The sequence below is a fragment of the Zingiber officinale genome, chromosome 11A (genome assembly GCF_018446385.1).
Source record: "Zingiber officinale cultivar Zhangliang chromosome 11A, Zo_v1.1, whole genome shotgun sequence".
NCBI classification, from domain to species: domain Eukaryota; kingdom Viridiplantae; phylum Streptophyta; class Magnoliopsida; order Zingiberales; family Zingiberaceae; genus Zingiber; species Zingiber officinale.
Genome location: NC_056006.1, coordinates 42,083,921 through 42,156,009, shown reverse-complemented (window position 1 = coordinate 42,156,009; position 72,089 = coordinate 42,083,921).

Here is a 72,089-nt window from a genome sequence, read left to right as displayed (position 1 = left end):
TGTTGTATTCATTACCCCTTCGTGTGTCCTATGTGTCATTTATTATGGCTGGGGCTATATTAACTGTTGGAATACTTCTGTATTATAGCTAATGTTATACCAACCAATATTATCTCGTTGATTATCAACAATGTTATTTAAATTAATATTATACTTATCTAGCATAACTAAAGTTATGCTAGCCAGTATAAAATTATTTTGATTAATGCTAGTCTGTATTTTATAAGGATATTGATTTAAAATCTATTATTATCCTAAATCTCTATCTTTAAATGTTTTTGTCCTTAGCTTGGGCTTAGTCAAAATTCAGTCCTTTTCACTTTATTATGTCCAGTTAATTACATCTCCTTTCGAAGCTTCCTAGCTGGTGATTGGTTCTTCTTTGGGTGAGAGAATGTTAGAAGCGTACCACGAGATGTTACCAACCCCAGCGTGATCCGATCTGTCGCATCCAGTATAAATGTTTTTTTATGATGATATGACATATACTTTCTCTGGTCGCCACGTCACATAAGCCTTTGCCTTTTTCCTGTAATCCTCAGCGTCTGCTGAGATAAAAGTGTTTTGATCTGACGACTGTTGTGTTTTCCAAACCTTAAACCCTTCGTCTTCTTTTTAACTTTGTCCTTTCTTCTCTTTTCCTTAGTATTCTTTTCTCGCTGCAGTCTTCGACCAAACCCCGTGCTCACCGTTTCTCGATGATCTTCTTTCTTGTCTTCAGTAAGTAATCTATTGTTTCACTAGCCTAGACTTTTGTCCATGGCTGAGGAAGCAATTGCTCCTTGGTATGTCCATATGTCTTCTTTCTTTGATAAAAATGTGAGGCTAGCCATCCGTCGTCAGTATGAAATTCCCCGAGAGTATGACATTATAATCCCAAAACCGGATGATCGTCCTCATCGTCCCCCTGCTAATTGTATAACTTTTTTCAGGGATCAGCTGATAGGAGGTTTAAGGTTTCTCATTCCTCCTTTCTTGATTGAAATAAGCCAGTATTTTGATATTCCTTTGCAACAATTTACCCCCAACGCATTTCGTTATCTATGCGGTACTTACATGTTGTTTCGTTTGCGGGATATTCCTCCTACTCCTCAAAATTTCTTCATGTTTTCTTATCCCGAATGTTCGAAACAGGGTGTTTTCTTGTTTCATCCACGGACTAAAATGGTTCTTTTTGAGGATATGCCCTTGTCTCTCAAAGCTTGGAAATCTCGTTTTTTCTTCCTAAGGTTTCCAGGACCCATTCCTTGGTCACATTCCTGGAAATCCTTCTTGCCCCCCTTGCCCGACGTCAAGGAGTTTCATCTTCATCCTTCTTTTCCTATTTATTGTGAGAAGTTTCTAGGCCATCGACTTTCTATTCCTAAGTGGTTGAGAGTCGATCTTCTATACCTATTTGGCTTAAGCTCCGTCAAACCTGATACTCAAGTTCCTTTAGGTAACACCTTGTTTCTTTCTTCTTGCTTTTAACTAAATAAACTATTTTTCTTTTCTATGTAGTGGAGAGCTTTTATGACACCTTGATTGATGAAGAACTACGTCTGGAAGAGGACGCAATTCGTGCCAAGGAAGCCGAACTTCTGGCTGCTATTATTCCTCCCCCTTCAATCAAAGAGCCGGTTCCTTTAGCGGAGGCACCCAGTTCTTTGGGGGTTCTTGAAGCTATTGAGGGCCCTTCTGCAGAGATCCTTGCTATCTCTTCACCCGCTGTTACTTCACCGGTGGCTACTGCTGTTTCTTCATCTGCTCCTCTTCCCATCATTGAACTCACGTCTTCTGGTAGCCCCAATAAATCAATAGCTGAACTTGTCCCCGACAAACGCCCGGGGCGTAAACTTACCAGAATTCCTCCATCCAAAAGGAGGCTTGTCCTTCCGGCTAATGAACAAGTTTCAGAAGGTTTTGTTCCGGCTGACCCTCCTTCTGATGAACCTACGTTGGCCGAACTCTACCCTTCTCTCAGTTTTCCTGCCTCACTCTTCTCTAATGACAGTGTTTCTGGTGATGTCTCTTTCACTTTTCCCCTATCTATTCCAACTTCTGGGTCTTTACCCTCTTCACCTTCTTCTTATTTAGTCTTTGCTCCTCCTTCTATCCCTACTTCCTTCTTCTCTACTGGTTCTTCTACTATTCCGGTCCTTCCCATATTGCTAGGAGGTTCCTTCGCCAGTGCTTGGGATGAAGTTCATCCCATTTTTGAAGAACTTAATACTCCTGAAGCAATTGACCATTTTTCCCGTAAGGAGAATCAGGTATGTCTACTAACGTCTACTCTCTATTTCTTAGCGATTATCTCATAGGCTTTTATTATATTTTTAGTGATGGATAGAAAACATGGGTTTGTCTCGACTGATGCACAATTTATACAACGAGAGCAAGAAATTGAGATATGAGAATGATCAGTTTAGACAACAGGTTGCTGAGTTATCTTCTACCGCGTTTTCTGCTGCTGCCAAGAAGCAACTTGAAGCTCAGCTTGAAAGTCTTCAAGCACAATTCAAATCGGCTACGGACCTCAACCAAGAGTTAACTTTCAAAATTGGCAAACTCAAGGTTGATTATGAAGCAGAATTAGCTAAAAAACTCAAAGCCCTGCAGCTGAAGGAAGATGAAATAACTTCCTTGAACACCTCCCTTGATTCAGTTAAAGCCGAGGTTTCTGTCAAAGAGGATGAACTGAAGACTTCCCAAATGGCTTTGGTGGTCTACAAAGCGAACGAAGATACTCGTTACGAGGAACGGGCCACTGCCATGATTGAATCTCCTAAATTCAATAGGCCGATTATGAAGTCTATCTTATCAGCCTTTACTGCGGGAGCTCAAGGGGCGATTCAGCAATTACGAGAGGAGAGTAACTTATCTCGTGACCCTCCTAATTTCCTAAATCGTCGCAGACTTATTGAAAACAAGCCCCCTGATCTATACCCTCAACTGACTTTAGTTTGACTTAAATTCAAGTTCTTGTAAAAAAGTGGAACCAAAACTCTATGATGACGATCTGACAGACTTATGTGATGCTGACTATCCCCTTTTCATTGTAAATTTCACTCTTTCTCACAACAGTCATCTATTTTCGTTTAAATATGTCAAATGTTGCTTGGCGAGTCATCATACAACCTCACTTAACATATTATTATGTTTTAGATTGTTTCCTCATGACCGGACGATATATATCAAGGTTGATAAGTACCGTCCGATATTTTAAGGATCCCTTATGTCTCGTCCGATCTAGTGCAATTTTATTATGATATTCTCAATATCGGTCGATTTATTCTACTTGATTGATTTACACCTATATTTTCATATGTTATTTTATGTATTAATCAAGTCTCATATGGTTTTATCATAGTGTATATCATTTAACTTATTGTGATAAGCTTTTGGCCGACATATTTGGGTGGTCTTTGTCTCGGCCGATCTATCAGAACCGCCCGATTCATCTCTATGGACCTCATCCGGTAGCCTCTAACAAAGTCCTGTTTGCTAACTAATACCTTGCGCTCAATTTTTGCCTTATTTTATTACACCAATACCCTGAACTTATAATTACTGGACTAATTTTTCCTTATATCCGTCAAGCTTTCTTAAGAATTATTTCTAGGGAAAACTTTACACATTTTTCGAGGAAGATTACTTAACTTTACCTCTTTCTTTTGATTTTATCTTTTACGATTATCACTCATTTATGACGATTGAAATTCTAAGTACCTTTTCTTTTCTTCTTTTCTTTTGCTGTTTCTGTTTAGGGGTTTTAGCACAGGGCTGAAAGAAAACAAGGGTTTTACAAGGTTTTCTTCCGCTTTCCCCCATCTTTCTTCATCTTCCTGGGTTCCTCTTTTATTGTCTTTCTATGGCAACTCCCCCTCCTGCATGGTTTCTCTCGTGCGCTTCCGACCTTATAGATACAGAAGAAGTAGATTTAAAGGCGACCTATGGTTTTCCTTCTTATATAACGCGTCCCGCTCCTCATGAGGTTCCGCATCTTCCTCCTTTAGGATGTATATCTATCTTCCGAGATCAGGTCCTACAAGATTTTCGATTTCCTCTTCACCCTTTTTTCTGTAATGTTAGCCTCTATTTTAATATTCCACTCAACCAGTTTGTCCCTCAATCCTTTTCTATTCTTATGGGTTTTATTGGGGTATCCAAACTGTTAGATTTTCCCTTGTCTCCTCGTCTTTTTCATCACTTCTTCATTCCTCGTCGAGTAGATGTGGGTGTTTTCAAATTCCAATCTCGTCCTAAGGCTATTCTGTTCAACCGAATTTCTCCTCAAGGGGAATGGTATCACAAATTTTTATATATGTGTCTTCCTTCTCCTCCTCTGTTTCCCATCCAATGGATACATGATTTACCTCCACTTCCTAGCACCCATGATCTTCTTAACGATCCTTTTGTTGCTTCTGTCCTACCTAAACTGAGAGGAGTGAAATTCAACTTGCCGCATCTAATTGTGGAGGGTTTAATGTTCCCTTTCGGGATAAGCAATATTGACACCCCTTTGGATGGATCTTTTGGTATGGGTAAACATTTTGGTCCATATTTACTGATTAATATATCTCTTTTATAATGGTGTTTAATTCCTATATTTCAGCTGATGCTCTTCTTCCAGCTTTTATGTACAAGCATCCTGCTATGACTAAATCCTTTGTCAATAATCTTGGAGAAGAATGGTTGCGCGCCCGCCGATCCGATCCTAATTCCTCCACCTTGGGTTTTCTATATGAAGAAGAACAACGGCCAGGGGCTGTCGTAGCCATGGAAGAGGAAGAAGAAGAGCCTTTTATTGCCTTAGTTATAAAGCCAAATCTTACTGAGGCTTCTCCCTTTAGTGATTTCTTTGGTACTTTTGTGCAAGCTCCTCTTGTCCCGGCACCCATTTCTCTCGAGAGAGGTAAGGCACCGATAACTCCTACCCATATTATCTCTAATCCTTCTCTTAGGATGATGAGACCCGGTTTACTTATCCCTTCTTCATCTATTATTTCAGCTCCCTCTGCTTCTACTTCTGAGATGGTCGTTATCCCTTCTGTGTCCTCTGCATCTTTGGCATTGGCCTTGCCTCCCTTGGCTTCTAGGCCTCGAGCAAAACGGATACCTTGCCGGAGATCTTCTCCAAGTGTCAATCCTTCTGCTATCAGTGTTTCCATAACTGAATCAGCCTCTCCTGCATTGTTACCCTCAATTCCATCTAGTTCTTCCTCTGCTTCTCTTGTTTTTACTATTTCTTTTCCTTCTGTTGCATCTTCTTCTTCTTTGCCTCCTTCTTCCTCCATTGCCCGACCTTTATTTAAACAGACTGTGGGTCTACCTTCTCAATTGGGACAATCTTCTGCCCTATCTAGCTATGGTTCTTTGCAACTGCAAGGCCTATTAGCCGAATCTTGGCTACAAGGTCAAGAACAACTAAGAGGCCTTAGTCTTCCACATCGAGCTGACCGCCATAGTCGTTAGGCAGTAGCTGTAAGTATTTCTAATTATTTGTTGTCAACTTCGTATCCTCATCTTTAACTATATCATCCTTTTGTTTAGTTCCTTGCCTCAAGTCTACATATCGACCAGCTACTTATGGCTAAGGACCAGGAGAACAACAAATTAAAAGCTCAACTAGAGACATTGAAGGCTACTTTACCTTCTTCTGATTGCGATTTGGCTCAGTTGCAAGAGAAAGTGGCCTTACAAAATCAACAATTGGGGGCCTTGAAACAGGAATTGGAGGAGTCCCAACAATTATTGAAAGATAAAGAGCTTGCAAGGAAAACTTTGGAATTACAGGTGGATCGACTACATTCTGGTCTTCGACTGGAGATTGCCTTAAAGGAGAAAGCTCTTTCTGATGCTTCTCAGAAAAGTCTTCTTTTAGAGAAAGTAGAGAAGCTTCATAATGCTTGTCTTTTGACCAAGCTCAAGACCTAGCCTCTCACGATTTCACTATCCTACAGGAACAAGAGCAAAGGAAAGCTCAAGATGCTGAGTTGTCACTGCTCCAGAAGGAATTGGAATAGCTTAAATCAGAGAAGAATGCTTTAAAAGATCAAAATACAAAACTGCAAGCTAATTTTAAAAGCTATAAGGAGCAAGAGAAAAGTGGATGGGAAGAGTGGCGTCTGGCCTATTTAAAGTCTTCAGTGTTTGCCCAAGAATTCGTCCGTAGGATAGTAGGTGCTTTAAATCATTCTGTATCGGGAGTTCTTCAACAATTAAGAGAGGGTGACTATCTACCCAAGTAACCTCCCCCTTCTTTCATAAGTCGTCGCAGGCTTAATGAAGAACTACCCGCCGATTTAAAAGGTCCTTTTCTAGATGCCTAAAAAGTTTGTTCATAAAAGACTTGTAATAGAAAAAACTGGTAATGAAAAGAAGTGTAATCAAAGCTTGGCAATTAAGTGCTTGCGATATATAGGAAATTTTTGATACTTACCTGTTTCTCTATTGTGCTGATTTGAGAATGCCCCTTTTGAAATGCTTCTGAGCATTAAGTATAAACTTTATTCGAGGATTCCTTGCTCATTTTTTGAAGTTAAGCCTTGTCTTGATGAATCCTTCTGCAGATAACATCTAGTGTGCTCCATATTTCAAAAGAATGAATAATCCCGAGTAATTTTAGGTAAGGAACTGTATAAAATTCCTGAGTTCCGAGCTAAGTATAATACTCCGGGTGACTTTTAGATAAAGATTTTCATATGAATGGGCTTCCAGATGGAAAATGTACCATATGCATAGAAACCCCCTTCTAATCTAGTATGAAATGTCAACCGATTTTGTGAATAAATCCATATAGCTCTGTATTCATCATGCCAATATAATCCCAGTTAATTATGCTCTGAAGTCTTTAGTTCCTCTCATGAAGACCCGTCCGAGTTATTTCATGAGATTTCCCGATCAACTGTGTTTTGTGATGGTTTAAAGTCTCCGGTTCCTCCCATGAAGACCCGTCCGAGTTACTTCATGAGATTTCCCGATCGACCATGTTCTGTGATGGTTTAAAGTCTCCGGTTCCTCCCATGAAGACCCGTCCGAGTTACTTCATGTGATTTCCTGATCGACCATGTTCTATGATGGTTTAAAGTCTCCGGTTCCTCCCATGAAGACTCATCAGAGTTATTTCATGAAATTTCCCGATCGACCATGTTCTGTGATGGTTTAAAGTCTCTGGTTCCTCTCATGAAGACCCGTCCGAGTTACTTCATGAGATTTCCCGATCGACCATGTTCTGTGATGGTTTAAAGTCTCCAGTTCCTCTCATGAAGACCCGTCCGAGTTACTTCATGAGATTTCCCGATCGACCATGTTCTGTGATGGTTTAAAGTCTCCGGTTCCTCTCATGAAGACCCGTCCGAGTTACTTCATGAGATTTCCCGATCGACCATGTTCTGTGATGGTTTAAAGTCTCCGGTTCCTCCCATGAAGACCCGTCCGAGTTACTTCATGAGATTTCCCGATCGACCATGTTCAGTGATGGTTTAAAGTCTCCGGTTCCTCCCATGAATACCCGTCCGAGTTACTTCATGAGATTTCCCGATCGACCATGTTTTGTGATGGTTTAAAGTCTCCGGTTCCTCCCATGAAGACCCATCCGAGTTACTTCATGAGATTTCCCGATCGACCATGTTCTGTAATGGTTTAAAGTCTCCAGTTCCTCCCATGAAGACCCGTCCGAGTTACTTCATGAGATTTCCCGATCGACCATATTTTGTGATGGTTTAAAGTCTTCGGTTCCTCCCATAAAGACCCGTCAGAGTTACTTCATGAGATTTCCCGATCGACCATGTTTTGTGATGGTTTAAAGTCTCCGGTTCCTCCCATGAAGACCTATCTGAGTTACTTCATGAGATTTCCCGATCGACCATGTTCTGTGATGGTTTAAAGTCTCCGGTTCCTCCCATGAAGACCCGTCCGAGTTACATCATGAGATTTCCCGATCGACCATGTTTTGTGATGGTTTAAAGTCTTCGGTTCCTCCCATGAAGACTCGTCCGAGTTACTTCATGAGATTTCCCGATCGACCATGTTTTGTGATGGTTTAAAGTCTCCGGTTCCTCCCATGAAGACCTATCCGAGTTACTTCATGAGATTTCCCGATCAACCATGTTTTGTGATGGTTTAAAGTCTCCGGTTCCTCCCATGAAGACCCGTCCGAGTTACTTCATGAGATTTACCGATTGACCATGTTCTGTGATGGTTTAAAGTCTCCGGTTCCTCCCATGAAGACCCGTCCGAGTTACTTCATGAGATTTCCCGATCGACCATGTTTTGTGATGGTTTAAAGTCTCTGGTTCCTCCCATGCAGACCCGTCCGAGTTACTTCATGAGATTTCCCGATCGACCATGTTTTATTGTAAAATTATGATTGCACTGACCTTATGATAATTAAAATTTCTGGATTCTTCAGGGGGGCCGAATAAATCTTTAAGATTCCCCACTGTTGATTGCTTGAACATAGATTATAAAAGTTTTGCCAATACTGGTCAATCTGTATAAGCCACATTTGTTTTTGTGGCGGTATTCGCCTTGCATTGCATTTATTGAAAGAAATGGAGTACATAAACTATAAGAATACTTGTCTTCTTTTCATTGGAAACTTACTTCAGATAATCATGGTTTGTCCCCTTTGACATATTTTTTAAGTAGCATGATCTTTGTTAAATCCGGTAAGGTTGTAAATGATTTGCACTCCAAGGACGTTCCAGAATTCTTCCTTCAGCATTTTGGAGATAGTATGAGCCTGATGCGAGCTTTTCCACCACTTTGTAGGGTCCACCCCATTGCGGTGCTAACTTACTAACATCCCCGACAGGTTTAATATGTTTCCATACTAAATCTCCTACTTGGAAAAATCTGGGTATGACCCTTTTGTTGTAATTTTGTCTCATTCTTTGTCGATATGATACGAGACGAGCAGCAGCTTTATCTCTGATTTCCTCTATCAAGTCCAGCTCCATGAGTCGTCGACCTTCATTGTCTGCATCATATAATTGCCTTCTATCGGATTCTATTCCTACCTCAATGGGAACTATTGCTTCTCCCCCATAAACTAATTGAAAAGGGGTGATTCCTGTAGCTTCTCGAGGTGTAGTACGATATGCCCAGAGAACGCTGGGTAATTCATCTACCCAGCTACATCTGACATGATCCAGTTTGGTTTTTAAACCTCTTTTAATTTCTCTATTGGTTACTTCCACTTGACCATTACTTTGTGGATAAGCCACAGAGGTAAAAGCTTGAGTAATACCATAACTTTCGCACCAAGCTAGAATTCTATCCCCTTGAAATTGCCTTCCATTATCAGAGACTAATTTATGAGGAATGCCAAATCTACATAAGATATTTTTCCATAGAAATTTAATAACCGCATCTTCAGTAATCCAGGCGAGTGGTTCTGCTTCTACCAATTTGGAAAAATAATCTACTGCTACCAATAAAAATCTTCTTTGTGCAGCTGCCATAGGAAATGGACCTACTATGTCCATACCCCACTGATCAAAGGGACATGAGACTATAGAGGTTTTCAACAACTGTGTGGGATGATGCGAAATATTTTGATGTTTCTGGCAAGACATACAAGTTCTTACCAATTTATTGGCGTCTTCATGTAGAGTAGGCCAAAAATATCCCGCTAATAAGATTTTACAGGCCAAGGATCTCCCCCCTAGATGACTACCACATGAACCTTGATGAACCTCCTGTAAAATAAATTATATATCTTCTGTACCAATACACTTGAGCAATGGTCTAGAAAAAGCTCTTTTATATAACTGCTCTCCTACCATAGTGTACTAAGCAGCTCTCTTCTTAAATACCCTTGTCTGTTCTATATTACTTGGAAGAATACCTTGCTATAAATACAATATGATTTGAGCCCTCCAGTCACCTTGAATTTTTGCTTCAGCCTGTCTTTCGACATAGGATATTAACAGAGTTTGTTCTACAGGCCGATCTAAACTCCATGGCACTATAGCAGAGGCCAGCTTAGCCAATTCATCTGCTACCTGATTCTCAGATCGAGGAACCTTTTGTATATTCACTTCTTGAAACTGAGATTTCAATTTATCAAATGCCTCAGCATATAACCGGAGTGTAACGACCCGGCCCTCTTGGCCCATTCGGCGACCCTCGGGTCATCGACCGTCGGCCCTTATGTCGTCGGCCCATTTGGCGACCTCTCATGTCGTCGACCGACGACCTTCTCCCCCAGGATTCGAACTCTAAGCCTCCAGGCTTAAGTATTAGAGTTTATGAATCCTGGTAACCAAGTGAGATGATCTCACTTGGTTACCAGGATTCATAAACTCTAATACTTAAGCCTGGAGGTTTAGAGTTCGAATCCTGGGGGAGGCAAAAATCCACTGCCAGGGGTGGAAAGTCCTAGTGAGTAACGACACAGCCAAGGGTCGTCGGTCGACGACATGAGAGGTCGCCAAATGGGTCGCCAAATGGGCCAAGAGGGCCGGGTCGTTACAATAAAAAGGTGCCTTTTTATTGTAACGACCCAGCCCTCTTGGCCCATTTGGCGGCCCATTTGACGACCCTCGGGTCGTCGACCGTCGACCTTATATTCTATTTGGTTAAATCGTGCTTGCACACAAGTTGATTCAATAAAATCCAAGCCTTGTGCCTCTCATACATTTGTTCAATTTCACTTCTTGAAACTGAGATTTCAATTTATCAAATACCTCAGCATATAACCGGAGTCTGTCATTATTAATTTCAAAATTACCTGATAGTTGTTGGGCTGCCAATTGAGAATCAGAATCGATAAGGACTCGAGCTGCCCCTATATGCCGAGCGGCCTGCAATCTTGCTATCAAGGCTTCATATTCTGCTTCATTGTTAGTAACTTTATAATTCAATCTGATAGAGAGTTGAAGTCTGTCTTCCCTTGGAGATATAAGAAGAACACCAATTCCGCTACCTTGTCTAGTTGAGGAGTCATCTACATAAACTTTCCAAATCTTTTCTTCTTCAGGGCCTTGAACTTCTATAATGAAGTCTGCTAAAGCTTGTGCTTTGATGGCCGAGCGAGGTTGATATTGAATGTCATATTCTCCAAGTTCAGTTGTCCATTTGATCAGCCGACCTGATGCCTCTGGGTTGAGTAACACCCGTCCAAGAGTACTGTTGGTTAATACAATAATCTCACGCGCTAAGAAATATGGGCGCAACCTTCGAGTGGTCAAGACTAGTGCATAAGCCAATTTCTCTAGTGTAGTATATCTACACTCAGCTCCCTTTAATAAATGGCTAGAAAAATATACAGGTTGTTGCTCTTTTCCTTCTTGTCTGACTAATACAGAGCCTACAGCGTTTTCATTAGCAGACAAATATACCCAAAGAGTCTCTCCTACTATAGGCTTAGCTAATACAGGGAGAGTAGACAAATAATCTTTCAACTCTTGGAAAGCCTTATCACATTCCTCATTCCACTGAAATTTATTGGCTTTTCTGAGTATTTTAAAGAAATGAAAACTACGATCGGTCGATTTGGAAATAAACCTAGACAAGGCTGTAATTCGGTCGGTCAATCTTTGAGCTTCTCTCATGTTACGCGGTGGCTCCATGTTCTGAAGTGCCTTGACCTTGCTCGGGTTGGCTTCTATTCCCCGCTCGGACACCATATATCCTAGGTATTTCCCTCCTTTCGCACCGAATAAACATTTGCTCGGATTTAACTTGAGCCCATATTGTCTCAATGTCTTGCAGGTCTCCTCTACATCCCTGCACAGATCAGCAGCTTGAAGAGACTTAATTAAGATATCATCAACATATACTTCCATATTTCTACCAATCTGTTTCTGGAAGACCTTATTCATAAGCCTTTGATAAGTTGCTCCTGCATTTTTCAGTCCGAATGGCATAATATTATAACAATAAGTACCTTCAGATGTTATAAAACTAACCTTTTCTTGATCTTCTTTAGCTAAGGGAACCTGATGATAGCCTTGATAAGTGTCTAGCATAGAGATGTACTCGCATCCAGCAGTGGAGTCCACCAATTGATCGATCCTGGGTAATGAATAATAATCTTTTGGGCAAGCCTTGTTGAGATCTAGAAAATTAATGCACACTCACCATTTGTTTCCCGGCTTAGAGACTAACACCACATTAGCTAACCAGCTAGGGAATTGTACCTCCCTGATATAACCAGCCTCCATAAGTTTAGTTATTTCTTCTTTGATGATTTGATTCTGTTCCGCCCTAAAATTCCTCTTTCTTTGCATGACCGGGCGGGCATCTGGGAAGACATGTAAGGAATGCTCCATGACTGTAGGAGAAACGCCTGAGACTTCTTTGGGCGTCCAGGCAAACACATCATTATTCTTCTTCAGGCATTATACCAGTTCATCTTTCAGAGTGGGATCAAGATCAGCCGCAATATATGTAGTAGCTTCAGGTCGACCGGTCTGGATCTGAACTACTTCCTTTTCTTCATAAACCAAAACAGGTTGCTTCTTTTGAATGGAGTTAATTTCCATTCTTTGAATCTTTCGGGCAGTGTTAGCTTCAGCCCGAATTATCTCTACATAACATTTTCGGGCTATCTTCTGATCACCTCGCACCTCCCCAACTTGGTCATTGGTAAGCGAATCTGTCACATCCGCTAATCAAATTGTCTAAATGTATTTTCCACTGAACCCCTTAATTTCACGTTAACGTTGTAGTAACGAGCCCAGGATCGCTCTCGAGGAACCAACGATGATATGTAATCTAGGATTGGATTTTTATTCCTATTTTTGGGGTTTTCGATATAAAAATGGAATTGGGGGAATTTAAGCTTGAATCTAAATCTAACAAATGAAAACACAGCAATTAAGAAACTATTCTAATGCATAAATAAAACCAAACTCGGTGCCAATAATCCAATCATAACGTATTATCACCCTACGTCGTGATTAAATCATTAACACACTTAAACTAAGCAATGAAATAACAAGACATAAGATAAATCTAATCTTAAGCAGAATTTAATCTTAACTACAGAAACTAACTACTCAACAATATTGAACTTTAAGCTAAAGCTAAATTAACAACAACTTCAAAAGCAATTAAAACTAAATTACTCAAACACTTGAATTAAAACAATTAAGCTAAGAAGAACTATGCTAATGAATTCAACTAACATAAATCGAAATGAAAATCTATCAACAGTAAAAGAATGCAGAAAGTAAACCCTAAACCATCTCAACTCCAAACCACTTCTCACGGCAACTTCTCCTTGCCGTCACACAAGGAAACAGCAGAGAACACTCCAACTGTAATGGGGGAAGACAACCTCAGCAACTGAACTCATCTCAGCCTTCACCAGCATCATCGGAGACCACTCCAAATGAAACGGATGAAAATCGGAGCCGCCCAACTCAAGAAATCTGAAAATCTGTGAGCTGCAACCTCAGATCTGATGTGGAGAAGATGATGGATGGAATATCGTCGGGAATGGTCCAGTAGCAGTGGAGGAACACCGCCAAAGCTTACTGATGGAAGCGGAACCACCGATTGGAGGAACACCTCACAATCGGCAGCGGCAGAAGCAAAGAGTTGCGGAGCAGAATCCTCGCCACAGGAACACCTTGAACCGAGGTCAGATCATCAGGAGATGGTAGCAAGCAGCTAAGAACGTCGTCGGCGATGAAATTGGCCGGAAAATTGATCTAGAGATCGAGATGGGGTCGAAATCTCGCTGGAGAAGAATGCCGCGGGCCGTGAACAGTGCTGTGGAGATCGACGAAGAAGCTCACTGTAGCTTCTCAGATTTAAATCAGATCTGGATATGAAATGAACGGCTGAGATGATTCTGGGCTAAATCAACGGTAAAAAGTCATCCAAAATCTGATCCGAAGGTACTGATGTTGATCTAGGGTCTGGATCTACCCTCCCATAGGTCGGATCGATCAGATCAACACTGGATGGCCCAGATCCGCCTAGTCTTCAATAAACGGTCCAGATTAAGTCGGGCTGGATCAATAGCTAGATGAACTCAGATCTGCATCAAAACTTCTGGATCTTCATCAATGGCTCAGATCTGCTCCCCATTAAGTTGGATCGGCCAGATATTCAACGGATGGTCCAGATCTGTCCTATTCTTGATGAACGGCCCATAATGCTTCAAAGCTTGATCTTCTCGTTTGAACTCCGATTCGAGCCCAATTTCGGTCCAAATAGATCCAAATCCAAGATCCTTTGATGCCTACAAAATAAGAATCAAATATTAGCATCAAATAATATAAAAATAAAGTAATTTGTAATTAAGTCCAAAAATACACACAATGCACAAAATGTGATGTAACCATGATTTTAACCTATGAAATCAACATCAAACCATGCATATATGAATCAAAATAATGCAGTAAAATCATAGTTATCAAATACCCCACACTAAGTCTTGAACGTCCCGTGAAAGTAAAGAAAACTCAAAATCATCTCCATAGAAAATTCCCTAGCAATATCTAAAAGATAGTAAAAAGAAATTTAACTAAGACCATTTAAAGATCACAAACAATCATGAATACAATTCAAACAATAATCAGTATATATGGTAGTTTCAATCCAATTGAAAAAATTAAGCAAGTTGCAAGCTCACAAGAAATTTACCTATGCTAGCTCTCACACTCAAAATTGCATATATGTGGAGCTCACTCAATGCAACTCACAACATTTCACTACCATAAGCTTGCTTATTTTCTAATTCTCCACCACTATAAACATAGCATACATGAATCAAAAAGATATTTATCAACAAGAATCGAAATAGAATCAAGAAGAACAATGGAAGTGAATGAAATGGCAAAAGAAAAGTATTCAATGAAGAAAATGAGAAGATAAGAGTATTGGAGGAATATACTTGATGAGTTGACCCTTCAATGTAAAAAGAGATGAATACCATTTGTTTTTATCACTTCAAAAGACCAAACTAACCTCCCCTTTAATTTGATGGAAATCATAGAATCTTGATACTCTATCTCCACATTTGATACTCTTTTGATGTGCCATTTTTCAATTTTTTTTTCACTGTTTTTCCATTTTTCCACTTAAATTCCAGCATTTAGAAGCTTAACAACTTCACATCCCCTTATGGAAAAGAGCTCCCTCCCCCACACTTAAACTTTGGCCGTCTCGGACAATTCAAACACAACAAAAACCCAAAAACTTGATATTCTTCTAACCACTGTTTCTGTGTTTTTCTTCCTGTTGCAGGTTTTTTTTTATATGTTTCTATTCTTTTGGGACTCAAGTAACCAAACCATTATGATTTAAAATCTCAATTCCAGCAGGAACTCATATTATCACAGCTATCAAAGAATAAGAATTTCAGCAACTTGCATTCCCAGATTGTGTAGAAATCTCACTGTCTCAAAGCTGCAATTTCAAGATAACTGCAACTAAAACCATTTAGAGTTCAGTTTACCAAAGAATAACATGCAATATTAGTCTAACAATTCATTTCCAAATTAACTCAATCCAATCTAAGTTGATACAGAGGTTCCATATCTACAGAAATCAATATCACAGAATTTTCAGTTTGGATTCTATAAAAACTTCCTGCGTTACAGATAATCCAACTCACTGAATTCACCTCTGAAGTACAGCTGAATCTTCATGTTCAGAGCACTACACAAAGAAATCATACTCCACAGATTTGAATTGGCACCCATATAAATCAAAAGTAAAGGCTGAGTTCTAGTTTTCCAGATATCAGTCCAGAAATTGGAATTCAAAGTGACTTCAGCACAACAATTCTCAAATCTGTATCCTATATTCTTTTCTTCCATTAGAATCTAGGACTCAAGTTACAGAATTCAAAAACTAAGGTAACTCCAGCTGCGTTATGAAAATTCCAGTTTAGCAAAGATTCTCATTGCTTAAAACTGTATATTCTCTCAGCAAGGAGCAGATTTCAGCATTGAAATGCAGCTACCAATTTCTGCATATCAGAATTCAAATCATGCATTTAATGACACTTGAATACTTGGTCGAATTCATGAAGATTAAGCTTTGAAGCAAACATCATTCAGCACTGAAATGTTTGGAACTTGACTTCAAAACAATGCAGATCAGAAATGGCATAAGGGTTGGGCACACACAAACAGATTCTTGTTCTGCAATTCTGCAATCTTCCAGCACTTCTACAATTTTTTTCATTCTGCATTCTGCAGAATTCCTGATAACAATTTTAGATTCAAGCTAAAGTATTTCTGCATCTCCAACCCCTCATTAGTTTCTTCAGAATGTATGCTACTGTTGCTGTAATTCCAATTTCAGAAATGTGATTCCTGAATTTTGCAGATGTTGTTACACAAGACATGTAGTTCACTTCCCTTCTTGAAATAGTTTGTAGGTCGTATCCTTGCTGTCAAATGCAGGAATTTGAAATTGCGAACAACTGCTTAAAACTGAACCTTCAACAACCTCTGAATACCAGCAAAACATGACCTGGACTCTATTTCAATTCTTTTCATTCTTCTAAATCAGAAACTAAGCTTAAAGTAGGCATCCGATCCAAGAAATTGTCACACTAGTAAACACCAAAAACAACCTCAGACAATACAGTTTCCAGATTCCAGTTCAGACATTAACAATTTTCAGTTTCAGAATTTCAGAACTTAGATGTGCAGATTTTTCAGATTTTCAACTATTGAAACTTGAATACCATTCGTGAATGAGGAATAAAGGTTTTCATTTGCAGCATTTACTGATCAGAGGGTTACAAGAAGAGCTTGGCACACAATTGATACTCTAAATTCAGAATCTTCTCTGCAATTTGCAACTTTGTTTCCAGCTCTTAAAATTCCATCATCTCTGCATTAACATCAGCTTTAGAAATCTGTTTTCAGCAGGTGTTCTCAAAAAATTCAAATTCAAGATTCAGTATCAGCAAGGTATAGTTTCCGCAGCTAATTTCCAGAATTAAGGCTTGAGTTTCTAAATTATAAGGAGGTCAACTTAAAATCCGCACTGATCACAATCAACATCCAAACAAAATGTTCCTAAATTCCATGTTGTAACAATATGCAGCTTAAATCCAGTAGTCTTCTAAATCTGTTTCAGCTTCTGCAAAGCCATCTAAAACTTGTACTTTAAGATGCATTTCCTGAAAATCAAAGCTGATTTCTGTAGGATTCAGAATTAGATCAAGAACTGTGGACTCATTTCCCAGATTCAGAAAATAATTTCAGCAGGCGGCCTTCCAGGTTTAGTATAAGCACTTTCATTTCTTGCAGCCTCAAAGTTTTGCACCGAAAAGAAACACAAAACTTGACACATTAAAGACTTAAATTGATGCATTCTTTCACAGCTTGATTAATTCAGTTCTTTGTAGAGTCAACTTCAGTAATCTTCAATTTCCTGCAGAGTTGGTTTTTCCACTTATTAGAATCTAGCCACAAGAACTTGGCACGCCACACGTCAAAGTTGATACATCAAGTACAGATTATTGGCTATACTAATCCAGTTAGGCAATTTCAGGAATCAAAGTAGTAGGAGATTAAACTCATGAATTCAGATTCTTGATTCAATTTTGAAAATCTGCACTCTCAATTTCTCAGAGTTTACCTACTGCCCAAATTCAGCAATGCCCAGATTCAACAATTCATTTCTGAAATTGTTCAAAAGGGTTTCTGGATTGTAACTTCTTCAAATAATCAGAATTATTGCACCAAAATCAGATTCCAGTAGCTACAAGGAGCTCACTATTTCAGTTCTGTTTTTTTTTATTTCCTGCCTTAGTTTCAAAAATTAGAATCCTAGAACTTTTTGGCTTAAATCATGTAGAACTAAGCTTACCAAAAGGAATTATTCAGCACTAAATTGATAGAAGCTTGAATTTTAAATGTTGTTGTTCAGAAACAGCATGAAGAGTTGGCACAGAACAGAGCTCTGTTTGCACAAAATTGGCAATTGAATGCTGCATTTCAGATCAGAATTATGTTTTACTCTTTAATTCTAAATCTTTCTTACTGGCAATAATCAGCATTTCAACTTGAACATACTGCTAGGCTCTGATTCCTGATTTTCAATTTCTGAAAAGATGTATATTCTAAAGTTCAGCTTGCTGATTTTTGCACTGCAGTTCCTAGCAGATTCTTCCTTGATTTATTTAAGAATAAATCACCATTCTACTCAAAAGGAGGTCCAAGACTTATATACTTTTGTTTCATTCCCTTCTTCATCTGCACTTAAGCTCTTCAATGACCAGAGATTTGCAATGAAATAGAATTAAAGCTCTGCTACTTATGAATTCAATTACCATATTTGGAAAGAGCTCTTGGGATTTAAAGCTATTGAAAGTTCTTAGATATTCAGAAATCAAGCTTAGGAAGCCTGCCAGAAGTGTTCAGACTAAGTTCTGGTTTCCAAATTCCACTTATGCATTTCTGCTTAAAGAATCAGCTCCATAATTTTGTTCACTTTTAGCAGCTCAATCACAGACTTCAATTTCGTTTCTGACCAGAAAATGGATTGAATGGTTGGCACCAATTTCATGAAACTCCAGATTCCTTGATAACTGTTAATAGCTCCACAAATCTGCATTCATGATCTCAGTTCTGCAATTCTGTAAAATTCCAGATTTCCAACTATTGGAGTCTGTTTTGCAGTCAGATTGCTTCTTCTGTCCTGCTCACTGTCTTGCTCTACAGATTTGTTAAGATGCTATCTTTAGCAGCTACATCTCAGAGACTTTGTTCCAGAAGCTAGATTTCAGCATTGAAATGCAGCCGCCAATTCAGAAATCAGCACTCTTTCTCAGCAAATCAGATTCAGCAAACCTACCTTCATCACCACTGTTTCCTTGTAAAGATTGAAGCACACCATAGCATCAATTTTGGAACATGAAGATTGTTAATTCTGCATTTCCAAATTCTGTTATTTTTTTTTTAAATTTCCAGTTCTTATGTTATTCCAGTTTTTTTTACTCAGTGAAATCTTGGAAGGAATGGCACACCATTTGTCATTGAGCATACAATACATTTGCTTGAATTTCTCAATGATTTGAGAGTTTAAAGAGAAAGTTGGCACACAAGTGGCACAAACCAGTGTACCTAAATTTCAGCTTCAATTCATGTTATTCCTCTAGCTTTTAAACTATTTCCCACTACACATATCTGATACTGCACATCTGAACAGAATGTTCAAATTCCAGCTTTTATTCTTAACTCTGCAGATTGTACAAAATTCCAGCAGATTACAAAATTACCTTAACTACTCTGCTTGAACTCTTCTCTTCTCAATCTCCATTCTGCAATGTCTCTCCTTAATTTCTGTTCTTGCAGACTCGAATTAGAATTGCCAGAATTTAATTCAGAATCAGAATCAAGCTAGCTTTTGCTCCTTAATATCCCATTGTTAAGGTACTCTCTTCACTTCTTCCATCAAATTGTAAATTGCTTGAATCATGGAAAACTCAATTAATCATTTGGCACTGGAGTTGGCACACAAAATGTTGAAGTTGTTGCAGATAGCTCGGACAAGTTTAGTGCAGCTTCAGTAGCAACATTCTGGAAAGAACTTCTCCAGTTCTGAATTGTATCCACTTAGCAATCAGTTTCAAAAATGTGAGTTTCCACTGATTAGTAAACTGCAACAAAAAAAACTTGGCACACACATATCAAGCTAATACATCCATTTTAGTTTCTTTCAGAAAATTCTACAAAGATGTCGCAATTCAGCAACTCTTTTCTCAACAAATTTAGGTATCAATGCCATATCCAGTTTAGAAAACAACACAGACCTAAAGAACCAGATTTGGCACTAAATATAATCACCATCTCAGAATTTCAGAATTGAAAACCCAGTTCAAAATTTCTAGAATTTTATTTCAGTAAATCTGATTTCACAAATCAGATTTCAGAAAATCAAGATTAGGATCCTTTTAATGTTGAAATTGTACAACTTACACCAGGAATTTACACTGGAATAACAGAAGTCCAATTTAGGATGTTACTGAACAAGAGCAACAAGTCGATTTGGCACTCAACAGGGCTTCCTCTGTTAGTTTCTGTCATTTCAGCAGTCATTCTCTTCAGTTCCCATTTGTTCCATTGTAAAGCTTAAATTATAATCCTTGAATGAGTATCACTTCACACTTGGAATCTATCTCTACCTTCTTTATTCTTCTCATTCATCTGATATCATACCTCACTGCTATCAAGTGTCATTCTCTCATCTTTTCAATAAAATACATCTTTTAAGAAGCCAATGATACCAGAATTCCATATGTTACTTCATGTTACAAAACTTATTGTAAGCTTCTCCCTTACTTTGATATCATTTCTGAATTCTTGATACTCCATTCATTCTAAACTGCACAGCTTTTCAACTTTTTTTTTCAGACTTGCTCAATTCTGAATTAATCTCACAGAATTCTGAGTTTCAGATGTAAACTTGATATCTTCATCTGATGACTGCGTTCTCACTTCAATCTTCAACAATTTAGTCCTAAGGAACTTAACTATCATTCAGTTAAATAACAGCTTGAATTCCCATCTTGTCTCAGCAAATGACATCAGTTGGAAAGTGTATTAACAATCCAGAATTTCAGCATCTTGATACTATCAGAATTTTTCCAGCAGATTTGTAAAGAATGCTATAAGGATTTACACAACAGTTGCTGTCGATACAAATGTAAATTGGATTCTATTTCTAGCAATCTTCAGCTGTGTGTCCAGATTCTGTGCTGAAATTATACTTTCTTGTTTTGCAGATGCCATTAAAGATAGCATACCATTTGTTTCAGCATCTTCCCAAATTTCAACTAAGCTTCCACTCATTTGGATGTTGCATTCTGAGTTTTGATACAAACTGATACAAAATTTTCAGCTCCGCACTTGAATTTCTGCAGAATTCCAATCTGTTATTAGTTTCCAGAATTCCCAGCTGATCACATTACTTCTTCTCACACTCAAATGTATCAATTATTGGGACAATGACACAACCAACAACTTCCACTGTGCTCTTTTTTTTTTCAGATGTTATTTGTAGAATGTTCTGAATTCCTATCAATTCTGTTTCTCTTCCAGCAACTTCAAATTCAGAAATTAGATTCATCATTTTCTTCCTTCATATTTCTCCTAGAGTTTAGAATGTATCAACATAGTATCAAGTCTCAAAATTCAAAGCAATTGTAGCTTGCTTTTGACATGATAAAACTCAAGAAATGGAGACATCAAGCATTCAATCTTAAGAACACTTCATTTATAAGAGTATTTTCTTCTTTCCAGAACAGTAGCATCCCAACTTGAAAAACCTTAAGCGTTTAACTCCATTACATGCATCTTCCCAAAACTTCATCTTTGGCTCGAATTTGAATCCCGTCCATTAACAAATGAATCCAAGCATTCAAAAGCTCTATACATCTCCCCCACACTTAAAACTTTGTCATCTTACTCAATCTAACTCATCAATAATTCAACCAACACTCCCAATGAAATGAAGGCAAAGCAAAGTGATCAAGAATTAGAATGCTTGATGAGAATGTTTCAAGAAAATTGTGGAAGAAGAAATTAGAAAGTGTTAGGGAACAAGATTAACAAAAATCCTTCATTTCCATGCATACATATGCTATTGTGACTTTGAAAAGAAACTAGGCAAGTTCTAGAGTTCAATTGCTATGAGTACATGCAACACAAAGAAAATAATAGAGTTTAGGCTTTAAGTAGTCCTCTCTAGGTATTGTAATGCAATCACGCTTGATTAATCAAAAAGAAATCCACCACCATTTAAACCAATATCATGTAAGCAAAGCATCCAATCATGTTAAATGACCTAAAATTGATGGTCCAATTTAAGAGACTTTTACCATCTTAAAAGTATTACTAAACAATTCCCATGGAGACTTTTATTCAAATTGAAATGCTATGTATACCATCTAAATGCAAAGTATGAAAGTAATATGCAAAATGCAAAGTATGAAACTAAAGAAACGTATAAAGAATTTATTAACAAGACATGAATTAAAATGCAAAAGCAAGCGAAATTGGAACCAACTCCCCTTTAATTTCCCGGTGGTTGAAGAAGGTTAAGCAAAAGAAGCCACCCCGGAAGTGGAGTAATCATGGTTCTACTCAAATTCTTCTTATTACTCATTTTTCCTTTCAAAATTCTTTCTGGAGGTCTAAGTCGGTTCAGTTTAAGCACCCACTCTGGAAGCTTATGTTCTCCTACAACATCAATAAAACAAAGCACCTCCCACACACATGTGGGGCAAAAACAAAATAGGAGAATATTAGTGTGGGTAGAAAATATATCAAGAAATGCATCACATCTAATAAAATCAATGCATGGTACCTCTATAAAATTCTTTGAAAAATTACACAAAATACTCACCTTGTCATCTTGAAAGGTACCTGGAGTGGTGCTTGTTACCTCTATCTCATCAACTAATGGCTCAGACTCCAGTTATGGTGTATGTACATCTTCATGTAGTGATTCTTGGGTGCTTGGCTCCATAACACAAGTCCCTACACTTACATCTTCAACTCTTGGTGATTCTTGAGGTAATGCTTCCAATAAGCATTCCCCTACACTTAAATCATCTTCTGCAACAATACCTGCATCACTCACAACATCTAAAGCAACACTATTAGTAGAATCAGAAATTTGAACAATTACATCATCATCACAAATAATATTAGAAAATTCTTGTGAATAAATGGGAGTAGGGTCAGGCCTGACAAAATCACTACTCTCCATCTCTCCACTGGAGTTCTGTACTTGTAATTGATTGATAGATGATGCAATCTGATCTAACTGACTCTGAATATTCTGTATCCTTGCAAATTGTTGCTCTTGATGCTCTCTCATTTGTTGCATAATATCATTGACTTTCCAAACTGACTCTACAATTTGTTCTTGTGCATCCTCATACCTATTCCGCTGCTCCATAGGTAGGTAGCACTGAGTCTGAGGCTGATAGTAATAACTCTGACTCCAATCTCCAAAATACGGATAAAATGGATCCATGGTCAAATAGAATTTCCTGTTCTTACACAACAAACTAGCAAATAAAATTAGAAGACTCAGGAGCAAATAAAATCAAACACATGGATATATAAACATGAAAACAATCAAACAACAATCCTAAAATTACTACAATGTGTATAACGTCCTCGGCAACGACGCCAAAATTTGGTAAGCGAATCTGTCACATCCGCTAATCAAATTGTCTAAATGTATTTTCCACTGAACCCCTTAATTTCACGTTAACGTTGTAGTAACGTGCCCAGGATCTCTCTCGAGGAACCAACGATGATATGTAATCTAGGATTGGATTTTTATTCCTATTTTTGGGGTTTTCGATATAAAAATGGAATTGGGGGAATTTAAGCTTGAATCTAAATCTAACAAATGAAAACACAGCAATTAAGAAACTATTCTAATGCATAAATAAAACCAAACTCGGTGCCAATAATCCAATCATAATGTATTATCACCCTACGTCGTGATTAAATCATTAACACACTTAAACTAAGCAATGAAATAACAAGACATAAGATAAATCTAATCTTAAGCAGAATTTAATCTTAACTACAGAAACTAACTACTCAACAATATTGAAATTTAAGCTAAAGCTAAATTAACAACAACTTCAAAAGCAATTAAAACTAAATTACTCAAACACTTGAATTAAAACAATTAAGCTAAGAAGAACTATGCTAATGAATTCAACTAACATAAATCGAAATGAAAATCTATCAACAGTAAAAGAATGCAGAAAGTAAACCCTAAACCATCTCAACTCCAAACCACTTCTCACGGCAACTTCTCCTTGCCGTCACACAAGGAAACAGCAGAGAACACTCCAACTGTAATGGGGGAAGACAACCTCAGCAACTGAACTCATCTCAGCCTTCACCAGCATCATCGGAGACCACTCCAAATGAAACGGATGAAAATCGGAGCCGCCCAACTCAAGAAATCTGAAAATCTGTGAGCTGCAACCTCAGATCTGATGTGGAGAAGATGATGGATGGAATATCGTCGGGAATGGTCCAGTAGCAGTGGAGGAACACCGCCAAAGCTTACTGATGGAAGCGGAACCACCGATTGGAGGAACACCTCACAATCGGCAGCGGCAGAAGCAAAGAGTTGCGGAGCAGAATCCTCGCTACAGGAACACCTTGAACCGAGGTCAGATCATCAGGAGATGGTAGCAAGCAGCTAAGAACGTCGTCGGCGATGAAATTGGCCGGAAAATTGATCTAGAGATCGAGATGGGGTCGGAATCTCACTGGAGAAGAATGCCACGGGACGCGAACAGTGCTGTGGAGATCGACGAAGAAGCTCACTGTAGCTTCTCAGATTTAAATCAGATCTGGATCTGAAATGAACGGCTGAGATGATTCCGGGCTAAATCAACGATAAAAAGTCATCCAAAATCTGATCCGAAGGTACTGATGTTGATCTAGGGTCTGGATCTACTCTCCCATAGGTCGGATCGATCAGATCAACACTGGATGGCCCAGATCCGCCTAGTCTTCAATAAACGGTCCAGATTAAGTCAGGCTGGATCAATAGCTAGATGAACTCAGATCTGCATCAAAACTTCTGGATCTTCATCAATGGCTCAGATCTGCTCCCCATTAAGTTGGATCGGCCAGATATTCAATGGATGGTCCTGATCTGACCTATTCTTGATGAACGGCCCATAATGCTTCAAACCTTGATCTTCTCGTTTGAACTCCGATTCGAGCCCAATTTCGGTCCAAATAGATCCAAATCCAAGATCCTTTGATGCCTACAAAATAAGAATCAAATATTAGCATCAAATAATATAAAAATAAAGTAATTTGTAATTAAGTCCAAAAATACACACAATGCACAAAATGTGATGTAACCATGATTTTAACCTATGAAATCAATATCAAACCATGCATATATGAATCAAAATAATGCAGTAAAATCATAGTTATCAGTCATCTATAGGAAATTTAATTTTCTGACAAAAAGTAGAAACGACCGCCCTATACTCGTTTAAGGCAGGTCGACCCAGTATCACATTGTAAGAGGATGGAGCGTCTACTACCATGAAATAAGATCTCCTTGTTCTCATCAGAGGCTCCTCTCCCAGAGATATGGCCAACTTTATTTGACCTAACGGTTGTACTTCATTGCCTGTGAATCCATATAGAGGAGTGACTATCTGCTGAAGTTCACTTAGGTGAATTGTAGTTGATCGAAAGCCTTCTTGAATATAATATTGATAGAACTTCCCGTATCTATGAAGGTACGAGAAATGGTGTAGTTGGCTATCACGGCTTTTATAATTAGGGCGTCGTCATGGGGTATTTCTACCCCCTCGAGATCTCTAGGCCTAAAACTTATCTCGGGACCGACCGCTCATTCCTTGCTACACCCCACGGCATGAATCTCCAGTCTTCGAGCATGCGCCTTTCTGGCCCTGTTAGAATCCCCATCAGTGGGTCCACCTGCAATCATATTGATATTGCCCCGAGCGACATTACTCCTGTTTTCTTCCTGCCGAGTTGTCATAGTTTCAGAAGGTGCTTTTTCTGACACTTGGCTTGTACCGGCCGGGACTGGCAATGCATCCTGTCGAGGTTCGACCGGGTGATATTCTAATTTGAGTGGGCTCTGCTGCCTGGGGTACTGCTGTCGATAATAGTTTTGCCTCTGATATCGCTCCCTATTAGCTCGTTTATTTCTTAAAACAAAACAGTCTTCAGTATGATGACTACTAGTTTTATGATAAGTGTACCATCTCCTTGGTGCCTCTGGCTATATCTCCACGTGTTGTACGGCTTGTGGATGATATTCTGGTTGTCAGTGAGGTGTATGAGTTGCTCTGGGCCCTCTGGGTGGAGGGACAGGGGCCGGAGCTTTCTCCTTAATCTGGATAGGAGAAGAGGTAACACCCTCCTTCCTTCGAGCAGCTTGAGCTTCTTCTACATTAATGAATTCGGTGGCACGCTCAATCAATGAATCAAAATTAGTAGGAGGATTTCTTACTAAATCTTTAAAGAAATCGTTATCATTTAAACCTTGAGAGAAAGCGCTTACTAATATTTCAGTGGTAGCATTAGGTACATCAATAGCTACCTGATTGAACCTTTTCATGTATGCTCGGATGGATTCTTTGGATGCTTGCTTAATTGAAAATAGACTCCAAGAGTCTTATGATACCTCTTGTTGCTGGAAAAATGGTGTAGAAAAACTTTCTTGAAGTCTTTGAATTTTTGAATAGACTTCTCTAGCAGTCTCTTGAACCAACGCTGTGTGGCTCCTCCGAGGGTAGTAAGAAACATCCGACACTTCACCCCATCAGAGAATTGTTGTAATAATGCTACGTTTTCAAATTTCAACAAATGATCTTCTGGATCTATTGTTCCGGTGTACTCACCGATCTGAAGATTTTGATACCGCTTAGGGAGCGGATCATCCAGTACACTCTGAGAGAATGGGGAGATGACTTTCTCTGGTGAGCTATCGCTAGTTATCATCTTGATCTTACGCTTTCCTCTATCTGGTGCTTCGCCACAAGATTCTTGGAACACGGGCCTCCTACCCCCTTGCTCCATGGGAATGCGAAGGAAGGCTCATGGACGCCTTGTCGGAGAAACAACAGCTGGAGGAAAATACTCATGTTCCTCCTCTTCCGGTTCCTTTCCTTTTCGATGCTTAGTAGTTGAAATTGCTGGATTATGAGCTGTTGGTAGAGTGGCTCCAGCGTGGGCTTGAAGTTGTTGTAAGGCTTTCTGTACGTGAGAATTGATGAGGAAATCCAAATCCTCATGACTGATAGTGAGTAGGTTTGATTTTCCGGCCTCTTCCATCCTGTAGTCTAAGATTCAGGTGAATTTCCCACAGACGGCGCCAAATTTGATCCTGTATGAGAAGCTAGGCAAGACGGAGATCCGAAAGAAGAAACCCACGGTTGATGGAGAAAAAAGCCTGGAAAACCTCGATCCGAGAAACCCAAAGCGGATCGGGAAAAATAGGGTTACCGAATGCCTTCCTTGTACGAAGATCTGATGACGAGAGAGAAACCCAATCAAAGAGATACACAAATTCGGAGCCTCCCAAATTTCCTGCGCACAAGAGACCAACCAACACTATCGTCAGTAACCTAAGACCGGGGTGGGAATCCCTGGCTAGGCCCTCTGACGCTCAAGTCAGTGATCTTCTCAGTGTGGAAGAAGGAGGAAGAGGAAGATGAACAGTAGCTGGAAATTAGGGTTTTGAATGTGCGTAATGATGTGAACTTACCTTGCCAACGGAGAGGATTCCCCCTTTTATACCACTTCATATAACCTCCGTAGTCATGAAGTGGACCCCGGTTTGTTAGAGTTTGTTATGAGATGACGTAAGCTGTGTACTTGTGGTGAATGACTTTTTAAGGAATCTTTCTTGTACCCCGGATGTACCTTCTTTGTCGTTTAGCACCTGCAAAACAATCTAAAAACACATTTCCTGCCAAAATATATAATTCCTGTCATATAGTTACATATTGCAGATATCTTCATTAATTATCGTTTCACCCCTCCAGCTTCTGTTATATCGCAGATAACTCAATGTACCAATATTCCTTATATCGATCGAAGTTAATCATGATTAGGTTTAGTTAATGAGGCAACCTTCTATGTTACTGATCCTAACTAGCCCTAGGCTATATTTTATCAAGTATCTTTCCAAGGTATTGGTCAATCGGCCGGTCTTGGCTTTCCTTCTGGGAAGCATATTTCGGTCGATGCGAACCTACCTTCTTTGGAGGTATATCCCGGCCGATATTGACCTATCTCCTTTGAGGTATATGCCAATTGATATGGGTCTCCCTCCTGGGAAGCATATTTCGGTCAATACAAACCTACCTTCTTTAGAGGTATATTCCGGCCGATATTGGCTTACCTCCTTTGAGGTATATGCCAATTGATATGGGTCTCCCTCTTGGGAAGCATATTTCAGTCAATACAAACCTACCTTCTTTGGGGGTATATCCCGGCCGATATTAGCCTACCTCCTTTGAGGTATATGCCAATTGATATGGATCTTCCTCCTGGGAAGCATATTTCGGTCGATGCGAACCTACCTCCTTTGGAGGTATATCCCGGCCGATATTAGCCTACCTCCTTTGAGGTATATGTCACTTGATATGAATCTTCCTCCTAGGAAGTATATTTCGGTCAATACAAACCTACCTCCTTTGGAGGTATATCCCGACCGATATTAGCCTACCTCGTTTGAGGTATATGCCAATTGATGTGAATCTTCTTCCTGGGAAGTATATTTCGGTCAATACAAACCTACCTCCTTTGGAGGTATATCCCGGCCGATATTGGTCTTCTTTCCTAAAAGTATGTCTCGATCGATATTGGCCTACCTCCTTTGAGGATATCCCGGCCAATATTAACCTATCTTCTTCGTTTGATCCTCTCCTTTCCTTTCCTTATCGGGGACTCATGAAACCTAACCCATATCACCTAGCTTTTGTAAACATTTATTTGTTGAAATAAAAGAATCACATTGGTCAATATCTGCATTTATTTGTTAAATGTAATTGTTCAATTAATTTATATAGTAGACAATATGGAGTGTGGTGTCACACTCAGAAGATCATGTTGTCGGCTCTCTATAAATTATAAACAAGTTGCTCACGACTAAAATGGAAAGGAACAAACCATCAGAATAGTCGTAGTGTAATTAAGTATTAGTTTATCTTTACTAATAAATTACACTGATACACTTTAAATGTATTGAGTAGGATCATTTAGGTAAGTTCTTTTTGTACTGACTTAGTAAAAGAACTAGACCTTAGTTATTATGGAAGTGTGTGCTCTTAATCCTAATATAATAACAAGCACATATATTTAATATTTATTTCTTTGACTTATCAAAGGGTGAGGTTTAGTTCGATAAATCAATATGCCCAATAAGTTGGGAAATGATATTACTTATAGTGTGTATTGTTGATTATAGAAGAAATCTGTGTCCTACTTATCTAGGTTGAGAATGTCCCCAAGAGGAGCTCATAAGGATTGCCATGTTAAACCCTGCAGGTGGACCTAGTCCGACATGACAATGAAGTTGAGTGGTACTACTCTTGGAGCTAGATATTAATTAAGTGAGTTGTTAGTAACTTACTTAATTAGTGGACATTCGTAATCTTAAATACAGGGAGACTAACACACTCATGATAAGAAGGAGCCCATAATGTAATTTGGGATTGGTGCGGTAGTGCGGTAATAACTCTCTAGTGGAATGAGTTATTATCGATAAATTTGAGTTGTGTGTTCGGGGCGAACACGGGATACTCAAGCTCATCGGAAGGTCAAAACCAATTTCTCCTCTAGGTCCCTGTCGTAGCCTCATTAAAGCCTCAAGTCCATCCAAAGAAAGGCTCGTCTTAGTGTCCAAGAAGGGGGTCGGCCCATTGCTTGGTGACCAAGCAATGGCCGGCCACATCTCCTCTTAATAGGGCCGACCCTATTGCTTGATGACCAAGCATGTAGGGGCCGACCACAATTATTTCAAATAAGAGGGGTGTTTTGAATTTTTAAAATTTTCTCTTTGTAGAAAACTATAAGTTTTAAAAGAGAGATTTTAATTTTTAAAACTATCCTTATTTGAATTAGGTCACATGTTTTAATAGAGAGTTTTAAAAGTTTTAAAACTTTTCTTTTTTAACCATCCTCATGGTTTAAGAAAAAAAGAGAGATAAGTTTTAAAATTAAAATTTTCTATCATCGTGTTAAAAAAAAAGGAAATTTTGTTAGAGAAGTTTTAAATTTTAAAACATGGTGTCACGCCCCGGAGGAGTCCTTGTCCGAAGAAATTTCGGCAGCATCTCCCCTGTACGGCGGACAATCTGAAACTTTCTACATCTCCATATACCTCAGCCACATGCGGCTGGAATAATAACAGAAATAAAATACAACACACAGACATTTCACACAATTTAATAAGCAACGATAAGAAGACTCAAAATCCACCCTACTCAACTACACTCATAAAACACAAATCTGACGATAAGATCAATTTATGTCTTCTGCCGTCTAGGCAGGCATGTAGTAAAAACAAAACGAAACCAAATCCATCGACATCACAAAATCCATACCATATCCATACCATCAAACAAAACAAATTTAGCATAGTCTATGTAAGAAAACCGAAAGACCAATAATACCCTCGAGGTCTGCAGGGACTAGCAACTGGAACTCTCTCCTGACAGCATCAACCTGAAAAATAACAACAATGGAGGCAGGGTGAGTCCAACACTCAGCAGGTACAACTGATATACAAAGTAGGGAAATAACACCTAGCACTAATCATGCGTACAGTCTCCTGATATAAGAAAGATAAAAATGCATCTGAAGTAAACAGGAGAGAAACTGTACTAACCAGAACCTGGGTATAAGGACAAACAGTCCGAGTAGTATAGAAATCCTGTATGCATGTCAAACATAGGTATCCAAACAATATGTAGCATATAAATGCAGCAAACACAAACACAAGTAATAAATGCATCATGCATATGATGCCAATGATGCGTCCTGGTCACCCCTGACGCCAGTCGATCATCTCACACCCAATAGTGAGGCCGAGTGGGTAGGGCTGTGACAACCGTGCACTCTGTCGTCACTACTCCTGATGAGTGACCGAGTGGACGGGATGCTGTCGGAGTACACCTATCCTCCTACTCCAAATCATAAATGGGGGAGCGCAATGCTCTCAACTCCCGGTACACGATGACGGGGAGGAATCCCTGCCGGCTAACATGTTGCATCACGCTACCCATGAGCAGACCAATAGAGCAAAACAAAGTCCCTGCTGCAACACACACTGCCTGAATCGACCACTAACCCATGAGTGGTGGTGTGTGCAGATCCATGTAACTGGCAATGTGCTCAACAATAATGGAGAGGACTATCGCACAGCATGCAATCATGCAAATGGTGCATGGCACTAATCACAAAATATCTTGACCTAATCCATATATATATAAAAGTGCATCATAGGTCAACGAATCAAATCAAATCAAAGGTACACAGAAGGTATAAAACCTAGGTCCTGAACATGGTGAAGCATGGTATATCACTACCCCTATAAGCATGTATCAACAGGTAAGGAATACATGAGATGCAAAACAAATAATCAATCAATCATGTAACAATTATCGGGTAGTGATTAACCGGAACAAATAAGAACATAATTAATGCAACTTGTTATATTCACTACTATGTATATCAAATGACATAAGTCAAAAGTACCCGCCTCCAAAAAGAAAGGATCGTATCCGGTACAAATCTGACGTCGAGATATCGTCTCGCGTCAAGGTCCTGTGTCAATCAATATATATTTTTATTTAGCTAACATTCATAAGAATTTAAATAGCTAAATAATATCCACAAGACTAAATTAGGGAAAACCCTAATCCGCACAATCTAAATCAATACACCCTAATTAAATCCCATGGTCAATTAGGGTTAGTTACCTTAACCCCAAACAACCATTAGATAGCAATCCAAAGACCTAAATCTAATTACACCTAAATCTAAAACATGATCAACCACATGTTTCATTCTAAATTCATAGACCACATCAATTACAAAAGGTATTAAGATTCCTACATCATACCTCAAGTTCACAGCCGATAGGATTACTGGTTGGAGTGCTGCCGGCAAAGAAACACTATTGAAATTTACCTCTGCCCTGATCAAACATGCTGTCCACCAACCGAACACCCAAGTACCAGTAACCTCACCTCTTGGAATTCTTCCCTTCTGTTCGATTCTCAACTATAGGTGGTTGTTGCCGGAAGAATACTCCACAACCAAATTACCTAAACAATTCACGCCTCTGGTGAACAAGGGAAAAATATGAATCAATCACACAACATCTCAACAACCCACACGGTACGTTGCTTACCTCTAAGATCCGGCTAGAGCACGGCTTGGCACAATCAATCAAGCATAAAGCTCGGCACTGGTCTGCAGTCGGAGAAGGTGGCGACAGCACAGAGGGAAGGGAGGTCTGGCGAATCAAATCCAGGGCTCGGCATTGTGCGGAGAGGCTAGGGCACAGCCTCGGTTGCGACGACCGACGTGGTTCCCCGGTGGCTGGCAGAGGAGATCGGGACCGGCGCTAGGGTTCGGCTGTGAGTTGCATCGGCTGTAGGGTGTTGGCTAGGGCACGGCGTCGACGATCACCGTTGGCGTCGACGCCACGCAGAGGAGAGGAGAAGAAAGGGTGTCTCTCGTCGCCGGCGGCCTGGTTTCGGGCGGAGGAGAGGGAAGAAGAGGAGAAGAAGAAGCGTGGCTGTGCGCGCGAGAGAGATGGGAATTCGGCCGGCGGTTTGTGCGCGAGGGGAGAAGAAACGACATCGGTGAGGAGATTTGGGGCACGGGGAGGAAGTAAAAGAAAAAGAAGAGAAAATTCAAAAAATGAAAATCAACATTTTCTCATTTAAATGGGGTAGCCAAAACAAGCTTTTCCCGGTCCAGTTTTTATCCCCGTAAACTCATCCATACGATCTCCGAAAAATTTCAGAAAAATTTCTAAAAATTCCGAAAAAATTCTCTTATCATTATTCGTCATTTTTTTCCGGTATTTTACATTCTCCCCCACTAATAAAAATTTGGTCCCCAAATTTCGTTATCTACCATCAGCAAATACTAACAACAGGTAAAGAGTATAAAATGCTGAACGATAAATTAAATCACATACCTCAAGTGAAAAGATGGGGGTATCGAGCTCGGATAGTCTCCTCAAGCTCCCAGGTAGCCTCCTTGTCCGAATGATGCTGCCATCCGACTTTAACAAGTCGGATAGTCCTGTTCCGCAACTGACACTCTTCCCGTCTAAATTTCGTACCGGAACCTCCTCGTAGGTCACGTCAGGCTGTACAAGAACTGAGATTTCTGTCAGCACATGCGTTGGGTCGGGTATGTTTCCCCTCAGCATAGATACATAGAATACGTCATGAACTCCTGCTAGGAACGGTGGTGGGGTCAACCGGTAAGCTACCGCTCCAATCCTTCCCAAAATCTGGAAAGGTCCAATGTATCACGGAGCTAGCTTACCTCTGAAGTCAAATCTCATCACTCCTTTCGTGGGTGAAATTCGCAGAAATTATGGTCGCATATAGAGAACACTAGGGTCTGCGTCTCCGATCAACATAACACTTTTGGCGATCCTGCACCTCTAACATCTTCCGTCTGATAGTACGGACCAACTCTGCGTCATGCTGAGCTCTATGAGGTCCCAACAACTGGGCCTCCCCAACCTCATCCCAGCAGGTGTGTGTCCGACAAGGCCTACCATACAACGCTTCAAACGGTGTCATCTAGATAGCCAAATGCAAACCGTTGTTGTAGGCGAACACTACCAATGGCAAATGGTCCTCCCAACTGCCTCTAAAAATCCAACATACATGACCTCAGCAAATCCTCTAGAATTTGTATGGTCCGCACTGACAGTCCATCTGTCTGCGGATGGAAAGTTGTACTGAAACGGAGCTACGTTCGCAAGGCTTGCTGCAGACTCTGCCAGACCCGAGACGTGAACCGGGGTCTCTATCCGAAATACTAGTCAAAGGGACACAATGTAATCTGATAATCTCCCGGCAATACAGATCTGTCAATCGATCCAGGAAATCAGTCTTCCGGATCGCTAACGAGTGCGCGGATTTGGTTAATCAATCAACGATTACCCAAATCGCGTCATGGCCTCGTCGTGTCCTCGGCAAACCCACCACCAAGTCCATAGTAATATGTTCTCATTTCCACTCGGAAATAGAAATCCGCTGAAGTAATCCGACAGATCTCTAGTGTTCAGCCTTCTGCTGCTGACAAACAAGACATCTAGTTACAAAATCCGCAATGTCTTTTTTCATTCCGTTCCACCAATAGAAATGCCTCAAACCTCGGTACATACGGGTGCCACCGGAGTGGATCGCAAATCAAGAGCGATGAGCCTTCTGAAGTAGCTCCTACAAATTCGGGTGAGACTGAGGTACGCATAATCTGCCTCAAAAGTATATAATACCCTCCTCGTCTCGTGTAAACTCCGTTTGCTGCCCAGAAGCTATCTGACTGCTAATGAACTGCAAATGCTGATCACCAGCCTGGGCCTCTCGGATCCTCGTCCTGATCAACGACTGAACAATCCATGATAGCAAGAAATACCCTGCTCTGTATGTCCTTACCCCTCAAGACCCAAATCGGAGGAACCTTAAATCAAGTCTGTAACCACAACTCGGTGGCAAGCCAAAGTCCCTCTGGACTTCCTGCTGAGTGCATCTGCAACCACATTAGCTCTCCCCGGGTGATAGCTAATGGTACAATCATAATCCTTCAGGAACTCCATCCATCTCCTCTGTTGGAGATTAAGTTCCTTCTAAGTAAACATATATTCGAGACTCTTATGGTCAGTGAGAATCTCAAATGTAACGCCATATAAATAATGTCGCCAAATCTTCATGGCAAAAATAATGGCGACTTGCTCCAGATCATGTACAGGTAGTTCTTCTCATGATCCTTCAACCGACGTGCTGCATCATAACAGCGCTCAACCCTGAATAGATGCGTCGGTGTAGAGGACATATCCGTCCTCTCCAGAAGGTAAAACCAAAATCGGAGCCGACACTAGTCTCCGCTTAAGCTCCTAGAAGCTAGTCTTGCCATCCTCAGTCCAAGTGAACTTCACGCCTTTCCTGGTCAGGCGTGTAAGTAGCATAGCAATCTGTGAGAAACCCTCAACGTATCTCCGGAAATAACGAGCCAAACAAAGAAAGTTGCGAGCCTCTTCTATAGACTCCATCTACTCCCAACGGTAACAACCTCGATCTCCTGTGGAACCACGGTATACTCCTACTGGTGACCGTGTGTCTCAAACATCTCATAGAAGACAACCAAAATACGTACTACTAATCATCACATCTAGACGTTTCCATCGAAACATCTCTAGAACTATGCAAAGATGATGTGCGTGACTCACCGTGGATCCGAAATAGATCACAACATCGTCAACAAAGACAATGGAAACCGATCCAAACATCCTGGGAATACCAAAATCATCAAGTCTCTGGAAACATCTAAGGCTTCCCAAACCCTAATGGTAAAATCATGACCCATAATGTCCGTATCACAGACATTTCTAACCATAAGATCCCTGACAATAAGTCTGAAATATAATCACCAACAATACAAATCACCAAAGAATAGATCCTCCAGTGTGAGAGCAACGCTCCATCAAACGAAATACCACATATGTGGGAGCAACGCCTACCACAAGAAATTCTCAATATGTGGGAGCAACGCTCCACTATAAATAATCCGAAATATGTATCCACCATAAATATAGGAGCAATGCTCCACTACAACCAATCCGCAATATGTGGAAGAACAAACCTAAGTGCCCAAAGCACCTAACTATCTAACCAGAGACTATCTGGGGTCGCTCTACCATAGATCACTGTGGGCAGCCAAAGGTATAACAACCTAGTAAGCAAATCAAATCCATAGTCAACTCTATCATCATCCTAGTGGGTCGGTCACCCACTAATAGGAGAATTAGTTGACAGGGTAATACAACCAATAACATAATGTAGACACTTACATTCTACATTCAACATAGGTAGAATCATCATGATGCTACCAACAATACACCTGGCACACGTGCACACACAACATAGGTATGATTGACATAATCATCCAATTAGTACACACCAAACACACTCATAACACAGGTATAAATCAGTGTGATACCTCCAACAATACCTACCGAACCCGTGTGCATATATCAACATAATACTTCCAACAAAGCATAATAGACACAAGTGCATCCACAAATCAAATCTAATCAATAAAATACCTCAAATATTACACCGAACACATCTGCACATATCAGAACTCATATTAAATCGATAAGATACCTCCAAATAAACAATCAGACACGTATGCCTAACCACTAGGGTATAGTCTACTAGACACCCACAATAATCATAACTGGACAAGTATACACCACATAGATATACCTGATCAGCATATTTAATCCAATCAACTTGACATTCCCTATTTTACCTTCTATGTTATCCAAATTCGACACAATACTTAACCATTTTCATCCAGCCTTGACATTGATGAAAAATTGGTTACATTTAACACTTCAATCAAATTTATATCCTCAATATCTGAAACTATTACTAATCATTCATATGCAGTTATATGATCAAAAATTTTGCAAGGATTCACAAACCAATCCAATCATAATCAACCGAATATCATGTTCCATACATATATCCACTCAGCAGACCCAGAAAAATTTCAACTATGACAACCAAAGGCAGCACAACAAAAATCCTACCAGTTCATTGATCCATAATCCATACAGAACTATCCGAAGGGATCCATCTTTATAGACACCAGAGCAAGTAACAACTTGACCCCCAAATAAATTGTCAAATAACTAAATCAGTTTATGGGTCAATTCAACACTAATTACCTCAACTCAAACTAGAAAATTCCAGCCCACATAATATCATATGTATAAATGTGTACGACCCAAAAGATAAAGTCAGAATTCAAGAACATCAAGACACTCTCATTTTTATCCTCAAAATTATCAGCCCACATAATATCAGATGAATAAGTCTCTACTCCCCATGAGCGCAAGTTAACATTCAAAACATCAAATCATTATTTATCCACATAGTCCAATATCAGAAGAAGCAAATATCAATTTTATCATCCTGTTAACTAACCACAACTAACCAGATTTATTAAAATTCATAGGCACACTCAACCGTAAACTCTCTAGCACCCGATCTATATCTGATCACCAACTATAATCATCAAATCTGTGAATATCATACATGACACTCACTATGTCACCATCAACGACAACCCAAATAATAGATCATCAAAATAATTATCCACTAATAGATCATCAAAACAAATATCTAGTAATAGATCATCAGATAAAGACATAACATTTACTCTCATAAATCATTAGAAATCAACACATCACAATATCTGATCTCACAATATTCCTCAACCTCAAATCATTCTCAACAATGATCAAACATGATAACTCCCCAAATGACCAATTTTCATCGTATCGGATACCCTAATATCCAAAAGATATGAGTATAAAAACTCTACTGGCTAAGTCAACAGGAATATGTAGGTATCATCCATTAGCCAGCTAACAATAGCAGAGGCTGGTATGTGCCTCCATCTCCTACTAGTAGTAACAGAAGCTAAAACTACTGATGGTATGATATGAAAAATCACCAGAGATTATAATCCTTGATCTCTATTAAGGTCAACCCTGCTCAATGGCTAACCCATCACATGTAATATGTGTTACAACAACCAGACATGTACTAAATAAAGAATGCTAATACATGTCATAAACTATAAAATTACACATCATACCTATATGCCGTCTGGAGATGTTCCATCGTTGTCCAGTCCCCAACTTCTGACCTCAAAATTCCGAACATGAAAATCATCGAAAATCCATATAAATCCTAAACGGAAATCCATAATATATACATAATGGAAAATCCGTGCAATCCAAAATAACTACCCAGTTTGACTCGCAAACTTGGGCCAACCCAAAAATCTAGAATACCAAAAGCAGGTATCATAACCCACTCTGATATCAATAAATTAGTATCAGCCAAATCTCGAAAATCCGTAACACAAAAATCAAACAAGTATCGCCAACCTTGGCGCTCTGATACCAAATAAATTGGTATCAGGTTATCCCAAATATCCAAAAATACGAACACAAAGATCGTAAAACTGTGCTCTGATACCACTAAATTGTCACACCCCGGAGGAGTCCTTGTCCGAAGAAATTTCGGCAGCATCTCCCCTGTACAGCGGACAATCTGAAACTTTCTACATCTCCATATACCTCAGCCACATGCGGTGTGTGTCCGACAAGGCCTACCATACAACGCTTCAAACGGTGTCATCTGGATAGCCAAATGTAAACCGTTGTTGTAGGCGAACACTACCAATGGCAAATGGTCCTCCCAACTGCCTCTAAAAATCCAACATACATGACCTCAGCAAATCCTCTAGAATTTGCATGGTCCGCACTGACTGTCCATCTGTCTGCGGATGGAAAGTTGTATTGAAATGGAGCTGCGTTCGCAAGGCCTGCTGTAGACTCTGCCAGACCCGAGACGTGAACCGGGGTCTCTATTCGAAATACTAGTCAAAGGGACACCATGTAATCTGATAATCTCTCGGCAATACAGATCTATCAATTGATCCAGGAAATCAGTCTTCCGGATCGCTAACGAGTGCGCGGGTTTGGTTAATCGATCAACGATTACTCAAATCGCGTCATGGCCTCATCGTGTCCTCGGCAAACCCACCACCAAGTCCATAGTAATATGTTCCCATTTCCACTCGGAAATAGGAATCCGCTGAAGCAATCCGACATGTCTCTAGTGTTTAGCCTTCTGCTGCTGACAAACAAGACATCTAGCTACAAAATCCACAATGTCTTTCTTCATTCCAAAATAAATAGAAGCGTAAAATAGCCTACGCGGGTATTGAACCCGAGACCTACTAGACCTTATGCTTTAGTGATGACTCTGGTGACCAAGTGAACCCGAGACCTACTAGACCTTTTACACATGGTTTTAATTTTTATAACTTTCCTTTTTTAACTCTAGGAAAGAGAGCATGTAAAATTTTATAAGAGTTTTTTCTTCTTGTAAATTTTTATAAAAAAATTATTTTTCTTTCCTAAATATGGTGGCCAGCCACCTTGCTTGGTGCCCAAGCAAGGGGCCGGTCAAAACACAATCCTAAACCAAATAGGATTGATCACAACCATTGGTTGGTGATTGATTCAATTAAGAGGAAAGAAAAGGAAAAATAAAAAGGGAAAAGGAAAAACTCTTGAATGATTTTATTTTTTGTAAAAGGTTTTTCCTTATTTGCCTTGGGCAAGTAATATAAAAGAAGGGGTGAGGGGGCTTCATGAGAGACAATTCTTATTCTCTTGCTTGGAGATCATCAAGTGGCCGGCCCTCCCTCTCTTCTCTCTTTTCCCTTTTGCTCTCTTCTCCTTGGTGGTGTTGGTGGCCGGATTTTAGAAGAAGAGGAGAAGCTCTTTTGGGAGGTGTTTATCTTGGAGGATCGTCGCCCACACGACGTCCAAGGCGAGGTGAGGAATACGGCAGAAGATCTCGAGGTCATTAGCTTACAAAGAGAAGGTATAACTAGTAATTTTCTTCCGCATCATACTAGTTATTTTCTTTATAAGAATTCTAAATACAAGAGGCAATTAGATCTAGTTTTTCGAAATAGTTTTTCGAGTTTGTGTTTTCTTCTTTTTCGAATTTGTGATTCGATTGTTCTTTTTGGTTAACCTAGAGTTATTTAAGGAAATAAATATTAGCTTTCCTTAAAAGGCTTTGCCTAGGCGGTGGTGGTTGCTCCCATATCCAAGAAGGCCATGTGCCTCGCCATGCAGTCCTGAAAGTCAATTTTGGAAATTAATATTTATGGAATTAATAACTTAGGTAGATTTGAATCAATAGAGTTAAGTTCCGCTTGCGATTCAAATCTAAACCATTAAGAACAGATAAGTTAAATTTGGAATCAATGATGTTAAGTTCCGTCTGTGATTCCTAATTTAACTTCTAAAGAACACAATAGGTTATTTAAGGAAAGGTTCGACACTTGTACAAAAAATTTTGTACAGTGGAACTGGTACGTTTTCCTAGGACTAACAAACAATTGGTATCAGAGCTAGGGCTTGCCTCTGTGTGTTTAGAATTCAAATAGGTTATGCACATGTCATACATAATTTAGGCAGGATAGTAGTAGGATGTGCTAACTCTTTGGTTGCAGGCTCCAACTATTATGGCTTATTGATATTGTGTGTGATTGGACCCTTGGATATGCCAAGGGCATTATTTTGTGTGCATGATTGTATGTATCAAATACAGCATGAGCTGTATTATTTTTAGAATTTTATTTTTTGTTCGATCTAGAATACATGTACATTCCCTTGTGGAATATAGGATCGATATATGTAAAATTCTATTTTTGTCGTGGATCGGATTCTTGCAAGGCGTGGTACTATCAAAGCACCAGAGGCGCAACGGAATAAGAAGCAAGATGGATGTGACGACTCGACCCGATGGCAGTGACTAAAGATGGCAGCAGCTAGGGTTGGACCACATGGAAGACAGTAATAGAAAAGACCATAATAGTTGGAAAATGATTTCCATATTTATTGCTTTTATTTACTGTGATGTGTGTGTATGCATGTGATGTATGCTAGCATAGGTTAAAATCCTCATTTTAAAATAACTAAGTGGGAGAGGGATTTTAATAAATCCCATTGTCTCCATTACTGGTTTGTAAGTGATGAAACAAGCTTGCGTGTTGGCTCTGAGTGCCTCCCTCTACAACGGATGGGTTTGTTGCGGATCACTAGATCAAACTTCCTTTTATGGATGGTTATAGGAAATTATTTAGGAGCGTGTGATCTTCTCCAACTGAAGGGGCACAATCCTATTTAATGGACTTAGTATCAAGTAATGGTATACACTTAGACGCATTCAATAGTTTCCTCCCCAACGGAGTCACTACTATAGTTTTGTGTGACCAAAGTGAAACCAACTATTAATTTTATTTGTCATAAAACTAGGATGACAAGATAATAAAATTAATGGGTCACACCCTCCTCTTACAAATGTTGAATTTGTATATGTCCACACTAACGTGGCATGCAATATTCACGGTGATTTGAGGTGTTGGTTAATATAAAATAGTATTGTTTGAGGAATCAATATTATTCTAAATTTAGAGTCTTGACCAAAGTTTATTTTTGTAATTCTTAGGATGACATTCAACCCATTGGCCATTATACTGAAAGAGAACAAACTTACTGGTCCAAACTATATAGATTGGAAAAGAAACCTGGACATTATTCTTACTGCTGAAAGCTATAAGTTTGTACTGACTTAGGCTTGCCCTGATACACCTGATGGTGACTCTACCCTAGAGGAGATTGAGTATCATAAGAAATGGGTAAAAGCTGATGAGATGGCGTGGTGTTACATTTTGGCATCAATGTCAAATGTATTGCAACATCAGCATCAAGATTTACCAACAGCTTATGATATAATGAACAATCTCAAAGAACTCTTTGGGCACCAGAGTTGGACTGCTAGGCAAGAGGCAATGAGAAAGCTAATGATAGCCACCATATCTGAGGGGACACCCGTAATTGTTTTCCACATCATACTAGTTTTCTTTGTATTGTTATTTTTGGAAATACCAAACACAAGAGGCATATGATTCTAGAGTTTTCGAAATAGTTTTTCGAGTTTTTGTTTTCTTCTTTTTCGAATTTGTGATTCGATTGTTCTTTTTGGTTAACCTAGAATTATTCAAGGAAATAAATATTAGCTTTCCTTAAAAGGCTTTGCCTAGGCGGTGGTGGTTGCTCCCATATCCAAGAAGGCCATGTGCCTCGCCATGCAGTCCTGGAAGCCAATTTTGAAAATTAATATTTATGGAATTAATAACTTGGGTAGATTTGAATCAATAGTGTTAAGTTGCGCTTGCGATTCAAATCTAAACCATTAAGAACAGATAAGTTAAATTTGGAATCAATGATGTTAAGTTCCGTCTGTGATTCCTAATTTAACTTATAAAGAACACAATAGGTTATTTAAGGAAAGGTTTGACACTTGTACAAAAATATTTGTACAGTGAAACTGGTACGTTTTCCTAGGACTAACCAACAACTTGGACATTGTCTTAACTGCTGAAGGTTATAAGTTCGTACTTTTTGAGATCTGTCCAAGCCTACCTAATAGCGATTCTAGTAAAGAGGAGATTGAGTATCATAAGAAATGGGTCAGGGCAGATGAGATGGTACGGTGTTACATTTTGGCTTCTATGTCAAATGTGCTGCAACATCAACATCAGGCCATGCCTACCGCTTATGACATGATGCGCAATCTCAAGGAACTCTTCAGACATCAGAATCGGGCTGCTAGGCAGGAGGCTATGAGAAACTTGATTACGACCACCATGACTGAGGGGACACTCGTAAGGGATCATATCCTCAAAATGATGGCTCTTTTAAATGAGATGGAAGTCCTTGGAGTAGAAATCGATGGGGAAACCCAGGTCGATATCATTCTCCAAATGTTGCCTAAAAGTTTTGAGCAGTTATGCCTGAACTACAACATGAACAAAAGGGTTTATTCATTGGCGAAACTTCTGACAGAACTTTAAGCAACAGAAGGGCTATTTCAAAGTTCTCAAATTCACATTGTTGAAAATGTTTTTTCTTCTAAGCTGAAAGGTAGAAAGAAGAAAAAGAAACAAGTTGGTTCAGCAAAGAAAGTGAATCGATCTCTAGGGACTGGGCCGCATGTAGGTGTGAAGAAGATGAAGGGCAAGTGCTTCACATGCAAGCAGTCTGGACATTGGAAAGTGGGTTGTCCTAGAAGAAAGGAGAACAATAAAGGTGTATCTTATTCTCTAGTGGTTGAAACATGTTTAGTGGTGTTATCTACCGGTACTTGGTGGGTAGATACGGGAGCCACTGATCATGTCTGCAATTCATTGCAGGGGTTCTAGAAAACTCGACGACTACATGAAGGGGAGATTACCGTCTACATGGGCAATGCTACAAAAGTGACGGCTGTTGCAGTGAGAGATGTTTATTTATCTTTTGATAGAAATAAAACATTGATTTTGAGAAATTGTCTTTATGTACAATGTTTTAGAAAGAACTTGATTTCAGTTTCTAAACATAGATGGATATTCTGTTTCTTTTGATGACAAAGTAGTTGTCAAGAAAAATAGGGTAGTTATCTGTTCTGGTATGTTAGTTAGCAATTTGTATACTCTAAATCCAATAACTCCCATGATACAACAAATGGGAATTAATAACACATCTTCTAATTCTAATAAGAGAAAGCAACCTTCGGAAATAAACCAAATATATCTTTGGCATCTAAGGCTTGGTCATATTAACTTGAGTAGGATTCAAAGGCTAATAGCCAATGGACCTTTGGGTTCATTAGTGGTGGAAAATTTTCCAACCTGCGAATCTTGCTTAGAAGGAAAAATGACCAAGAGACCTTTTAAAGCCAAGGGGTATAGAGCCAAAGATGTGTTGGAATTGGTTCATTCTGATTTGGGTAGATCTATGACTATCCAGGCAAGAGGTGATTTCGAATATTTTGTCTCTTTTATAGTCGACTATTCAAGATATAGGTACATTTACTTGATGCACAACAAGTTTGAGTGCTTTGATAAGTTCAAATAATACAAGGCTGATGTGGAGAAACGTCATGGTAAAGGTATCAAGACACTACGGTCTGATCGTGATGGAGAGTACCTCTTAGGAGAGTTTAGGAGTTACTTATCAGAAGCCGGGATTCAATCCCAACTGTATGCACCTGGTACATGTTACGATCCGCAAGTGTACGGAAATGTCTCAAGTAATATAAAAGATTATCGTATCCACAGGGATTGGAATAAGCACTAGAAATGTCTCAATGTGAATTAGCTAAACAACTATCCAATCGTTTCAAATGCAAAGTAAGGGTAAACAAATCTAATATTAAAGATCAACAAACAAGAGTTTAGTGTTTTGGGTTATGATAAAGGGAGATTCTAGGAGTTTCGATTTCTTTGTAAGATTTCTTGAATGTAAATGGTTCACCAATTCTTTTCCCTCAATTGTCAAACACTTGTAGAAAGTTGCCGGTTCTCTCTTGCAATAGATAACCGGCTAAGGACTGAGAAATGTATCTAAATATGATCAATTAGATGTGAACCTACGTTGTCCTTACATAGAAGCACACCTATTACTATGCCTTCCTCGGATATCAACATAGAAGCCCACAACTTATTAATCTATCAAGATACAAGAAACTAATCACAAAATCCATCCTACTCTCTTGAATATTCCTATTTCCTCTTCAAGATTATCTCTCAAACGTCCTTACACGGGCTTGCACCTGTCACGTGGATCCCTCGGATGATCGAGTGAGAGTTTATCTTTACAAAGTCCACAAGAAATCCAAACAATCAATCAAGAATGAGAATTAAGCACAAATCACCATTAATCATTCAAGATCTAATTGATACAAGCAAGACAATGTCATTGAAACAAGAAAATGGCAAATCCATAAGAAATTACATCAATCCATCATACAAATACTCCCTTAATCCTAGAATACAAGATCTACTCAATGAATCGAGGAAGAAAACCCGAAGAAATAAAGATTACAAGCATTTCTTAAATCCCCAATCCAAGAAACCAAGAAGAGGGGGAAAGAGAAAACTTATCTACGAAGAAGCCTCGTCTTCGGATCCAATCCTCGCTCCGGAGTCGAAATCGTCAAGATCTCCCTTAGAATCGCCCAGAAATCCTCCCAAGAATGGGAGGAAACCACCAAATCTTGCTTTCTCCCAAAAGGGGGAGAGATCCCCTTTCAATTCATGAAGGAAGGTTTAAATAGAGGAGGAAATCGGGCGCCACACGGCCCCACGACACGGCCGTGTGAGATCCACACGGCCATGTCCAGTTCCTTCTCTGCCAATGCTGCACAGCCGTGTGGTGCACACGGCCAAGGCCCTCCTGCTCTCTGGAAATGCTACATGGCCGTGTGGTGCACACGGCCGCCACCTGCTTGGTCTCTGGAAAATCCACACGGCCGTGTGGTGCACATGGCCACCATCTGCTTGGCCTCCGGAAACTCCACACGGCCATGTAGATCTACACGGCCATGTAGGGCTTTTGCTCTGATTTCTTCAAATCAAGACACGACCGTGTGGGATTCACACGGCCATGTCCTCTTCCCTTCCTGTTAGGACCACACGGCCATGTATGGTACACGGCCCGATGCTCTTTCTCCCTTCAATTACTTCCAAGCTTGCTCAAGGACACTTAATCTTCACCAATTTCGACTCCTGTGTACAGAAAATGCACAAAAAGCAGATCTCCGAACCAAAAGAGTAAATATGCTAAAAGGAAAGCTGGAAGTATAAAAATGCATAGATCAAGCATGCTCAAAGTATGTAAATGTGCGTAAAAACATGCATAAAAGAGTATATAATCTACGCACATCACACCCCCAGACTTAAACCTTTGCTTGTCCTCAAGCAAAATGCTGCAGTCTAAATTCATATGTTCTACAACACATTCATAAAACCTAGTGCACTTTCCTAATTCTATCAAAAAGTTTCATTAACAAGCATGATCATGGAAACAAGTAAAGTATGGTTCAAGCATAAGAATCTTGTGCACAGTGTAAAAGTAACTCAACACCCTTCAAGTTTCAATCCATGTCCTAGTCAAGTCGTCATCAAATTTGAATTCCTAATGTTTCCAATGAAAGACAAGTAACCAGTGATAGGCACTTACTCACCATTCACTTGGTTCATATTTCTCAACTAACCCAAGGCCTCAAAGGTGTGCTCAATCTCAAGAGAAGCTAAGCAGTCATTTCCCCATTAACCTAACTCGGTCTCAAAGGGGTGACTTGCTAGATTCCACTCATGACAACTATTTTTTATATCCCTTTTTTTTTTTTTTATAAGTGTTTGGATTGTGCAAAACTTATTCACAAATGTACTTTTAGCACACATGTTGGGATATTTTGATTTTTCCAAATGAGCTTTAATGATTTGAGCCTCATCCAGTAACCAAAATGAAAGTTGAGAAATCACTATGGAAACCAAGTACTAAGCAAACAAGATGAATCATGACTATTTCAATGACATCAACTATTCAAGCATCAAGCACAAGTGTAGTGAAGATAAAATCCTTAAGGTCGAACCAAAATTAAAACTCATCACCATAAGATTCTTAGCTTATTAATGCTTCCCAAGATAGAAAAAAGAACTACACAAAGTTTACTACTAGCATCATTCAAACATCATGAATCAAGACAATAATCGTGCTAACATTTCACTTGAATCCAAGAAAGCATATAAGTGAAGATTTGATGTTCTCAAAAATTTTTTTGCCATGATTATTTCAAAAACAAGCAAAATAAAGCAACAAGCAATGAAAATAAGAACCAACATGAAAAACTAACAAAAACTAAAAACTGAAAACCAAACTAAACAATACATGACACCCCCCCAGACTTAAACTTTTCATCGTCCCGATGAAATCAATATGGTGGAGGAGGTGGAGGTGGACGAGGAAAAGGGGGTCTACGACGTGGTTGGCCAATAGGAAAACTAGGAAAACCTGGAATCTCACCCAAAGATCTATGATACTCATATAAAGCATCTACTTGTTGGCTAGTAAGTGTCATGCTCTGCATAAAATCTCTCATCCTAGCCTGATCAGTATCATAATCCTGCACAAACTCAGCCACTTGACCTTGAAAATTCCTCGTAAACTGAAGATGATTTTGTACCTCCCTAAACTGATCATCAGATAAAGAGAAGCGACCCTCCAACATTTTTTGTTGGGCATCTTGCTTCTCATGAAGTGACTCTAGAGACGCACGAAAATCTGAAAAATCAAACCTAGAAGATCCCGTGCCATATGCAAAAGAATGCCTAGCAGGCTCCATAAAACTAGAAGGCTGCGGGTGTCCAAATGATGGGGGCTCATGATGTGGCTCAGTGTCTCCAGGTATAGAAGGGTTATCCTCAAAATCCAACTCAGAAATTACCCAATTAGCCGGGTTACGGATAGTAGTTCGTTCAGGAAAAGGAAGGGGTAAAGGAGAACCACTCCTCCTAGGAAACGCGAAACCATTCTCATCCCGAACGATCATTTTCATAGCAAGACATGCATCAATGTCTATCATGTCATTACCATGAATTATTTCCAACCCATCAACATCAAAATTTAAATTATAAGCTATTCGGGTAATCAAACCACCAAAAATAATTGATCCCAATGATGCCCTAGCAGATCTTAATAAGGTTTGAACAAAATGAAAACCAGAATCAAATTCAACCTTATAAAGCATAGCCCATAAAGCATAAAGCTCTATCTTTTTAACCACCCCATCACTCTCTCCCCTACCAAAAATAGTTTTACTCATGACTCTATGTAGATACCTAAAGATGGGGTTTTGCATATTGGAGGCCTTAGCTCTTGAAGGCTCATAAGGTTGACCTAACCCAGTTATTGCATTCTAAAAATGATTCCAATTAAACCTTGGATCAAACCTATGAGGGCTACCGGTGGTTATTCCAAAACAAGAATTAAAGTCACTAAATGTCCATAGAAATTCTTGATTCATTAGTCTAAATGAGATTTTTCCAAAATAATCATCTTCATTAGTAAAATGGACATCCAATGAACTTAAAAATTCCAAAACAAGACGAGGATATGTAGGCAAATGTGTGTACATAATATCACCCCAATCTAAAAAACCAATCATCAAATCTACATCTTCCCTAATTCCAAGCATATCAAGAACAGTTGGGTCCATATATCTAGTACACACTATCTTTCTATTGACAAGAATTGCAAATCTAGTTACTTGATCATCATTTCTAAACACGATATTGAATTCATTGTCATTACCTTCGTTGCGTGAAGTCCTTTTGCCTTTGCCCTTCACTGGTTGTTTTCCCTTGTCCTTTGATGGCTCCTCCTCTTTGTCCCCACTGGATCCACCACCTCTTTTGCGAAGTTTCTTCAAAATGTTGGACATCTTGATGAGTTTAGATAGGGGAAAAGTTATCTAGGGTTGGAAGAATGAAACTCAAAGAACAAAACTTCAAAGAGCAAGGATCTTAGGTTAGGAGGATGAAAAGTGAAGAGGAGAATCCGGATCTAAGAAATCTTGAGAGGTTAGAGAGGAGTTTTTAAGAGATTGGGAGAGAGAAAGATGTTTTGGAGAGTTGGGGGTGTGCGGAACACGGCCAAGATCTGCCCGTGTGAGGTAAAAGAAAGACTTTAATAGTTCTCCTATACGGGCCGTGTAGATCTACACGGCCTCCCCATCTTTCCTCTCGGGATTCTTTACACGAGCCGTGTAGATCCACACGGCCCCCCCTCTTCCTTCTCTGGATTCCTCGCACGGCCATGTCTGGGACACGACCTCTCCATCTTTCCTCTCGGGATTCTTTACACGGCCGTGTTTGAGACACGACCAAGATCCTTTTCTCCTCGGAAGATGCTACACGTCCGTGTCTGGATGACACGGCCTAAGCACTTCCCTTCTCTGCAACTTTTGCCTGGCCGTGTATAGCACACGGCCGAGCTCCATTTTCCACCTAACCTGAAAACAAAATCAAAAGAATGCATCAAACTAAAAGAAATTTAGATACAAATCAAAACTAACTAAAAGAACCCTTGGGTTGCCTCCCAAGAAGCGCTTGTTTAAGGTCATTAGCTCGACCAAACTTTATCATTCACTTCTTTTCCTCGCCCTTGGAGGACAGATATACTTTTCGTTTTTGTTGGGAGATCTTCTCCCAACATCTTCCACCACATTGTCTCCTTCGTTTGGTGGCCTTCCATGAGGATGGAAGTTCCATTCCTCAAGTTTATAAATGCTTGTCCTGCTACAAGCATTTAAAAGAGACGAGACATGGTTAGAGATATTAGATAAATCATATTCCAACTTTTCCTTACCAATTACCAAAGAAAGCTTATGATTTTTGACATCAATTATAGCTCCAGCTGTAGCAAGGAAAGGTCTTCCTAATATGATAGGAATCCTAGGGTCCTCTTCCATGTCCAACACGACAAAATCTGTGGGAATAACATTCCCATCCACCTCTACTGGCACATCTTCTATAATACCCAAAGGGTATCTGCAGGAATGATCGGCAAGTTGAAGTGCCATAGTAGTAAGTTTAATGTTTTTGAGACCTAATTTATTACAAATTGAATAGGGAATGAGGCTAACACTCGCCCCCAAATCACAGAAAGCTTTTTCAAAAAATTCTTTTCCTATGTTGCAAGGAATATAAAAGCTCCCTGGGTCCTTCAGTTTTGGAGAAGTGTTCTTCTCAAAAATAGCACTACATTCCTCACTAAGCGCAATGGTCTCGACCTCTCCTCTTCCTCTCTTGTTTGATATGAGATCCTTCAGGACTTTGGCAAATCTAGGCATTTGTAGAATAGCATCGATAAGAGGTACCTCTACACAAATTTCCTTAACTTTTTCTAGAAACTTGCCAAATTCTTCATCTTTCTTGAGCATTGTAAGTCTTTGAGGAAAAGGGACAGCTTTGCTCTGATGGTTCAGTGGAAGAGCTTCTTCAACCTCAATGGTACTCTCCTCATTAGCTTGAATCTGATTTGGTATAGGAGGAGAGAGCTCTTCTTCTTTTTGTATCCCTTTTGAAGCAGTCGCTTGGGAGTCTCCCAAGGTCCGTCCGCTCCTAAGCTCAATTCTATTGCAATGCTCCATAGGATTCACATCAGGTTTTCCTGGAAGTTGTCCTGGTACTCTGGATGAAGAGGAAGCTAGTTGGGCAATTTGACTATCCTGAATCTTTTGATGCTTTTCAGAATTATCCATTCTCTGAATGAGCTTTGCTAAATCTTGCTTCATTTCATTCTGACTTGAGATAATTTCTTCAAGCATCTTTTCAACATTTGACTTTGGTAAGCCTTGAGAAGATAGATGTTGAAAATTTTGTTGCCCAGCTTGGAAATTTGGTCTTGCCCCCATAGATGGTCCTTGATCTTGATTATTTCTGTAAGAAAAATTTGGATGACTCTTCCATCCAGAGTTATAAGTATTTGAGTATGGGTTGTTCTGCCTTTGATTGTAACTCATGATTGCATCACATTGTTCAAGTTGATTGATTTGTGCAGTGATAGCTCCCAATGGACATGAGTCATTTGAATGCTCTGAACTCCCACATACTTCACAAGATGAACTAATAGCATTGACCATATTAGCACTAGCCCCCATATTCTCAAATTTCTTTGTAAGAGCGTCCAATTTTGCAGACAAAAGAGTGACTCCATCTACATCAAACTTCCCTGATGCTTTGATTGTTGGGTTTACAGAAGAATAGCCACCACTTCTTTCATTTGCCCATTGATGATGATTTTGTGCTACACTTTCAATGATTTCTTCGGCTTCATCTAAGCTTTTGTTCATAAGTGCCCCTCCAGTAGCTGAATCAAGGGACACTTTGGTATGATAATTGATACCATTATAAAAAGTGTGCAACACTAACCATCTTTCCAACCCATGATGTGGGCATTGTCTGAGCATACTATTATATCTATCCCATGCTTCAAAAAGAGATTCTGAGTCAGTTTACTTGAAGCTTGCAATTAAATTCCTCATATGAGCTATTTTTCTTGGTGGATAGAACTTATCAAGAAACTGTTGCTCACACTGCTCCCAAGTGGTGATACTATTAGGGGCCAAAGAATTCAGCCATTGCTTTGCCCTATATCTTAGAGAAAACCCAAATAACAATAATCTAACTGCATCTGAAGGAACTCCATTCATTTTCATGGTACCACATATTTCATAAAAGACCTCTAAGTGTTGATTGGGGTCTTCATGAGGTCCTCCACCAAATTGGTTCTGCTGCACCATAGATATGATTGCGGGTTTGATCTCAAAGTTATTAACTTCCACTGAAGGTCTTGAAATACTAGATCGAAAACCTCTTGCATAGGGTGCTGCATAATCCTTGAGTGATCTATTTGCCATGTTCAAATGTTCCTGTTCTTCAATTTGCCTTTGCAGAATTCTTCTTTTATGGAAAGTTCTATCAATCTCAGGGTCAAAAGGAAAGAATTCCCCTGCAAAGTTAGATCTTCGCATACACAAGAACAAGATAGCAAATGGCAATTCGACAGAAAAAGAAAAATAGAAGAATAAAAAATGCAGAATTGAATTTGTACAAAAAGAATTAACAAGAAGTGAAAGTTATACAAGAAAGTAAAAACAGAAATCTAATGATTAGTTACAACTATGCAATATGCAAGGAAAACAAATGTTATGTTTAGTCTAACTCAATTGATAATTCCTAATGTTATAGCGCACTCCCCGGCAACGGCGCCAAAAACTTGTTACGATCCGCAAGTGTACGGAAATGTCGCAAGTAATATAAAAGATTATCGTATCCACAGGGACTGGAATAAGCACTAGAAATGTCTCAATGCGAATTAGCTAAACAACTATCCAATCGTTTCAAATGCAAAGTAAGGGTAAACAAATCTAATATTAAAGATCAACAAACAAGAGTTTAGTGTTTTGGGTTATGATAAAGGGAGATTCTAGGAGTTTCGGTTTCTTTGTAAGATTTCTTGAATGTAAATGGTTCACCAATTCTTTTCCCTCAATTGTCAAACACTTGTAGAAAGTTGCCGGTTCTCTCTTGCAATAGATAACCGGCTAAGGACTGAGAAATATATCTAAATATGATCAATTAGATGTGAACCTACGTTATCCTTACATAGAAGCGCACCTATTACTATGCCTTCCTCGGATATCAACATAGAAGCCCACAACTTATTAATCTATCAAGATACAAGAAACTAATCACAAAATTCATCCTACTCTCTTGAATATTCCTATTTCCTCTTCAAGATTATCTCTCAAACGTCCTTACACGGGCTTGCACCTGTCACGTGGATCCCTCGGATGATCGAGTGAGAGTTTATCTTTACAAAGTCCACAAGAAATCCAAACAATCAATCAAGAATGAGAATTAAGCACAAATCACCATTAATCATTCAAGATCTAATTGATACAAGCAAGACAATGTCATTGAAACAAGAAAATGGCAAATCCATAAGAAATTACATCAATCCATCATACAAATACTCCCTTAATCCTAGAATACAAGATCTACTCCATGAATCGAGGAAGAAAACCCGAAGAAATAAAGATTACAAGCATTTCTTAAATCCCCAATCCAAGAAACCAAGAAGAGGGAGAAAGAGAAAACTTATCGACGAAGAAGCCTCGTCTTCGGATCCAATCCTCGCTCCGGAGTCGAAATCGTCAAGATCTCCCTTAGAATCGCCCAGAAATCCTCCCAAGAATGGGAGGAAACCACCAAATCTTGCCTTCTCCCAAAAGGGAGAGAGATCCCCTTTCAATTCATAAAGGAAGGTTTAAATAGAGGAGGAAATCGGGCGCCACACGGCCCCACGACACGGCCGTGTGAGATCCACACGACCATGTCCAGTTCCTTCTCTGCCAATGCTGCATGGCCGTGTGGTGCACACGGCCAAGGCCCTCCTGCTCTCTGGAAATGCTACACGGTCGTGTGGTGCACACGGCCGCCACCTGCTTGGTCTCTGGAAAATCCACACGGCCGTGTGGTGCACATGGCCACCATCTGCTTGGCCTCCGGAAACTCCACACGGCCATGTAGATCTACACGGCCATGTATGGCTTTTGCTCTGATTTCTTCAAATCAAAACACGGTCGTGTGGGATTCACACGGCCATGTCCTCTTCCCTTCCTGTTAGGACCGTACGGCCATGTATGGTACACGGCCCGATGCTCTTTCTCCCTTCAATTACTTCCAAGCTTGCTCAAGGACACTTAATCTTCACCAATTTCGACTCCTGTGTACAGAAAATGCACAAAAAGCAGATCTCCGAACCAAAAGAGTAAATATGCTAAAAGGAAAGCTGGAAGTATAAAAATGCATAGATCAAGCATGCTCAAAGTATGTAAATGTGCGTAAAAACATGCATAAAAGAGTATATAATCTACGCACATCAGTACACCCCAACAGAATGGTGTGGGAGAACGAAGAAATATGACTCTTGTGGAAATGGTTAGATCAATGATGAGTTATTCAGAATTACCAAATTCATTTTGGGGATATGCTCTGGAAACGACAATGTACATTCTGAACTTGGTAGCTTCTAAGTCAGTAACGTCTACTCCCACAGAATTGTGGAATGAGCATAAGCCTAGTCTAAAACATATTTGGATTTGGGGTAGTCCAGCATATGTGCTGAAGGGAGACGCTGATAAGTTGGAATCACGTACAAAAGTTTGCTTGTTTGTGGGTTATCCTAAAGGAATGAAAGGTGGTTTATTTTATACTCCTAAAGATCAAAAGGTCATTGTTAGCACTAATGCCCAATTTTTAGAAGAGGACTATGTAATGAACCACAAGCCCATGAGTAAAATTATTCTTGAGGAAATAAGAGAAGACACGTCTACTTTAGTACCAATGGTACAAGATGAGATACCACAAGAAACTGCAACACGTATCACAAATGATGTAAAATTACAAGTAGTGCCTCATCGTAGTGGGAGGGTTGTTAGGCAACCTGATAGATTCATATTTTTCGGAGAATCTTCGGACTTGATCCCTGGACATATAATGAAGCACTCCAAGATAAAGATGCAGCATATTGGAAAAGTGTAATGAACTCTGAAATAGAATCTATGTACTCTAATCAGGTCTGGGAGCTTGTAGAACCACCAAATAGTGTAAAAACCATTGGATGTAAATAGGTCTACAAAAGAAAAAGAAGGACAGACGGAAAGGTGGAAACCTTCAAAGCAAGGCTTGTTGCAAAAGGGTATACTCAGAAAGAGAGAATCGATTATGAGGAAACCTTTTCGTCGGTAGCCATGCTTAAGTCTATCCAGATTCTTTTATCTATTACCACACATATGGATTATGATATTTAGCAAATGGATGTCAAGATAGCTTTGCTTAATGGAAGTCTTGAAGAAAATATCCATATGAAGCAACCAGAGGGATTCATTGCGAAGGGTAAAGAACATCTTGTATATAAGCTCAATCGGTCTATCTATGGACTGAAGCAAGTTTTAAGATCTTGGAACATCCGGTTTAATGAAGTGATCTAGTCTTATGGATTTATTCAATGTTCGGATGAGTCTTGTGTATACAAGAAGAGTGATGGAAACGTGGTGGTATTTCTTGTACTATACGTAGATAACATTTTACTCATTGGCAACAATGTCAAAGTGTTGTCAGACGTAAGGGTATGGTTGTCCAAGCAGTTTGATATGAAGGATTTGGGAAAATGTGGACATATTCTTGGGATCAAAGTAATAAGGAATCGCAAGAAAAGAATGTTGTGCTTATCCCAAGCTTCATACATCGATACTATTCTAGCTCGTTTTAGCATGCAAAACTCCAAGAAAGGTTTTCTACCTTTTCAGCATGGAGTACCTTTATTTAAAGATATGTCTCCTAAAACATCAAAGGAAATAGAGGACATGAAGGTAGTTCCTTATGCTTCAGCTGTAGGAAGCCTAATGTATGTGATGCTATGTGCGAGACTGAATATCTATTTTGCCATGAGCATTGTTAGCAGATATCAAAGTAACCTAGGATAAGGACATTGGACTGCGGTAAAGCATATATTGAAATACCTGAAAAGGACTAGAGATTATATGCTAGTTTACCAGCCAGATGATTTGCTCCCTGTGGGTTACACAAATTCGGACTTCTAATCAAATAGGGACAATAGTAAGTCGACCTCAGGGTATGTGTTTACTTTTGGAGGTGGAGCCATAGCATGGAGGAGTGTTAAGCAGAAATGCGTTTCGGACTCCACCATAGAAGCTGAGTATGTGGCAGCCTCTGAGGCAACCATAGAAGCTGTATGGCTCAGAAACTTCTTGATGGATTTAGATGTGATTCCTGGTTTGCCCATAATTATCATAATTTATTGTGATAATAGTGGTGCAGTAGCAAACTCGAAGGAACCATGAGCCCATAAGGCATGTAAACACATTGAGCGCAAGTACCATCTGATACGAGACATCGTAAAGCGAGGAGAAGTTGTTGTTGCCAATATTGCATCAGAAGATAACCTGGTAGATCCTTTCACTAAGGCCTTTCCGGCGAGAGCTTTTGATGGACATGTTGAGGGGATGGGGATCAGATGTATGACAACATATATGACAGCATAGTCTTTTAGTATAAGTGAAAGATTGTTAGAATATATACTAAAAGCCTAGCTTTTGTATAAATATTTATTTTGAAATGAGAATCACATTGGTCAAATGTCTGCATTTAGTTAAATGTAATTGTTCATTTAATTTATATTGTAGATAACATGGTGTGTGGTGTCACACAGAAGATCATGTTATCAGTTCCTTATAAATTATAAATAGAAGCTCACAACCAAGATGGATTGGGACAAACCATTGGAATGGTTGTAGTGTAATTTGGTACTAATTTATCTTGACTATAAAATTACACTAGTACATTATGTGTGTATTGAGAAGGACTATTTGAGGTTGTTCCTTTTATACTGACTGCATAAAAGAACAGAGTATTTAGTATTTATTCCATTTGAGAAGCACATGTACTTAGTATTTATTTCTTTAATTTATCAAAGGGTGAGATTTATTTGTTAAATCAATAGGCTTGATAAGTTGGGAAATAATATTATTTATATGATGTGTTGTTGATTAAAGAAGGAAACTGTGTCCTATTTATTAGGATGATGATGTCCCCTTGAGAAGCTCATAAGGATTGTCATGTAGACCCTGCAGGTGACTTAGTTCTGATATGTCAATGAAGTTGAGTGGTACAACTCTTGGAGCTAGATGTTAATTAAGTGAGTTGTCAGTAACTCATTTAATCAATGGGCATTCGATATCTTAAATATAGGGAGATTAACACACTCATGATAAGAAGGAGCCCATAATGTTGTAACACCCACGAAATTATAAGATAAGTATATGGGTATTATTTTCTTTAGAGCATAGAAATAAAAAGAATAAGAGAAAAGGGAAAATAGAAACAAAAATAGAATAAGAAGAGGTGAGGTCAAGGAATTGAACCATGAACCTCCCACAAATAATAGAGATAAATTGATTGTATGATAACCACTAAGATAATGAATAATAAATATGGATAGAAAAGAATGAAATTTTAGTTAAAGGTGAGAAGGAAATAAAAAGCAAAAGAGCAAGAGAAAACCAAGTTGCTTACCTTCTCTTTTGGTTAAGAAAAGAAGCAAGCAAAAGATGAATTGCCTACTTCCCTCCCTCTCTCTATTTTCGTGGGAATTAAAGGAATGAGGGAAAAGAGGAGTTGAGGGAATGAATGAAGACATGTTTCATTTACATTGGAATAAATTAGATTGGGAGAAGAAAAACAAGAGATTAAATCCTTTTCTTTCTTCCTCCTTCCTTCTTCTTCTTCATTCTTCACCGAACCAAGAACCCCTTCCCTCTCCTTATTCCAAAAGCTAAGCTCAGTTCCTCTTCAAGAAAACTAAATTTAGAGAGAAAACCTTCAAGATCTATCCCTTCCAAGCAAGAGAAGCAAAAGGAGGTACAAGAAGAAGAAGCTCTCTCCTTCCTTGGCACTTAGGATACTTTTCTTCTTAAGAAAAACCACAAGCGAAAGGATGTAAGTTTCCCTCACCTGTGGTACAATAGCTTGTGTGTTTTCTATGAGATTTGGTTACATAAAAACCCAAGTTAACTTCATGAAAAATTTTGGCCAAAACAAGACCAAAAAGAAGGACCTAGGAATATAAAGACCTAAATTTTAACATGCTCAATATGCTTCATGTAACATGTATCTTAAGGTAGGGATTTATTTAATGTTCATATGCTAGAATGTTTGATTGGAACTTTGAGTCATACCTTTAGACTCTCGGCCAAACATGAACAAAGGAGATAGGTAAATTGAGGCTCAAACCAAGCATGCTCCTTTTTGTTTTATGATAAGTACTTCATGATGAGAAAGTTGTTAACATGATATGCTCATGCCTATATGATGAATAAATTTTATTCCATGCTCCTAAGTATTCGGCCATGATAAGATTAGGGGCCTAGAAAAATTGCTAAACTTAAACTAATCATGCCATAATCCTCCTTAAGACAAGTTATGAAATTAATATGACATATTCATGTTGTAGTGAGGTTAGAACTTATTTTCATGCTCCATGAACTTTCGGCCACAACATGTTTAAGGGCCTAGAAAACTTAGAATCTAACCTAACTATGCTTATGTTGTTCCTTGAAATAATTGCTATGAAATTTGTTTAGGGTTCTCATACTTTTATGACACTTGAACCCTAGATTCAAGCCTTACAAGTTTCGGCCACAATCATGTTTAAAGGCTTAGGAAACTTAGAACCTAACCTAATTATGCTCATGTTGCTCCTTGAAATAATTGCTATGAAATTTGTTTAGGGTTCTCATGCTTTTATGACACTTGAACCCTAGATTCAAGCCTTACAAGTTTCGGCCACAATCATGTTTAAGGGCTTAGGAAACTTAGAACCTAACCTAATTATGCTCATGTTGTTCCTTGAAATAATTGCTATGAATTTTGTTTAGGGTTCTTATGCTTTTATGACACTTGAACCCTAGATTTAAGCCTTACAAGTTTCGGCCACACTCATGTTTAAGGGCTTAGGAAACTTAGAACCTAACCTAATTATGCTCATGTTGTTCCTTGAAATAATTCCTATGAAATTTGTTTAGGGTTCTCATGCTTTTATGACACTTGAACCCTAGATTCAAGCCTTATAAGTCTCGGCCACAACATGTTTAAGGGCTTAGGAAACTTAGAACCTAACCTAAATATGCTCATGATGTTCCTTGTAATATTGCTACTGAATTGGTTTAGGGTTCACATGCTGAATGATAATTTTTAACCCAATGTAATGCTTGTTAAGTTTCAGCCATGATGAGTATATAAGCTTAGCAAACCTAGAACCCTACCTAAACATGCTCATGATGTTTCCTTATGGTATATGATATGATATTGGCTTAGGGTTCACGTGCTTGTATGTGGTTTTTTTACCTAAATCATAACTATATGTTTCGGCTACTATATGACATTAGGGTTAGAAATCTAAATATGATTTCCATGTATCTCACATGTAATGTTTTAAGATGTGGTAAGAACAAGCTATGTTTCTATGTTTAATTATGTGCACTTATGATCTATGTATGATGGTAACCCTTATGCTGTGCTATGTGCCTAAGTTATGCATGCTATTTATGATGAGCTGTGTGCCCAATTTATGCATGATATTTATGATGAGCTGTGTGCCCAAATTATGCATACGATTTATGATGAGCTGTGTGCCCAAACTATGCATGTATTCATGATGTGCTGTGTGCCCAAATTTTACATACCATTATGATGAGCTGTGTGCCCAAATTCTATATGGTATGATATGATAAGAAATATGATGTGCATGAAATAATAAGAACCATGATATGTAAGACATGCTACTTTACTTTATATGGCTTGTACCAAGGGTGGGCTCCATAAGCGCCCTGGGGTCGATGGACTAAGAAACGAGCCTCGTTAGGGATGGACTCCTAAGTGCCCCTAGGTCAATGGACTAAGAAACGGGCCTAGTATGTATGCCTTGTAGGGTTCAAGACTTGCTACCTTGGACCTACATAGGACGCGCGCATTTATGTATGTGGTACAAGCCGGGGCCCCCAATCATGTTATGATTATGTTTAAGTATGTAAGTAATAAGTTTTCAAAGGACATGTTGCATATATTATTGCATGAATCATGTTTTTGAAAGTCATCTCGCATAACACTTTATGATTATGTTACGATATACCATGATGCTTATGATTATGATATGTTATGTTAGGATGAACTTTATGATTATGTTATGATATGTTATGATCATGATTATGTTATGTTAGAATGCATCTTATGATTTTATCATGATATGTCATAATGCTTATGATTATGTTATGTTATGTTAGGATGAACATTATGATTATGTTATGATATGTTATGATCATGATTATGTTATGTTAGAATGCACCTTATGATTTTATCATGATATGTCATAATGCTTATGATTATGTTATGTTATGTTAGGATGAACTTTATGATTATGTTATGATAAGTTATGATCATGATTATGTTATGTTAGAATGCACCTTATGATTTTATCATGATATGTCATAATGCTTATGATTATGTTATGTTACATTAGGATGAACTTTATGATTATGTTATGATATGTTATGATCATGATTATGTTATGTTAGAATGCACCTTATGATAACTTTACGATTATGTTATGTTATGATGCTTCTATGCATGATATGATGAGTTGTCTTTATGCTTTATGCCTTGGAGTTTTATTTATGCTATATGGTTTTTGTGAGTAGGAAAGGATCTTACTGAGCTTTGAGTACTCACAGCGTACTTTCCTTCTACCACAGATAAGGGCAAGGAATGGATGTACTAAGGGAGCAGCAGGAGGGGGCAAGGAGGACGTGTGTAGTAGTGACTTGGCTAAAGAGAAAGACCTGCTTCTAGTTAATATGAATTATGTTCATGTTGTTCTTTTATGACTCTACGACCCTTCATCATGCTCTTTAGTATTATGGTTTAAAATTTATGCTAAGTATGTTATGTGACTTATATGATAGGTAGTTAGTAATGATGATTTGAAAAGTAAAGGAAAAGTTTAAAGAAAAAAATATATACTATAGATAAGACTTCCGCTGTTTGAAAAAGAAAAGATAAGTAACCCCCGTCAGCTTAAGCAGGAAGAGGTGGGGCGTTATAGTTTGGTATTAGAGCGAGGTTTAGCCTTTTCACTACACACATGTCAAGCCTCCATCCTGCCGCTCCAAGTAAGAATCTATGTGCTTAAATTAATTCTTCAAAGATGCTTTAATATTATGCATGATTTCTTATTTTGTTTTTATGATGATAAGTCACAGTTCTAGTTTAGGTATGCATGATGGTAGGATAGGAATAATAACGATCTTATTTTAGCCTGGATAGAAATAACGATAATTTATTGTTATTTAATGAAGATAAGAATGGCTAGGAGACGTACTACCCGAGCAAACGAGACAGTAACTCCACCAGATCTGACTCAGGTAGTTACCGACCTCCAGTGTCAAATCACGGAGCAACAACAGCTGATCACGACTTTGATGGGTCAGCAAGAAAATCCTGCCACCCCGCCAGTAAATCAGAATGCAGTGCCCGTCATCCCAGTAGTTGCACCAGTACCACCGATAGCCCCTGCCCCAGTGGTCAGACAGGAGACCTACTTGATACAGTGGCTAAGGCTGAAGCCGAAAAATTTCTCAGGTACTTGCGAGCCATAGGACGCTCAGGCCTAGTTCAAGACAGTGGAAAGCATAGTAGAATTACTGGATTGGCCCGTATCGGAAAAGATCAAATGTGTATCATTCTGTTTTTCCGGAGACGCAAGGATGTGGTGGGAAAGAGTAAAGGCAAAGAGACAGATTAATCTGATGAACTGGATGGACTTCGAGACAGAGTTCTTCGAGGAGTTCTTCCATATGCAAGTGACGAACCGACACTACAACGAGTTAACTGAGTTTCGGCAAGGTGACCTATTAGTGAACGAAGCAGTAAAACGCTTCAACCGTTTGGCACGCCTATGTCCAGAGTTGGTTCACACAGAAAGAGAAAGGGTCAGACTGATGCTGAAGATGCTTCGACCCGAGATAGCACTGAACGTGGCCGGCGGAGTTAACAGACCGCAGACTACAGAGGAATTGGTCAGCAGTGCCCTGATCACAGAACATTATTAGAAAGAGATGAACAAGAATAAGAGTCAGGCCCGAACAGAAGGACAGAAACCCTCAGGTAGAAAAACAAGCTGGAAAGGGACCTCTATCGGAAAAAGGAAACAATGGGACAATGCAAAAGGTGGCTCAGTAAATAAGCAACCGAAATACCCCCAGTGCTTTATTTGCGGAAAGCTGCATTCCGGAGTATGTCACAAGGGTACAAGAAGGTGCTATAATTGCGGAGGGGAAGGACATCTGGCCAGAGACTGCACTAACCGGTTTCTGGTACCACCCCAGCAGAACAACCAGAACAAGAGTACCCCCTCACAACTACATCAGATGCAAGCTACTATTGAAGGAACACCGATTAGCCAAGGGAGATTGGAAGCCCCGCCAACTACAACGAACGCTAGGGTTTTCTCACTTACTAAAGAGGATGTGGCAAGAGCTTCTACTGTCGTCACAGGTCAGTTTCCTACTTTTAGTCAATATGCCAAAGCTATATCTGATGCTAAAGGCGAACCAGTGTTCGAAATTATTGGGAAACCGAGAGATATTACGAGTCAATGGATCAAAAATATGTCCGGGCAGCTCTCTACCATGACCATAGCACCCACATTATTCGATAATCTATTAGAGAAACAAACCAGTGACCAAAGTCTCCAAAGGATTAAACAAGAAACCCTAGAAGGAAAGAATGACGGATTCTGGATCGCGGACAATGGAATTTTATACCTCAGGGATCGATTATGTATTCCGGGGATCCAGAGTTGCGAAGAAGGATACTAGAGGAAGCTCATTCAACGCCCTATGCAATGCACCCAGGATCCACCAAAATGTACCAATATTTGAAAAAGAAATTTTGGTGGACCGGTATGAAAAGAGATGTGGCTCAGTATGTCGGTACCTGCCTGACCTGTCAGAGGGTTAAAGCAGAACATCAGAGGCCTGGAGGATTGCTGCAACCTGTCCAAATTCTAGAATGGAAATGGGAAGATATCTCTATGGACTTTATAGCAGGAATACCCAAGACAACAAACGATTACGACGCCTTATGGGTAATTGTAGATAGATTAACCAAATCCGCTCATTTTCTAGCAATCAAGATGACTTATTCAATTGAGCAACTGGCTCAATTATATGTCAAGGAAATTGTTAGACTACATGGGATTCCAAAGACCATCATTTCAGATAAAGATGGTCGTTTTGTTTCACATTTTTGGGAATGCGTCCAGAAGGCTCTTGGTACGAAACTATTATTCAGTACTGCCTTCCATCCTCAGACCGACGGACAAACAGAAAGGGTTAACCAAGTATTAGAAGATATGTTACGGGTATGCGCATTAGACTTCAAAGGGAGCTTGAGCCGATACTTATGCCTAGCAGAATTCGCCTACAACAATAGTTACCAGGCTACTATTGGGATGGCGCCCTACGAGGCTTTGTACGGGAGGAAATGTAGATCACCTATATATTGGTACGAAGGCGGTGAAAAGAAAGAGATGGGATTTCAAACCGAGTTCATTGATAACACCACCCATGCTATACAGAACATCCGCCAACGAATAGAAACTCCTCAGAGTCGACAAAAGAATTATGCGGATAAGCGACGAAGGCCATTGGAATTCAGTGTCGGAGACTTAGTATTTCTCAAAGTAGCTCCTATGAAAGGAGTAATGAGGTTTGGTAAGAAGGGAAAGCTAAGCCCGCGTTATGTGGGACCATACCGAGTTCTGAAAAGGCTCGGCAAAGTAGCTTACGAAATAGAGCTGCCTCAAGAGATGTCAGCCATTCACAACGTGTTCCACGTTTCGATGCTAAAGAAATGCATTCCGAAAACGGAGCAAGTGATCGAACCACAGGCAGTACAAGTACAAGAGGACCTCACCTACGAAAGCCGACCAATTCAGATATTGGATCGACACGTCAAAAGACTAAGGAACAAAGAAGTACCCTTAGTAAAGGTTCTGTGGCAAAATCAACGATACGAAGAAGCCACGTGGGAATGGGAAGATGATATGAGACAGAAGTATCCGTCGCTATTCTAAGTTCGAGGATGAACTTTCTATGAGGTACGGGGTACTGTAACACCCACGAAATTATAAGATAAGTATATGGGTATTATTTTCTTTAGAGCATAGAAATAAAAAGAATAAGAGAAAAGGGAAAATAGAAACAAAAATAGAATAAGAAGAGGCGAGGTCAAGGAATTGAACCTTGAACCTCCCACAAATAATAGAGATAAATTGATTGTATGATAACCACTAAGATAATGAATAATATATGGATAGAAAAGAATGAAATTTTAGTTAAAGGTGAGAAGGAAATAAAAAGCAAAAGAGCAAGAGAAAACCAAGTTGCTTACCTTCTCTTTTGGTTAAGAAAAGAAGCAAGCAAAAGATGAATTGCCTACTTCCCTCCCTCTCTCTATTTTCGTGGGAATTAAAGGAATGAGGGAAAAGAGGAGTTGAGGGAATGAATGAAGACATGTTTCATTTACATTGGAATAAATTGGATTGGGAGAAGAAAAACAAGAGATTAAATCCTTTTCTTTCTTCCTCCTTCCTTCTTCTTCTTCATTCTTCACCGAACCAAGAACCCCTTCCCTCTCCTTATTCCAAAAGCTAAGCTAAGTTCCTCTTCAAGAAAACTAAATTTAGAGAGGAAACCTTCAAGATCTATCCCTTCCAAGCAAGAAAAGCAAAAGGAGGTACAAGAAGAAGAAGCTCTCTCCTTCCTTGGCACTTAGGATACTTTTCTTCTTAAGAAAAACCACAAGCGAAAGGATGTAAGTTTCCCTCACCTGTGGTACAATAGCTTGTGTGTTTTCTATGAGATTTGGTTACATAAAAACCCAAGTTAACTTCATGAAAAATTTCGACCAAGACACGACCAAAAAGAAGGACCTAAGAATATAAAGACCTAAATTTTAACATGCTCAATATGCTTCTTGTAACATGTATCTTAAGGTAGGGATTTATTTAATGTTCATATGCTAGAATGTTTGATTGGAACTTAGAGTCATACCTTTAGACTCTCGCCCAAACATGAACAAAGGAGATGGGTAAATTGAGACTCAAACCAAGCATGCTCCTTTTTGTTTTATGATAAGTACTTCATGATGAGAAAGTTGTTAACATGATATGCTCATGCCTATATGATGAATAAATTTTATTCCATGCTCCTAAGTATTCGGCCATGATAAGATTAGGGGCCTAGAAAAATTGTTAAACCTAAACTAATCATTCCATGATCCTCCTTAAGACAAGTTATGAAATTAATATGACATATTCATGTTGTAGTGAGGTTCGAACTTGTTTTCATGCTCCATGTGTTGGGTTCTTCGGGCTGCGAAAACCTCTTTTTCGCGTCGCGGAAACCCCGAGTCACCCAAAGCCGTAGATCCATGCAAAGATTCGTAAACAAAACTTTTCGAAAAACCTTTTCTTGTACAAGTTTGTAAAAGCTTTAGATCTACACTAGATAAGGGTTATACCTTCGAAGCGTGCCTTTCGCTTATCCCGCTCGTCCAAGGGGTTGCCGGATCTCTAGACCGTCAAGCGCCGGTCCTCTAGAAGTATCCACACGGACACGTAGGTGGAGAAAACCTCACACAAAGGTGTGCTAGCACCTTGGTGAGATTCGGCCAAGCAAGGAGGAGAGGGAGAGGGAGAGCTTGAGAGGAAGAAGGAGGAAGATTCACCACACTTGAATGAAAATGAATTCACACATCAAACCCAAAGTGGCCGGCCACTATACATTGTGTAACTCCCCATTAAATGCAATTAATGTGAAGTTATTATGAAAATGGCTTTGTAACTTCCATGAGGTGGCACCCATGATGATGTGGAACATCATTATTGGTCCACCTAATGCCAACTCACCAATGAGGTGGCAAAAGGTCAAGTCAAAATTGACCTTTGGTCTTCCTTCTCAAGTCAAGTCAAACTTGAACCAATCTCTACCATGGTTGATCTAATCTAACCATTTGATTCGAGCCAACTTAATATAATGAATCTAATTCATTAAATTAAATTGATTCAATGAGTCAAAATCTAAATTAGACTCATTGAACACATGAATCAACTTGAGTCGAACTCAAGTTAGCCCAATTAGGATTACTCTTAATCCAATTTGATTCATCAAATGAATCTAATCCTCTTGGTTCATCATATGAACCTAATCTCCATCTAATAGTCCTAAGTGTGTGACCCTATAGGTTCTTGTAACGTTGGCAATGCCCTAAACCCATTTAGGAGCATAAGTAATGAGCGGTATCTAGCAACACATCATTACTACCCAAGTTACAAGAATGTCGAGATCCGACATCACCTTGTGACTACCAATTGTGACTCCTCACAAAATAATGACAAGTGTCCTTCTATCCTAGCATCTAGATTGATCAATATGAGGCATAGACCGTGTCATCCTCTAATCAATCTAAATCTTGAACTCCAAGTAGACTCACTCGATCAAATGAGCTCAACATCTAATGTTGACTCATTTGGCCATGGCCATGCACTTAGTGGTCTCACTCTATCAAGAATACCGATGTCGCTCCCGTCATATGGGAGGGATAGATCCCATCTACATCACTCACATCCCTCTACATAATTCGTTATATACCCAGTAATCGCCTTTATAGTCCACCTAGTTACGGGTGACGTTTGATGAAACCAAAGTACATAACTCCTTATGTAGGGATCCATGGTGACTTCAGGTCTAAGGACTAATAGTCAAACTAATAGCCACATGAGAAAGTATATGACACTCATATAACGATCCATGATACTTTCTCATGGCGGGTCATTCAGTATACATTCTCTAATGCATACCCATGTGTCAGCTTGATATCTCTATATCCATGACTTGTGAGATCAAGTCATCGAGCTGACCTACATGCTAGTCTTATTGTATTAACATTGTCCCTGAATGCTAATACTCGACTAGAAATGATTTAGAGTAGTGTTCCCTATATCATCTCACTATCGATTCAACTAATCGATTGATATAGGTATGAACCTCCTACTCAATGACGCTATTATACTTAGTCTATTTGGCACTAATATAAATAAGTATAATAACCAAACAAATGCCTTTATTAATATACAAGAATATGATATACATGAGTCCATACAATTATCAAATGATCGGCTCTAGGGCTCTAACTAACACCATGAACTTTCGGCCACAACATGTTTAAGGGCCAAGAAAACTTAGAATCTAACCTAACTATGCTTATGTTGTTCCTTGAAATAATTTCTATGAAATTTGTTTAGGGTTCTCATGCTTTTATGACACTTGAACCCTAGATTCAAGCCTTACAAGTTTCGGCCACAACCATGTTTAAATGCTTAGGAAACTTAGAACCTAATCTAATTATGCTCATGTTGCTCCTTGAAATAATTGCTATGAAATTTGTTTATGGTTCTCATGCTTTTATGACACTTGAACCCTAGATTCAAGCCTTACAAGTTTCGGCCACAATCATGTTTAAGGGCTTAGGAAACTTAGAACCTAACCTAATTATGCTTATGTTGTTCCTTGAAATAAAGGGTTCTTATGCTTTTATGACACTTGAACCCTAGATTTAAGCCTTACAAGTTTCGGCCACAATCATGTTTAGGGGCTTAGAAAACTTAGAACCTAACCTAATTATGCTCATGTTGTTCCTTGAAATAATTTCTATGAAATTTGTTTAGGGTTCTCATGCTTTTATGACACTTGAACCCTAGATTCAAGCCTTATAAGTCTCGGCCACAACATGTTTAAGGGCTTAGGAAACTTAGAACCTAACATAAATATGTTCATGATGTTCCTTGTAATATTGCTACGAAATTGATTTAGGGTTCACATGCTGAATGATAATTTTTAACCCAATGTAATGCTTGTTAAGTTTCGGCCAGGATGAGTATATAAGCTTAGGAAACCTAGAACCCTACCTAAACATGCTCATGATGTTTCCTTATGGTATATGATATGATATTGGCTTAGGGTTCACATGCGTGTATGTGGTTTTTTTACCTAAATCATAACTATATGTTTCGGCTACTATATGACAATAGGGTTAGAAATCTAAATATGATTCCCATGTATCTCACATGCAATGTTTTAAGATGTGGTAAGAACTTGCTATGTTTCTATGTTTAATTATGTGCACTTATGATCTATGTATGATGGTAACCCTTATGTTGTGCTATGTGCCCAAGTTATGCATGTTATTTATGATGAGCTGTGTGCCCAATTTATGCATGATATTTATGATGAGCTGTGTGCCCAAATTATGCATGCGATTTATGATGAGCTGTGTGTCCAAACTATGCATGTATTCATGATGTGCTGTGTGCCCAAATTTTACATACCATTATGATGAGCTGTGTGCCCAAATTCTATATGGTATGATATGATAAGAAATATGATGTGCATGAAATAATAAGAACCATGATATGTAAGACATGCTACTTTACTTTATATGGCTTGTACTAAGGGTGGGCTCCATAAGCGCCCCGGGGTCGATGGACTAAGAAACGGGCCTCGTTAGGGATGGGCTCCTAAGTGCCCCTAGGTCAATGGACTAGGAAACGGGCCTAGTATGTATGCCTTGTAGGGTTCAAGACTTGCTACCTTGGACCTACATAGGACACGCGCATTTATGTATGTGGTACAAGTCGGGGCCCCCAATCATGTTATGATTATTTTTAAGTATGTAAGTAATAAGTTTTCAAAGGACATGTTGCATATATTCTTGCATGAATCAAGTTTTTGAAAGTCATCTCGCATAACACTCTATGATTATGTTAAGATATACCATGATGCTTATGATTATGATATGTTATGTTAGGATGAACCTTATGATTATGTTATGATATGTTATGATCATGATTATGTTATGTTAGAATGCACCTTATGATTTTATCATGATATGTCATAATGCTTATGATTATGTTATGTTATGTTAGGATGAACATTATGATTATGTTATGATATGTTATGATTATGATTATGTTATGTTTGAATGCACCTTATGATTTTATCATGATATGTCATAATGCTTATGATTATGTTATGTTATGTTAAGATGAACTTTATGATTATGTTATGATATGTTATGATCATGATTATGTTATGTTAGAATGCACTTTATGATTTTATCATGATATGTCATAATGCTTATGATTATGTTATGTTATGTTAGGATGAACTTTATGATTATGTTATGATCATGATTATGTTATGTTAGAATGCACCTTATGATAACTTTACGATTATGTTATGTTATGATGCTTCTATACATGATATGATGAGTTGTCTTTATGCTTTATGCCTTGGAGTTTTATTTTTGATATATGGTTTTTGTGAGTAGGAAAGGATCTTACTGAGCCTTGAGTGCTCACAGCGTACTTTCCTTCTACCACAGATAAGGGCAAGGAATGGATGTACTAAGGGAGCAGCAGGAGGGGGCAAGGAGGACGTGTGTAGTAGTGACTTGGCTAAAGAGAAAGACCTGCTTCTAGTTAATAAGTATTATGTTCATGTTGTTCTTTTATGACTCTACGACCCTTCATCATGCTCTTTAGTATTATGGTTTAAAATTTATGTTAAGCATGTTATGTGACTAATATGATAGGTAGTTAGTGATGATGATTTGAAAAGTAAAGGAAAAGTTTAAAGAAAAAAATATATACTATAGATAAGACTTCCGCTGTTTTAAGAAGAAAAGATAAGTAACCCTCGTCAGCTTAAGCAGGAAGGGGCGGGGTGTTACAGTTTGGTATCAGAGCGAGGTTTAGCCTTTTCACTACACACATGTCAAGCCTCCATCCTGCCGCTCCAAGTTAGAATCTATGTGCTTAAATTAATTCTTCTAAGATGCTTTAATATTATGCATGATTTCTTATTTTGTTTTTATGATGATAAGTCATAGTTCTAGTTTAGGCATGCATGATGGTAGGATAGGAATAATAACGATCTTATTTTAGCATGGATAGAAATAACGATAATTTATTGTTATTTAATGAAGATAAGAATGGCTAGGAGATGTACTACCCAAGCAGACGAGACAGTAACTCCACCAGATCTGACTCAGGTAGTTATCCACCTCCAACGTCAGATCACGGAGCAACAACAGCTGATCACGACTTTGATGGGTCAGCAAGAAAATCCTGCCACCCCACTAGTAAATTAGAATGCAGTGCCCGTCATCCCAGTAGTTGCACCAGTACCACCGATAGCCCCTTCCCCGGTGGTAAGACATGAGACCTACTTGATACAGTGGCTAAGGCTGAAGCCGGAAAATTTCTCAGGTACTTGAGAGCCATGGGACGCTGAGGCCTAGTTCAAGACAGTGGAAAGCATAGTAGAATTACTGGACTAACCCGTATCGGAAAAGATCAAATGTGTATCATTCTGTGTTTCCGGAGACGCAAGGATGTGTGGGAAAGAGTAAAGGCAAAGAGACAGATTAATCTGATGAACTGGATGGACTTCGAGACAGAGTTCTTTGAGGAGATCTTCCATATGTAAGTGACGAACCGACACTACAACGAGTTCACCGAGTTTCGGCAAGGTGACCAATCAGTGAACGAAGCAGTAAAACGCCTCAACCGTTTGGCATGCCTATGTCCAGAGTTGGTTCGCACAGAAAGAGAAAGTGTTAGACTGATGCTGAAGATGCTTCAACCCGAGATAGCACTGAATGTGGGCGGCGGATTTAATAGACCGCAGACTACAGAGGAATTGGTTAGCAGTGCCCTGATCACAGAACATTATTAGAAAGCGATGAACGAGAATAAGAGTCAGGCCCGAATAGAAGGACAGAAACCCTCAGGTAGCAAAACAAGCTGGAAAGGGACCTCTACCGGAAAAAGGAAACAATGGGACAATGCAAAAGGTGGCTCAGTAAATAAGCATCCGAAATACCCCCAGTGCTCTATTTGCGGAAAGCTGCATTCCGGAGTATGTCACAAGGGTACAAGAAGGTGCTATAATTGCGGAGGGGATGGACATCTGGCCAGAGACTGCACTATCCGGTTTCAGGTACCACCCCAGCAGAACAACCAGAACAAGAGTACCCCCTCACAACAACATCAGATGTAAGCTACTATTGAAGGAACACCGATTAGCCAAGGGAGATTGGAAGCCCCGCCAACTACAACGAACGCTAGGGTTTTCTTGCATACTAAAGAGGATGTGGCAAGCGCCTCTACTGTCGTCACAGGTCAGTTACCTACTTTTAGTCAATATGCCAAAGCTATATCTGATGCTAAAGGTGAACCAGTGTTCGAAATTATTGGGAAACCGAGAGATATTACGAGTCAATGGATCGAAAATATGTCCGGGCAGCTCTCTACCATGACCATAACACCCACATTATTCAATAATCTATTAGAGAAACAAACCAGTGACCAAAGTCTCCAAAGGATTAAACAAGAAACCCTAGAAGGAAAGAATGACGGATTCCGGATCGCGGACAATGGAATTTTATACCTCAGGGATCGATTATGTATTACCGGGGATCCAGAGTTGCGAAGAAGGATACTAGAGGAAGCTCATTCAACGCCCTATGCAATGCACCCAGGATCCACCAAAATGTACCAATATTTGAAAAAGAAATTTTGGTGGTCCGGTATGAAAAGAGATGTGGCTCAGTATGTCGGTACCTGCCTGACCTGTCAGAGGGTTAAAGCAGAACATCAGAGGCCTGGAGGATTGCTGCAACCTGTCCAAATTCCAGAATGGAAATGGGAAGATATCTCTATGGACTTTATAGCAGGATTACCTAAGACAACAAACGGCTACGACGCCATATGGGTAATTGTAGATAGATTAACCAAATCCGCTCATTTTCGAGCAATCAAGATGACTTATTCAATTGAGCAACTGACTCAATTATATGTCAAGGAAATTGTTAGACTACATGGGATTCCTAAGACCATCATTTCAAACAGAGATGGTCGTTTTGTTTCACATTTTTGGGAATGCGTCCAGAAGGCTCTTGGTACGAAACTATTATTCAGTACTGCCTTCCATCCTCAGACCGACGGACAAACAGAAAGGGTTAACCAAGTATTAGAAGATATGTTACGGGTATGCGCATTAGACTTCAAAGGGAGCTGGAGCCGATACTTATGCCTAGCAGAATTCGCCTACAACAATAGTTACCAGGCTACTATTGGGATGGCGCCCTACGAGGCTCTGTACGGGAGGAAATGAAGATCCCCTATATGTTGGTACGAAGGCGGTGAAAAGAAAGAGATGGGATTTCAAATCGAGTTCATTGATAACACCACCCGTGCTATACAGAACATCCGCCAACGAATAGAAACTGCTCAGAGTCGACAAAAGAATTATGCGGATAAGCGACGAAGGCCATTGGAATTTAGTGTCGGAGACTCAGTATTTCTCAAAGTAGCTCCTATGAAAGGAGTAATGAGGTTTGGTAAGAAGTGAAAGCTAAGCCCGCGTTATGTGGGACCATACCGAGTTCTGAAAAGGATCGGCAAAGTAGCTTACGAAATAGAGCTGCCTCAAGTGATGTCAGCCATTCACAACGTGTTCCACGTTTCGATGCTAAAGAAATGCATTCCAAAAATGGAGCAAGTGATCGAACCACGGGCAGTACAAATACAAGAGGACCTCACCTACGAAAGCCGACCAATTCAGATATTGGATCGAGACGTCAAAATACTAAGGAACAAAGAAGTACCCTTAGTAAAAGTTCTGTGGCAAAATCAACGATACGAAGAAGCCACGTGGGAACGGGAAGATGATATGAGACAGAAGTATCCGTCGCTATTCTAAGTTCGAGGATGAACTTTCTATGAGGTACGGGGTACTGTAACACCCACAAAATTATAAGATAAGTATATGAGTATTATTTTCTTTAGAGCATAGAAATAAAAAGAATAAGAGAAAAGGGAAAATAGAAACAAAAATAGAATAAGAAGAGGTGAGGTCAAGGAATTGAACCTTGAACCTCCCACAAATAATAGAGATAAATTGATTGTATGATAACCACTAAGATAATGAATAATATATGGATAGAAAAGAATGAAATTTTAGTTAAAGGTGAGAAGGAAATAAAAAAGCAAAAGAGCAAGAGAAAACCAAGTTGCTTACCTTCTCTTTTGGTTAAGAAAAGAAGCAAGCAAAAGATGAATTGCCTACTTCCCTCCCTCTCTCTATTTTCGTGGGAATTAAAGGAATGAGGGAAAAGAGGAGTTGAGGGAATGAATGAAGACATGTTTCATTTACATTGGAATAAATTGGATTGGGAGAAGAAAAACAAGAGATTAAATCCTTTTCTTTCTTCCTCCTTCCTTCTTCTTCTTCATTCTTCACCGAACCAAGAACCCCTTCCCTCTCCATATTCCAAAAGCTAAGCTAAGTTCCTCTTCAAGAAAACTAAATTTAGAGAGGAAACCTTCAAGATCTATCCCTTCCAAGCAAGAAAACCAAAAGGAGGTACAAGAAGAAGAAGCTCTCTCCTTCCTTGGCACTTAGGATGCTTTTCTTCTTAAGAAAAACCACAAGCGAAAGGATGTAAGTTTCCCTCACCTGTGGTACAATAGCTTGTGTGTTTTCTATGAGATTTGGTTACCTAAAAACCCAAGTTTACTTCATGAAAAATTTCGGCCAAGACAAGACCAAAAAGAAGGAC